Source organism: Pempheris klunzingeri, chromosome 7 (assembly GCF_042242105.1).
Source record: "Pempheris klunzingeri isolate RE-2024b chromosome 7, fPemKlu1.hap1, whole genome shotgun sequence".
Classification (NCBI taxonomy): Eukaryota; Metazoa; Chordata; class Actinopteri; order Acropomatiformes; family Pempheridae; genus Pempheris; species Pempheris klunzingeri.
In genome coordinates, this window is record NC_092018.1 from 17,273,205 (window position 1) to 17,325,175 (window position 51,971).

Below are 51,971 nucleotides of genomic sequence, written 5' to 3' on the forward strand. Positions count from 1 at the left end.
CTAAACAGAGAAGTGGTCAGCAGTGGAAGAGCAGGAGAGAGCTTTTCATCCACACTGTGAGTCACTATCCACAGACGGAGAAACTGTGGGAAGAGCAGCAGAGCCATAGCATCACTGTACTGGAGGCCAGAGGTGGCATACTCTGCAGACATTGGAGGTGGGGAGAGATTCATCACAGCTGTCTCGCAAGGTCAGGCTAGGCAGCTTTGAATGAAAAGAGAGGACGTGAGGCCGTCCTTAACTTTAGCACTAATTGTTTTATCAGATATTTTGACATTTAATTAAGAATACAGGTGAATGCAGGGCTAAGCAGACACTGACCATTTAGGTATAGTCCACTGTGCAATAGCACTTAGTGGGTTTTGTCCTGACCTCTCCACACACACACGACTTGCATATCCCCAGTAACGTCATTTAGAAAGCATGGATAGGCAGCGGGACTTAAGTGCATTAGATTAGAGTAAAATAAACATGATCAGACCCTGCCATCTGCACTGGGATGGCATGGTTGCCTAGCACTGGGCACTGTTTGGATTGCCTGACGTTGATGAGCTGACGTTGGAGTGTGTATGTGTGTGTGTGTGTGTGTGTGTGTGTGTGTGTGTGTGTGTATGTGGCCATATGTGCAGATGGCACCATTCAAATAATGATGGATTTATTTTCCAGACAGTCTTCCAACCTCAGTCAGTCTTGTCTCAGATTTGAATCAGTGTGTCTGTGTATTTGTGCATACTTTTAATGCGTATGTGTTAAGTCGTGGTTTAGTTTAGATGGATATTGATTATAAAAACATGATAAGTACTGTCACATCTGGGATAACCTGTCTATAGCTTCTTACACCCTTCTGTCAGTAGAGGAGAGGCTGGGCATGCTTTGCACTGTTTATCACACTCAGGAGAATGTAATAAAACCATCACTCTCAAAGATGGTCCATGTGAGACACACGCTTTATAAAAGTGATCAACATTTGGTTGCTTTTATTTCCCAGCCACTCTATTTTTCACACATAAACACCCCACTCATTACCCCTAGTATGTGGGTTAGAGAGTAATTGAGTCTCAAAATAGAGTCACGCAATAATAACAGCGACATCCTGGCAACCCATATCATTGTGCTCTGTCAGTGAGACTGCTAATAGGGTTAATATGAACAAGATGGATGGGTGTCCTCAGGGCACCACCTGAATTCAAAATACATAAACATTTCCATCAAACTGTGTGTGCATGTGTGTGTGTGTGTGTGTGAGTGTTTTTGTGTGTGTGTCAGACAGAGAGAGAGAAAAGCAGGCTTTATGAGTGGACTAACTTGGCATTCACCTCAGTGCACACACACCATTCCTAATTGGCAGCTATGGAGAAAGCCCAGGCAAACTAACACTCTGGAGACGTCATACAGGGGTTATCTGGTGCACCAGTGGAAAACAGGTATGAAACAAATAGTCATTTCAATCGTCTCCGTGTCCAGAGGAATCATTTTTAACAGCCAATACGCAAAAGAGTGCATTTGGCATTTTAAAAAAAACTGTGGTTGGTAGGGGAAAATTGTGCCTTGTGACTTCGTAATAGTATTTCTTATCTATGGTTACTTTTAAAGTAGGTGACATAAAAGTGAAACGGGTTGATTTTTAATGTTAACCTAACAGCACCATCTCGGAGAGGACAGTTCCATATAGCACCTGCTGCGTTTCAACAGTGGGTCCTCAGTTCAGCTCTGGTGTGCATGTGCGTGTAATGAGGTGGTGGGGGGTAGCTGGCTCACAGTTCTATCATGAAAGCAGTTTTTGTTCTGACAAGTAGCTACAGTATAAGAACGAGGCATTTCAGAGAAACAAACTGTATCTACTGAGCTCCATTATTCAGGCTCAGTGTAACTTTTTTTGTAATCGTGGTCAGGGAAACTCTAGTTCAAGCGTGTGGTTTTCATACATCGTTGTTTGAGTAACCTTTTTCCATACCTGGCAGCATCTCAGCATGAGCATGGTGCTGTTATTTACTGTTGGGCAATAGGCAATCTCTGTATCATATTCAGTCTGTTCTGCACATGGTCTATAATTCATTGGAACTCCATAACTTTATTGTTCTAGAGTATCCTCGTCTATCCACGCTTTCTTTTCCCACAAGTCTCTACTTAGACAATAATATTGTTTCAATATAAAGAATTTGGGACTGTTAAGAGCTGGTATGATGCATGGTAAATCTAAAAACCTTTTGGTTATGAAGTATGTAAAATAAAGACTCAGCAGGTACATTTTATTCGAATCCTATATTTTTCTATTGAATCCAATGATAAAAATAGCACACATTAAATAAGATAACGTACATTAAGTTCTTAAAAGCTCAAACACACAAGTTTTCACATCAGAAAAGCTGAGTAGGAGTGACGCCCTACTGACCCCTTTACCCGACACGTTCTCCAGCTGCTCTGTCACTCACCATTAATGTGCATGTACCGCAAATACAAATACGGACAATAAAAGTGCGCCCGCCTATACGCACCCACATACACGTAACATTTTACAGATCCTTAGAAGTAGAGTCAGAGCGGTTTAACCTTTAACTGACTTCATTATTGTCAGTTGACTTAAGCCCTCCATGACTGAGTTATAAATGACTCCTTTGAGAAGTGTGAGTCAAAGTATCGTGTATCAGTCCTCGTACATGGTGTGTGAGAGAGCGAGGCTGAAAAAGAATGAGTCTTTCCTTGGATTGTGACTATTTTTGTACTTTTGTATACTAGCTAACTCAACTCATCAACTGTACTGTGTACAAGATATTTGCTTAAGTTGTAACATATATTTAATCATGGGAGACCTGTGTCATACACACAATCTGAGGAGATTAAAACCCACCACACTGGGCGGAGGATGCAGTAACTCCTGTCTTTAGTTTTGTTTGATCAAATTAGTACCTTTAGTGTTCATTTATTAACACAGTACGTACTGTGCCCTGCCTGCCCACCAGAACACAGTAAATGATATGTTTAAACACAAACTGGTAAATGGAGCAGAAGTACAAACACTGCAATCTGCTCATTTTTTCCTGAGAAAGCTGCAGGACCTCCATGACAAACGCAGTGACCCACGCACCCCTCCATTAAGGCCAGTCACTCCCACACTGCATGCCTGTGTGGATGGAGGGAGAGGAGCAGAGAGAAGTTTAGCTGTGAGAGACCGTCAGAGGAGAAGAGAGACGTGACAGTCCCCATGTAGACTTTAAGAAGCTCCTGCTTTGGCCATTGGCTCACCGGTGAGGAAACCATTACAGACACACACACAAACATACACAGTATCCAAAGGAGGAAGCTTGTGAATATGAAGCCCTCTGGATGGTCTCTCAAACCTCCGGCTCCCTGCTGAGCGTCATAAGTCACGCAAACAGGAGACAAAAGGAAAGAAGATGGGAAGACAAATGGTAGAGCAGGAGAGAGATTGGGAGAAAAACACAGGTAGAAATAGAGAGAGTGAAAGAGATCAGAGTTTGTCTCGAAAAACACAACCAAGGGATGTCAGGGGCAGAGGTAGCTGTGCTCGTCCTTGTTTCCATGGCGACCCGAATGTGCTGTCGGTGCAGTGACGCCAGTTGGGAGCATTACGCTGTGGCCGTGCTGACATGAGCCACACGTGCCAATGCCCAGCTGACAGTGCTGAGCATACGCCAGTGTCTATTCATAGCACCTAAGTGACGCCCGGGAGGGACTCAGGCAGCCCGGAGTGTGGGCCAAGGAGGCCAGGCGCCGAGAACTGGGTGGGTGCTGGCCTAGGACGGGATGGAGGTGGAGGTGGGTGGATGCACGTAGAGACCGAGGGATGAACCAGCGGTGGAGGTTATGTCATCAACTCTCTGATCTCTGTCCACACTGACAAAGTCACACCTGCCCCCTCAATCATCACACAGAATTACACCAACCCCTGCTTTTTTTGAGGTCTCCAAACATATTCACATGCACAAAGTGTGCAACGACAACACACCCACACAAATAGTCGTCTACACAAACCTGATGGGGTCATGAGGGGTCAAATGGCATTTGTTTGAGACACATTGTTCCGGGGTTGAAGCACAGCTATTTGGAGGCAACAGCCAGGCCAGATGTGTGCTACATCAGGCAAGGAGGGTATGTATGAGTGGAAAGTTTGTTTTTCCAAACTACCACTTTCTGGATGATCAGTTTGGGAACCTGTTCAACAACAACTAATATGTACAGTAAGACTGTAGTCATCCACCACCTCCTGATGGATGGCTGTGTCTTACTCATTACTGTCATATTTAGTCATATTTCCTGTTTTATTCTCGAGTGTTTGATTGAAAAACATTACCTTTACATTTTCTTGTATTTCATAAATGCCCTACCTCACCCTAAAGCATGGTGTATGTATGAGTACTGTTCTGTACTGCTGACAAGACATGATGGTGCAATCACTCAAAAGTAAGCATTTTTTCTGGCATGCATAAGCATTCTTAATAATTCTGCGCTGTATTGTAAAGAAATGAATTCATCATTACTTCCTGAGACACTTTGTGGTATTTGACATCAAAAATATAATGGGCCAGTGTCAGACTCAGGTATATTTTTATAACTAAACCTGAGTCTGACACCGGCCCATCTCAATTGGAAAATCTCACGAAATAAGTGCCATAAAGTGAAGTTGTGATAATCGATGCCAGAATAGGATGCCAATTTACCTTCACACCACACTGCCCAGAATGCAGTACAACTGGCAAGAGGGCTGGAAACACCAAGTCACTGCCTCCTTTGTGAGCGATTGTTTAAGCTCAATTGGTACTTCTGCAACACTGCTTTGTCTGAGAGATCAAGCAGAAGAATAGCAGAGACTCTGAGGCACAGAGAAACCCATTGTGGTCAGTCAGCGCCCAAAGTTAGATGACATTGTGGTCATTCGGTGGCTGATGTCAAAAGCCATTGTTGCTCCTGACATGCCACAGTGGAGGTACAGAGTTGCTGAGTGAAATCGATCTGAGCTGGACAAAGATCGCTGTTTTGTGTGTGAGCGTGTGTGTGTGAGAGTTTGACATTGTTTGTTTAGGTGTGTGCATGCGCTTACGTATGTGTGTGTATGTGTGTGTCTGCGCTGAGTGTTGTGTGCTGTGTTTGTTTGTAGAAATTCAGCCGACGCAGGACTTTCACACCCCTGGGATCAGCAGTTTGCCCCCTCAGGAGAGACACTGACAGAGAGAGGGGTGAACCATGTGGACGCCCCCATTATGCCCCTATTGTGCCCATGTGGCTGCATCAATAGTGCTATAGCAGAGGCCACTGGCAATGGAAAAGTGCTGTACAAGACACTTTGAGATAAAGGTTCAGTACACATGTGTTCGGCATGAAGAAGAGAGGGGACAAAGAGCCTAATGAGCGCAGAAAAGTTGAAAAACTGAGCACAGACACCGTCACATGACCTTCAGTGTATCGCACTTAATGTCAGCAGAACTCAGGAAGTATCGTGTGTAGAATGGAGGCATCATATTTTTTAGCATTCACAGTAGTAGCTCATCCCAACAGTATCACCTAACTATGCAGGAGTGTGTGCAGCATGTGTGTCTACGTACTCCCCTGCCTGCTGGCCACAGCCTGAGGATGGTTGCCTAGGACGTACATGAGCGCTGAGATAGGAGCAAGCCTGGGCAGGTCCTCCATTCCCTTCGCAGGACAATGGCTGCTTCAGATGCTTGGCTGAGCAGGAGTCTTGGAGAATCTGTGAGACGGGGGATTGCTCACAACCCCTCACTTGCCTGACATTTACGCTTTTGCCAAGTTCAACATGCACAGTACACAGAAAATGGCTTTTTTTTCTTTTAGAATTGCTGACGAATGCTGATGCTGATACGCTTTTCTGACAGCTCAGACAAATAAATTGACACTGAAGACTGAATTAGAGTGCTGCTTCTATTTCTGTGTATGTTGCCATCTTGGTTTCTAAGTGGAGGTTTAATATTTTGTAACTTGATTAGATCTCCAGTTCTACAACACATAGAAAACAGCTCACACAAGCCATCTGACCGCTGTCAGGAGGTGACAATTGAAGACATCCCTTTATTACAAATGGATGGTTTAGCTCAAACCACAAGATTAATTTAAGATGGGTGTAGAGTAAAGGCAGGGCCATGTCAGCGCAGCAGTTGCTTTGTGTCTGGAAGGTTGTTGGATTAGTCATTTGTTCCAGAGGAGATGCTGTGGCTTTATTGACCATCTCATGGGTGTCAGTTAAGCCAGTTAAGAATGTGTTCAAAACAACTGATCCTCCCTGAATGCTTAACATGCCTATAATAACACTGAACCTGCCTAACAGCTCACACACACACACACACACACAGTCGATATGAACTGAACAATGGCTGTGGCGGCGTCCTACTGTACTACACAATAGTGGTTTACTAGACTTGAGCATCCACCCAAACAGTTTCCAAATAAAACAAAGCTTTCAACTAAATGCACAATGAATTGAATTGTTAGGCAGCCTCGCACAAACAGACAAGTTCAGCAGGTGGACACAAAGGATGAACCTTTAAACTAGTAAGCGGCAGCCCTCCCGAAGTGCTCTCGAGCAAGACTGAACATCATCCTTTGAAATGTGGGCCTTCACTTAAAGACTCAGTTGATCCTCAAAATTAAAAAATAAAATTATTTCATCTCTAATTTTGCACACGTGATCGCAGGCTTCCCCATATGGTATAATGCAATTTGTTAATTATCCTGACTATAAATATCCTGTTATGCTGCATTAGCCTACTGCATATAGCCTAAACTACTGGCTACTGCTGGTCTAGACCGCACTGTAGGCCACTTTCTTCACCACATGTGTCTGAAAAGAAGGTGTTTCATCCTCATTGAAACCATTTACATATCTGAAGATGGCAGATCTTCACCAAACATTACAGTAAACCTGCAATAAAATATCAAAACTACGCCTGTACGCACGCATTTAAACATTACATTCCCTGATTACAATGAGACGCACACATGTGAGATACAGATACAGTATATGCCATAGTCCGTACAGGAATATATGTCACTCGCTCCCAGCCATGCGCACTGTCCATGCTGGAGGCTGGCACCCTCTCTACTTTATGAATGGATGGGTGTGGCACTGGGGACCAGCAATGAGGCTGTCGTCACTGCGCTCGCTGATAGACGCTGGCGCGCCGTGGGTGAAGGCTGGTCCAGAGTGAAACATAAACTGGGCTCTGCCACCGCTTGGGAGACACAACCAGAGAAAGAAAGGGGAGGAGAGCAGAGAGGGAGACAGACAGAGACAGCGGCGTCAGCCCACTCCCCAGCGAGGACTAAACTTCTGGCGAGAAATTTTGGTGAGATAGGGGGATTTGGATAAAAAAAAAAAAAAAAAAACAAGGGCGCAGTAGAACAAAAGACAAACCGACTTTTGTTTTAGGTTATGTCATGTTTAGCATGGGAAGTAAACGACTCAAATAAACGGGGAAAATCATTTGAGATGAGATCAGACAGATGTGGTGAGGATGAAATGCATGCGAGCCGATAACAATTCGTGGAAAAATCCCTCGTGCGTCTGTGATGTAAAGTCAATGCCGAATCATTTTTTTAAGACAAAAAAACAAAACAAACAAAAAAAAGACTCATCCAGGCATGACGAGCTTGCACCGCTGTGTAGAATAAAACAGACAGACAAAAGAAAGTCGAGGCAAGGGTCCTCTCCTCCATGTGCTCCCTCCTTGTAGGTGTGACAGAAACAACAAAGGGACGTGGAAAAAACTCGCATCAGGACCACAGGCGGACAACAGCCCAGACAGACCGCAGAGCACAATAGCGGGGGCCTGCAAACAAGAGCATGTCTGCAGGTTTTGCAATATGCAGCAGTCTTTGTGTAATTACATTCCTCCTGGCGTCTCTCGGCTACAACAATCGGGAGTGTTTTTCTCCTGTCAGCTCCGGCAGATCTTCACCAAACACGCGCGTTTAGAGGCGAAACCGATAATCTCAGGACGTTCGAGTCCGAGGCTGAAACGGAGCAAGTGTTAAAACGTGTGAGTTATGGTTGGATGTTGTCATCTGTGGAGGGGGGTGGGAAATGCTCTGAAGTGATCGCATGTGTGTGTGTGCCTTGCAGTTTAATGGGGGAGAAGCAGGAGACGCGAGCGCTGCCCAGAATAAACTGAAAGGAAAAGAGCGGCGGAGAGGTGTGGACGTCGAGGCGAAAGAGATCTGAAGTGCTTCCAGAGGTGCGTGTTTTTCAAAGGTAGGGGCCACGGGACCTAGGACACATACTGTGTTTCAACTTGTGATGTAAACTGTTAATGCGGTGGTCAGTGCAGACCACATGTGGACGGACGGGCAAGAGGTTGCATAACGGTTCACTTAGTTTGAGCTGAACTTCCAACAGCCTGGTTTGTAACTTCTGCTCCGGACATTGAGCTGTATGTGAAGCTTTTTGGGGGAGATGTCACCCAAGACGTCTTTGACCACTCTTTTGTCTGAAAAAACAAAACAAAACAACAACCTATGAAGTTATATAATTTAATGTCTAATGCTTGGACTAAAATCTAAAGTCTATAAAGTCGATGTGGGTGTGTCACTTTAGGTCAACCCCAGACAATATCTGCACATCACTGATAAAAGTCATGTGGGTTCTCTCCTAATGTGGCAGTTTTACTTTTTGGTAGGTTATCATCATTATTATGTTATGCTGTGGTTCATCTTGTAATAAAAAAAAAAAGATTTATTGAGTTACAAATAATCACAAAGTGATATTTAAGGGATACAGTGTTACCATGAGGGGTGACGTATCGGTATCAAAACTTAAATTATCGCTCCACTGTAAGAACCTCACACTCCGGTGTATTTCCGTGTGAGAATATTTAGAAATAGGCAGAGTCAGATAACTGTCTGTGGTTATGTCCAGCTCTGCTTTATACCATCAGGTTCCCTTTGGTGATACAGTGATCGGTCAATGAATCAATCTGTGCTTTGCAAGAGTCTAGGTTGCTCGGCAGATTCAGATATGTCCACCACCTGCAGCCTGGATGAGAGAGTCCAGCCTGAAGACATAGCTGAGGAGTGGAGTCACTCTGAAGCCAAACAGTGGCTGCTGTAGTTACTATATGTGCTAAAGGAAATACAGGCCACATGTATGTACGTAGGGAAACTTACTATGGAAGAAAATTTGGTGTCTCTGACAACAACCAAAACACCATCCAGCTATCAGCTAAACCGAGAGTCAAACATTTCTATCTTTTTTTTGTTCCTTTCTCTTCATTTTTTCCTACACTGTGAGCGGAGAACAGATGGTGGGTGTGGGGGGATGGTCTGATAGAGTTGACATCAGTTCCTCCGCTCTGTCCCAATCCTTCATGTTTTTCTATCAGCTGTGGAATTTGAACCATTCTTCCTTTGGGGTGAGGCCCGTCCCTCTGTCTGCCTCTGCTTGGAGGAGTAGGTTGAATCCAGAGTAGGCTGCGAATGTGTGTGTGTGTGTGTGTGTGTGTGTGTGTGTGTGTGTGTGTGTATGTGTGGGTAACTGGGGCTTTCCAGTAGGGTTGCACACTAAACATTCCTGGCTGCTGGATGGCCGACTAGTGGGCCAAGTCCACACAGCTGGGAGTCATATAAGAAGCTGTGTCTTTGTGAGAGTTGAGCAATAATGCGCTTGCGCATTCGGTCGCATGCACACACTCGCTGATGCACAGAAGCACACACAAAACAAAGTCTGCTTCGAGCCAGCGTCTCCCCTCAACTGCATCCAGAGTCACTGGGGGCTGTGAAGTGTGTGCATGGGATGGATAGTTTGTATTGTTTACATGTGCATGCATGTATATGTCTGCATGTGTGTATAAAAATATGTAGAGTTTTCTTTAACGCAAGTGTTTATGAGCGCTGCAGTGATCCTCAAAGGGAGACACTCAAATGCATGCACGCGCACACGCATCCTTGCATGGCAACACAGGCACTCACACATAAAAAAAGGGGGGAAAAAAACCCAACAGAGACCACCAGTCACAGTACAACAGTGTCTTCTTCTCTTACCAGCACCACATGATGTTTGTCCTCTTAAGTAAGTTTTGGAGAGGGAGAGAAAATGTGGAGGGGGGGAGGGAAAGAGAGAGAGAAGCAAGTGATTGTGCTGGTGATGGCAACTGTACAGTTTGTTTCTCTCGTGCTGGCTGCCTCTTTGGTTGTTTTTTAAACAGGGTGTCAGTGAGCAAAGAATGTGTGTGCAAGAGCAGAAAGCAGAGCGAGACAGCAAGGGGAAAGTTAAGGAACATAGGCCTTGTGTGCTGGGAGAAGAGAGGAGAAGAGAAGAGAGGAGAAGAGAAGAGAAGAGAAGAGAAGAGAAGAAGAAGATTGTTTGAAAACAAATAAGAGAAACTGATCTGTGGAGAGGAGAAAGAATGGACAAAAAAGGAGTGCAGATCCTGAGGAAGAGGGACACGAAGGGGTTTTGGCTGAGAGGAAATTAGAGCAGAGCACGCTGACGGAGTGAGACAGAAAAAGAGAAATTGAGAAAGGGAGCAAGCGAGAGAGAGTATGTCAGGCGGTAGGTTGCGTATGACTGCAAACATGATAATCATCAGAGGCCAAAACATTTCCCCTGTTCACCCTAACATGTTTCCCCCAGCTTCCCCTTCTAAGTTTGAACAAACAAATTGATCAAAAAAAAAATTGAAATAGAAGAAATGAAAATTAAACAGTTAACGTCCTCTGTCATCCCTCCAGACAATCTGCTCAGGGCTGAAGAAAAAGCTCTGTTAGCTTCCCGGAGCAAAAAGAAACCCCCTCTCTTTCAGAACTGATTCCACATGTAAAACTCCTTTGAACATCTGTCTTAACTTCCTCTAATGTGGTAATCCGCTGCGCTGTGTCACTAGCGCTCCTGCTCTCCCTCTCTCTGTTTTTACTGTACTGTATGTGTGTGAGAGTGAGTGTGATTAGCTTTATAGGCCTCTGCAGCTGGTCTGGATTAAAGTCACTAAACAAATGTTATTATTAGTCTGGTCCACTAAACAGTAAATGTAATACTGATGTAAAATCAAACACATGCACCTGCAACTGCTGATTTGAAGTGCACAGGAAGTAAAACACACCTCTACGATGGCAGAGAGCTTGTCTGTGAAGGAATGAACTGTTTGTGTGTGTGTGTGTGGTGAGAGACGTGGATAAGAAGGTGTTGTGTCGCCAGTGAGGACAGGACAGGGCAGGGCCGGGCCAAGCGGACGAGAGCAGATAAGAGAGCCGGTTCATTTCAGGGAGGGTGTCTTCGTCCGGATGTGGCCGCTCAGACAGCCCCCGGGCTGGGCTGAGGCCAGGGTCTGACAGGGGGTTGTGTCTGGAGATACAGGGTGGCAGGCTGCTCTGCCAGGGGGGCGTATTACACAACCTGACTGTTGACAGACTATGGGGAAAGAGTTGTGGGCCAAAAGGTTTTACGCTGCAAGAATTCTATCATTTTTGTATTGGGTTGTAATTAATTAACCAAGTGTCACTTTATGTCCCCACGTTCTGTGTCACTAGCACCTGTAGGAAACTCTGCCTGCTCACATGTTTTACATTGTGCCGCTTCAGAATGACAGATTACCGCCGGCCGGAGGTAGAACAGGAGCAACAAGGCTGCTCTTTTAAAGAAAACGGCTGGTTGACTGATGTAAAAAAAGAGGGGCTTGAATGCTAGAAATTCACATTTGCCCTAAAGCGAAGACATTCTCTCAATCATTAATCGTGTATAAAGACTACTGCTGCTTTTTTCACTCCTTAACCCCCCCACACAGTAAGTGCTCACATCTGAATATATCTATATTCAGCCCTGGTGTCTGTTTCATTTCATTGTTTCATGTGTGTGTGTGAGAGAGAGAGAGACAGCAAGTTATGCCACAGACAACCAAGAGGCACAGCTTGGCTGCTTGGCTGTAGCTCCTCTCTATTTATGTTCGTGTGTGTGTGTGTGTGTGTGTGGTGGGGATGTATCACTGCAACAAATATATCTTTCTGTGTATCTGTGTGTGATAATGCTTGCATATTTTTGTATGTGTGCCACTCGGTGTGCAATTTGATCCCCGGGTGTCTCTTTCTTTAGCATCTGCTCCTCTCATTTGTGGCAGAAAGCTGATCCCCTTGGGTGAATTGGCTCCAAAGTCATATGACTGAGGATATGCCAGCAAGGTACTCAAGTGTGTGTGTGTGTGTGTGTGTGTGTGTGTGTGAGCTGCAATCACAGATAGCATTTCATTCCATAAGTTGGGGAGCGGAGCTGGATGGATGTGGTAACCTTGCATCCCAAGCAGGACTACTTCTACTTCCCATGTCTGTATGTGACCGAACTGCTCCATATGTCTGGCTTCTGTGTTGTTCACACGCAGTGGTAACTTCTAGCGTCTCTCTTTTTCAATGCCTGCAAGCCTTGGCCGTCTCCTGTTATCTTCCTGTTTGTTTTCACATCTTGTCTGCCTGTCTATCCACCTGTCTTCCTGAAACAACAACAACTCACGTCCCATCGCACGCTCTATTCAGCAGCTGTGGCTTTCATTAATTGAGAATTAAGAAACCCCAATTAGCACCTTCAGCGACATCAGTGATTTGCCGTGCTTGGGTGAGAGAGAGGGAGGCGCAGAGAGGGAGAGTCTGTTCACATGTTTTCTTGTTTGTCCAGGAGAGAGAGTGATTGTGGGTAGGTGCCACTGTATGCTTAATGTCACGTACACATTTGCCCTCGTGTGATTTTAGCATGCTGGTGTTAATGGGACACTTCCAAAAGTGATGGAGAACAAGTGGTTCAAACTCTGGTTTTCTGTGACCATAGCTCTGTTTTGGCAGTTAGTTGCTTTCATTGCACCAAGAAAGGACCCCATCATCCATTTTTTTTCTTACACCACAGTCTGTGCCTTCCACATATCCAAACAGTATCACAGGCATCCAGAAATCGTCCATCACACCCAAACCCAATAGCAGACACACACAGATTCAGACACAGTGACTCACACAGAGAAACATATGAACTCCTGAACCCACATTTGCAAACACCTCCATATAGACATAAACACATTGACACATGCGTATGCTCCCTGCCAGTCTGTGTGTCTCTGTCTTCTCTAGTAAGAGCTGGAGGCTTTAAACTAATCTGTAGTGAGAGAAACGCCCAAGGGTGCCATTCCTGCTAATCGGGGTAAGGCCAGTTTCAGTTTTGACTTGGGTGCTCATGAAACCACAGGAATTTAATCAGTAATTGTCCTTGTGTTTGTGCTCATGTGATTGTACGTGTCCACAGGTTGAGGTGTTTCCGTTCATATTTATTTTTGTACATGGTTGTCGCTCGTAAAAACGCCCCACATTTCATTTGATTGAGGGCTGTCCGATTTTTGCAGTTTCATTGGGCTGATGCAACCTGACTGACACTCTCTCTTGCCTCTCTGCTTCTCCCTCTCACTCACACTCATGCAAGCACACACACACACACCAGAATGGATGAATCAGATTTGATAACTGAGGGTAGCAAATTGCACACAAGAGCTCTGTCATCATCCCAGTCAGTGCTTGTCTGACTCCAGTCTCTGCGGTTTGCTCCTCCATTAAAATCTGAAATTGACCCACCATTTATGATGTGGTTTGGTTAGCCAGTTTTAGCTTGGATCTATTTTTAGGTATTGCACTCTACAGGGACCTTTCCCTTGATTTGAACAAACTGAAGGAAAAACTTAATAAAACTAAAAGTCATGTTGGTTCTCTGCTTTCATTGTGCATGTGTAAATCAGCCATATTTGTAAAAGCAAATCAGTTCAACTCCAGGGTAAAAGAAGACCTGGTAAAATAACAATAAATTACATTGCAAACCAGTCGTGGTCATCAAAGGATAGACAATTTTTAAATTGCCTTGCACTCTGGCAATCTTTTTTTGTTTCACTCTCTCTGTAATACATCCGTATCGTTTCAACATAAATATTTAATCAATACCATCAATATCAATGCTATTTAAAATCATGTGCCACTTAATAGCAATGCATTTCCCAACAGAGGCCATGTTATGCAGAAATATTGACTTGCTGAGTGTTGTTATGTTCCAGTACGGCTCTTATAGTTTGCTGTTAAATTGCCTTTTACCTCCATGTTGACTCAGTGATCAATAATACAGTAGTCTGAATTAAATCAAAAGCTATAAAAATTGTTCAGGACAAGTTATGTTTTGTGTACAAATCGCCAGACTACTGTTCCATCTACCATTGAGAGCGTAGTGGTCACATTCTCTGTATTTTTCCCTGTGAATTTGTGGATTTTAATAACCTGAGGTGCACTTTACATTCTACAATTAAATATATACACTTGTTCTGTGTTTATAGGCTGAGGCTTGAGTACTTTTAGACTCAATATATTTACTACTTATGACTACTTTTAGGCCAAACATAGAGTATGAGAATCTTATTCCGTCAGTAGCGCAGGCACTAACTCAATAGACCGTTACATTTAAAATTTGCCAAACAGTTGAGTGAATACTTAAAATATGACCACTCTAAATACTTTCAAGACTTGGGGGACTTTGGGGACTCGTGACATCAGTATTTCTACAATCCTGGCTACGGCCCTGGGTTCATCTGAATATTTCTCTGGTCTGAATGACCTCTGTTCACAAGTGGTTAGGATTAGCTGGGATCAACAGTAATGCACCATCCAAAAGAGCTTCCACCCCGTTGCCCCTTGCCCTTATTTAAATGATTCAAGCCTGTGTGGCTGTGCTGCAGCTTGTCAAGTGAATGACATGTGGTCACAGTGCACGGTGACTGTTGTATGCCGCCTGTATCACCAGCAGTGCGGAAATAACCGGACACCAGTATAGATTTTTCCATCACACTATTTTAGGATGCTTACTGTGCATAGTGTACCAGCTGTATGTGTGTGTGTGTACATGTGTGTGCATGCATGTTCATCTTGTTTAACAATATTCCTGCAATTGCAGATACGTGTTGACCTCCATTTTGACAGATTCAACCAGTATGTAGGATACTGCATTCCATTACTGTCAGGCGAAAATCGTATCTCTACCTCTGATGATGCTTCTGTTATCAGGTCAGCTGAAGGAGTACATGGCTCCTCCACTGCAGTGAAAATGCTTTGACCTCTCGTGGTTAGAAAAACCACTCAAAGCCCTACTGGATAAAATCAAACCTGAATTGCCATTGAGATAAATGCATTACTGTTTTGCTCTGTCTGTGAGATGCAAGGTTTTCACCTCACAACAGGCTTATTTTTGTTTGTGCAAGTGCAATACAATATGAGGAACTCTAACTAACAGAGCAACATGAATGGATAAACAACATACAGGCTATTTGAAGCAGAGACAACAAAGGACTTTCCTGTTATGCCTCGGCTCTCTGTAATGTGGTTTATTTGTCTGTCTGTGTCTCAGACTGTCTGTGATTTTTGCTTTTTACACTCTTGTTCTTTCCCTCCCCTCCACCCCCCCACACCCCCCTCTCTATTTCTGTATCTGTGAGCAACACTGTGTTTTAAATAGAGGCAGACTGATACTGAAATTCTTAGCCTGATAACAATAGAGATATGTAGGATTAGTCATGCTAGTCATTAGACATAATGAAAAAGGACAACAATGCATTGGTGGAAATTAGCATTTTACCTTAACACACCTTCTTCAAATTGGGTTACTTAAGATGTGTACATAAAAGAATAATATATTTTACTGTTACAGTTACATTCAACAATTTTATTTCCATATCTGGGATTACTGGATAATTTTCTCCTTAAGTCTCTAGAAGTTATTCAAGTAAAACAATGGAAACTTCAAGGGCACTATGCCAAGGCCAGTGGTCCAGATCCACTATTGATTGCTTGTTCGTGAGTTGGATCTGCTCCAAAATTTAATGGGCTCTTCCTTGACCCATGCTAAACCCTTCCAAGTTTCATGAGCATAGGGCCAGTAGTTTTTCACAAACAGACAGACCGACAAACAAATGACATTGAAATATAACCTCTTTGGCAGAGGTATAAAATCACTGATGGATACATGCAGCCTGTGATCAGGTACACTTTGCTACGGGGTCACAAGCCAAAAACATTGGAAACCTCTGTTATTCGGTACTTTGCAGAGTGTGCTGGGCTGATGTACTGACTGTGTGCAGTGTGTTCTCGGCAGGGCTGCAGCTCTTTTCTGTGCCAGACTGAAGTCCAGAGATGTTTGGCTTGGCTTCACTCTCTGTTTGATCAGGCTGTTTCTGGAATACTGACTGACCAGTGCTGAGGCCAAATTCATCTCTGTCCTCTCAGCTTTAGCATTTTTACTTTGCTCGATTGATCACAACTTTGCACAGTTTCATTCAATGTTATACATTTTTAAAGTATTATAATTCAAGGAGTATGACTGTCCCTGTGTGTTAATGCCAAACACGCGAGCAAAGACAAAGAACATTTTCCTTTTATGAGATAAATGAGAGCTTCGTGTGTCCCCACTCACCTCTTCCTATTTTGTTGTCTGTACTCACCCCCAGTCCAAAGTTTACTCTGATACATCCTCGCCAGAGTGTGACAGAGGTTGCGGACCTGTCTGAGGTTCAGAGAGGTTACCAACATTCCCAACATTACCACAGGTAGCAGTGAGGCGTCAAAGCCCAGTAATAGATTGCAAAAATCATTGGAAAGAAAGTGCCCGCTTACCACCCATTAATTATAGGATGGTCAGTAATACTCTTAAATGTGCCTTATAGTATACAGGGCTGTAGAGCATGATGTTGGCCATAATGGTGCATGCACTGAAACAGAATTAAGGCATCTGTTGTCTGCTGGGTCAGATACAGAGTACAATACTGTTACATATAATTTCATCAAACAGCAATTTGCGATGTATCATGTATTTTTGTTGTTTGGTGACACATTCTCATCTTCCTGCAAATTTATGGCCAACATTATGAGGTGACAGTCACACTATGATTATTAACAGAGTTGCAATAATGATGACATTATTAATAATATAATAATGACAGGCCTTTTCTTGGACATGTTATTTCATACTGGCATTCGAGGTAGGATGCAAACTTTTTTAAGTGTGGGGCCACGTGGGGTTTCCTCCTCCTTTACATAGGCTGAAAAGTAATTCTAATATCCCATCCATTTACTTTCACCTCGCTATCACCATATTAACAAACTCCAGAAACAAAATTTCCCATTGAAGACACTTTGTAGGTAGTCCATGATAAGCCCCTCCTTGATCCCTGCTGACTGATGTACTAAAGGACATATTAAGAACTTACTAAGGAATATATTTGGCGGATTAAATCAATTTCAAACTGACACTGAAGCCACAGTGTGTCTGGGGAGTAAGTCTAATAAATTGAATTAGACGTGGCATAGACAACGTGTTCAGTGAATTACTCTTCCTAAACCTGTTCAAGCTGTAATGTAGCAGAGATGTCTGACATGGTCATGACCCTGGTGAGTCAGAATCCCACTATCATGTACCGATCCTTGGCCTATTCTTTATTCTTGTATTGTGTCTATCGCCAAAGAGGCTGTGAACAGAGAGAGTGATTTTTGCAGTTTGGTGTGTAGTCCAGCACCTCTATGGAAGGAGTAGATGAATGCTGAATGAACAACTATGGGATATACAACTGTTCATTTACTTTGATATATGAATGCTCACTATGGGTAACATTGGACCACCTGAATACTGATGCGTTACTTAATGCAGACCCACACAGCATTCACAGCTCCCTAGCTCTGCCCAAGCTTTGGCCTTCCTGAACTCCATCCCCATTTCCACGTATATCTCATTCTGTAACCTGATTCTCACACTCTTCCTTGACGTCATCTCCAGCCAGGCCCTTGATCTAAGCACCTAGCTCATCCTCATCCTTATAATGCCCTCAGACCTGCACAGCCAGTGAATACACCAAGCCCCTAACTGGCTCAGCACTCACTTCCCAAGGTAATTAAAGTGATCTTTCACTTTGCTGGAGCATTAGCCACACTACCTACTGCCTGTGCCTTATTATGAGTCAACCGTGACCTACACAGAATTTCATTAATGCACTATTTTCATATTTAATGCAAATATTAATTTTCTCCTTCACCTTACACTTTGCTTCCAATTGGAGAAAGTGTTATAGTGAGCAACCTATACATCTAGTCCATACAATACAGCACGAACGGTCCTTAAACAGGGCACTACTTTTATCAGCAAGATGAAACACACTTAAGATTTTAAAGACATGCTGAGATGTTTTCCAGCAAAGTGAACTATCACTTTAAGAGTTTGCAGCTGAAGAGAGCCTTAATAAGATTAGCCCTGCCACTTGACAGCCACAGCTTAAGAGGCACCTCTACTGACCTGTGTGTCTCTATCCAGCAGAGCGTGGTCATGTGTATTTGTTTGCATGTGTTTATGTGATTTTGAAATTGTGTTTGTCAGTGTTGACTCTGACAGTATGTCTTGTACTCATGTGTCTGTACATGAACGTGGCCCTAGCAAGACAGGCAAGCTCATGAAACTTCATGCCGAAACGAATGCAGACCGTATATAATGACTTGGGACTATTTCTGCTATGTACAATTTGTCTTCATCACGCAAGATTTGTGTCACTCAAGAATTCTGAGCATCCACTCAACCCTTCATTTTCTCAAAACCCTGTGTCCACCTTGTCTATCCCCAGAGACTCTCCTGCCTTAGGCTGTGCTTAAGAGTGTAGCTGGCTTTAAAATGACAGGCAAGGATTTTAAACCAACAAGAAAACTATTCCTCAAACAGAAAGCCCATGGAATCACTGGAATCTCTTACCAAAGTGTTACCTACTGTGAGATGTTTTAACCACTGTCGGTGCTTGAGAGCATGCCGGGGAGACCGCAGCCACAATAAAGTTTGGGTAAATTGACATCGGTATGGGCTGATGGTGGCAGATGTGCACTTGATGGTCACTGATGGTTGGGTGTGCCAGATGTCACATTACTCTAAATGGGCAGTCTTAGGGGAGCTACTTAGGGACAGTGAGGAATCTGCGGAGCTGTGTTCTTGTTTATTCCAGGCACTGCTTTGCGAAAGCCAGGCACCTCACTGTGAAACATTTAAGTTGGCATTAATATCATAATCAGAGGTCTGTTTATTCTCAGGCAGACAGCAGGCAGTTAACCCCCCCCCCCACCTAATCCACATTACACCCAAGCATTGTTGTCTTTCTCCTTCACTCATCCCACCCTCCATCCTTCCCATTCTGTTCTCAGGAATCTCAAGCCACTTTACATTCTCGACATATTCCACCATCATGGCCCATCATCACCAGCCCAGACTTGACCTGAACATACATCAGCGTTATTGTCAGTGAACACTTAACTGCAGGCAGGGAGTCAGACTCACAAACCACCCGTCATTCCACATGCGGTGGCAATGGGGGAGTAATACCTAATGACAAGTATGTTAACAGTAAATGTTTTAACTCTTATCTTCTGTTTGGTGATGCTGGAGACCTTTGACACAGTTTGATAGCTCATAAATCACATCTCACTTTGCTTCATGGCTTTTCATCATTTTATAACAGCAGCTTATAAATATGATTTGCACAAGATGACTGCTGTGTTAAGTACATTGAATTACATTAGAATTGTGTGAATTAAGAATTAATTTGCACGTCCTTTGAATCTGTACGAGTTGGGTGGTTGACTCGATATGTTCATAAGATGAAAATAAACACAAAGATCTGTGAATTTTGAAATAAATATTGGCTAATTGGTTAATTTTGAAATTGGGCAGTACGATTTGGAGGTCTCTCCAAAAGGATGCAGACATGAGGGCGAGGTCTAATTAAAAATGGTGTGCCACAGCCTTTTTGGCAAGAAAGAAATTAAGCCTACATAAAAGGACTTTCAAAATGGATCTGTTTTTACAAGGCATTAAACTTACAAATAAATACAATTTAAGAAATAATCAGTAACAGTAATGCGCTGAAGCTTTTTACTCTATTGTGGTGTTTTTCCTTTTTTGTTTTGAGCAACGGAATGATATGGCTTCATTAAGATATAATGAGACAATAACAGCTGGTCACACACATGGAGTTATCCAACCTGACTGTAGATAAGACCGTCCGCTGATAACTTAGTAAGTCAACAATGTCCTGGCTTCTCTCTCTTTTGAACTATGTGTGTCTGTCTCTTTCTGTACTTTCTCTCAGGCCTTATCTAGTGCTGTGAATGTTTTTCACTTAAACTCACACTCTGCTAACATGCCTATCGTCCATCGCCAAATGGGCCGGCTGTTACAAAACACACTCTGTTTCATGCCAGGGTGCCTGCTCTGGCAACACATCTCAGCCACTTCTACATGTCAAAGTGTGTGTGTGGGGGTATGACTTTCACCCACTTTCAGGGACACACACTCGACCTAAGACCAGTTGGTTGGAGGCAGCTTCTGCAAATTGGGACAAAAGTCATGGCCCCAATTGGTAAACTGTGATTTTTGGGTCAGTGGTTAAGGTTAGGATTAGATTTGGTCAAGGTTAACATTCGCTGATTCACAGTTTGTAATGCTCCATTTCTGACATCTTTGCATCAGTAAAATCGGTTTTCATTATCTCTGCCAGGAGTAAGCCTGGAGTGGATTACGCCTTCGGTCATGTGTGCGCTTATGCACCTGTACTTGTCTGCCTGTCTGCAGCTTAAAAACTGACATTCATAGGAAAAGTTTTGAACCGGAGCATCTGCAGATTCATTCCACGCCTGATATGTTGTGATCAACTAATGCTGTGCACAATACGACATGAATACATCCCTGTTTCTGTTATCTACCATGTTAAATGAGACTGGGGGTTGGTTGGAGCACTTTTCACTCTGGCATCATTTATGCTAGAATATTATAATGAGCAGCAAATCAAAGGTTACTGTCTCAGCTTTAAATAAATATGTTTTAATGCTTCCAAAATTAGGTAACGTGTTTAAAGCCATGTTGTGCATTTGTGCTAACCAGCCCCTTTAAAAAACTGCCAATAATATATATATATTTTTTTTACCTTATGAATTTAATTATTTTCGAAAATTATTTGGCACTACGATGGATTTGTGAAAAGGCCTCTTTGTCATAGAGCTCGGTGTTTTTAGAGGTCAAAGAGAAACAACATATCAGCTTACTGGGTTGCAGTACTAGAGAAACAAATGTGAAATAAAAATGCCACTTTTTTTTGTTTTGTTTTTTGCTTGTTAATGTTTGCTGTTTGCTTAAGAAGAACCAATTTTTTTTAAATCAAACTCTCTGCACCATATTGAATTACACAGCAACGTTTTCTTTGGCACCACGTTGAATTGCGTCGTATCAGGTTGAATCTCACCGTGCTGAATCAAATCGTGTTGAATCGCACTGCAGTGCAATAGGGGTGGATTGTATCACAAACTTCATGTGTATTTTTGATGCATTGGATCGTTGGCGGTGAATTGAGATGTGTATCTTATCGGCCTCAGTGATAGAGGGGCTCACCCCCAGTGTGTGTGTGTGTCTGTGTGTGTGAGAAAGAGAGGGAGGGGAGGAGTATTTCTTGCCATTTTTTCCACTGTTCTTCTATCAGTTCTCATGTAGGAATGCCAGTTTCCCAGTTCATTAGACCAGTTCAATTGACTTTAGCCCTCTAAATTTTCTTCCCAGAGGGACAATTTTAAATTCCTGTCTTGTTGCATATTTTCTCATCCCTCTGCACAACAAAAATGCATGTCCAAATTCTCCTGCCAAACAAACAAGCTGATGATCTCATTTTGTAGATCTAGATGCATACATGTGGAATATAATTTATGTGTGTGTGTGTGTGTGTGTGTGTGTGTGAGTGTCAGGGCTGAAGGTAGAATTTAATCTTTGATACTGTTATCAGCTCCATGGTGCTGGAGGACTGTTTGGAAGACCCACTGCAGCTCTGACCTACTTGTGTCAGTGTACGCGGCTGCATGTAGACTGTTTTTCATCGAGTGTGTGTTGCATGCGCGTGTGTGTTTATTAGTGCTTGGGACAGTGTGTGTTTGAGGCGAACTCTCTGTGGACGTGGGGAGTGTGAGAAGCTGGGTGTTTTGACAGCTTTAGACCAGTTCCAGTACAGTGCTGGGGCAGGGGGTGTGCGGGCCTGTTGGATATTCGGGCGAGCTGGAGGGGTGAGAATAGGGTCAGTGGAGGAGTTGACAGGAGGGGATGAGATGAGGGGAAGAGTTTCATTCCAAAATGCTCTACGGCCTTAAAAAAGATACCTGATATCTGTTGCTTAAGAAACAAACTCATGATGTCATCTTAAATCAATCCACCTGAACTTAACGGTATTCACTTGCACCATAAAGTAAACAAGTAGTCACATTTTTAAAATGGTGGATTGCTGATTGCAGATTGAAGTCCTTATGTGATGAAAAAGTGAGATGAATTAATACATTGTGAATTAATACTTAGTAGCTGAATCCTATTGAATAGAAATTGTGATTTACTGAACTTGAATGAAATGTTTCTACTGAAATAAACAATTTTAAATGCATCAGTCTTTCATTAAAACCTGAGGAACATTGGATGGCACTGAATATGCTGCAGATTAAATGGAGTATTTGTCCAAGCAGCAGGACACTCCTTGTAAGAAGTAGTCATGCCAAAGAGTGATCTCAGCTCATTCTCCCAACTTTAATCTCACCAAAGTGTAAAAGCTATGGGAGTAGACTTCCCACACAGTTAATAGAAGAGCGATAAAGCTCGTAAACAAAGCCACACAGTCCTCTTCGTACTACTGTAGCTGAAAAGGCCAGACATCACCTCAGCCTGTGCTGCTTGAGAGTTCTCTCACAAGTACACCTCTCCAACAAAGGGACTGCCTCTCCACATTTCTAAGCCCTCTCAGTGCCTGTGCTGTTGAACCCCTGCTTTCTCCAGCAGCATTCCAGCCCATCTTTCATGCTGTTTCATTCTGGCCGTGCCAGCCAGGTCAGGGGGCAGTGTTTTCTCAGGGCTTCAAGACAATTCTGGACAAATAGATATATATAAAAAAAAAAAAAGACATCTCCACTAGTTGCACATTGAACTCCTGTTCACTTGGTTGTGGTGTTTGTGCTGTGTCCTGTCATATGTGCTTTTACAGTTTGTGTGCAAAAATGTGCATGAAAACACACATTTTTTACGAGTCTGATGTGAGCACAGGGGTCAAGTAATAGATTTATGGTTGATTTGTGTTTTGCCATAGTATGATCCTGCTTTGGTGAATGCTGTCACTCTGAGGCACATAATATGAGAGGATCCTAGACTTCACCAGGATATGTCAAGATGTAAGCGCTTTGTGTAGTGGCCTTGAATCACAGCACCGATGTGCTAGTGTAGCCGAGTGAGCTTATAGCCCCTTTGTTTCCCAGACGTCAGTACCAAATTCTACCAGTAGATGTCTGTCTTCAGTCTCCACAGTCATGGAAGAAAGTTGGCAGGTCAGACTGTTCAGGGTCCCCATATGGCCCAACACTGCAAAATGCTGCATGTGAATTGTTGGATAAAATTTAATCTAATTCAAATTCCACATTCATCTCGTATCTCAAATTGCACGCATGACTGCAATGAAAGGCAGATGGACTCAAAAGGAGGCTCAGGTTAAAAACATGTCTGGGCAAAGTCCTCAGTTGTATAACATCAGACTCACAAAGCACTTTGAGTATCATTTAAAAACAGTTTTACTGCTAGAATACTGAGGTATTTGTGCCTCTCAGCGACATGGCAGCATTTTTCTTCTCTGGCAGAGCTTAACATTCCAGAAATGAATTCCCAGATATTGAGAAGTTGGAAAAATATGATGTTGAAAGGCTGGGTGTTTTCCACACATATCCATGATCTGCCTTTTTTTTTTTTTTTCTTGGCTCCTGTATTGGCATTTATAGCAATCCACAGTTGCTATGTGGTAGGTAGTTGCTATGCCTGAGCACCCAGAATAACCATAGAACTAATATAACATCTAGATTATTTAATCGTTTACCTGGATTTTATCATATATGAGCAAGGATTTAAGAAATTAAGCTAATCTGAGCTAAAAATCTTTTTACATTTTTTTTTTTACATTAAATGATTTGTTTTCATTCTGCTACATGTTTGTCATGCTTTAAAAATAAATCCCCCTCCTCTGTGAGTAACACCGGTTCAGACTCTTAGACTCACAGTAGTAGTAGATGTGAGTTGGCTCCACCAACAACAGGCAGCATGCATTGCAGGGTGTTTTGAGTTAACAGGATGGAAAGAGCCGTTTCGGGGCGGGGACACTATAAGCTTTGCGCAGCATGATTGGCTCTTGTGCCCTAATCTCTTATGAGACCTTAAAGGGCTCCTCCTCAGCTCCTACTTCCGACACACAAAGTCATATTTATAACTTTTTTGGAGTGATCAGCCACTTTTGCTGGTCAATATGTTTGTTGAAGAAGCAATATGCTGGCTGTTAATCGTTTGTCAAGTCACACAGCACAGCATAACTGAAAGAGATGTAAGAGAAAATGCAAATGTCAGGGGCTGGCTTTTGATGTTTTAATCCATACACAACCAAATCAACCAAATGTATATTATCACTTTCTCTACTTTTAATTCTTCTATGCTTTCTCTTGTACCCTTATATGTGTCTCATTCGTGCCGCTGGTGTATCGACTATAGAGGAGACGCCAAAGGGGCGCCGCGATCCTCCAAATGTCTAATTTTGTGGCGGCACCTGAACGCAGCACGGGATGAGTTGGACGACTTGTGTCGTGACGCGGAGACGTGAAGGCGTGCCTCTGGTGAAATCAGCTGGGGAAACAACAACAGAAAAGGGGGTGGCTCAGACCGGAGTAATCTTTGCGCCAGTTATGTTTGGATTTCATTGTAAAAAGCGTCCTTTTAAAACCAAAATCATATCCGGAGTGCAGCAGCCAGTCCACACCTGCAGAGGACGGTGAAACGCCGGACGAAGGCGGCGGCGAAGAGAAGTGAGAGGAGGATGTGACAGGGCACAGGTCCTGTGAGACGCCCGCGGTTAACTGCGCACAAACTACTGGACCACCTCTTCATTCTCCGCGCGTCTTTGTCCGGTTTGAGCGACCGGCCGAACCACCAGCAGGGTGGCATGTGGGTCAATTCCGGAACCGTCGGAAGGTAGGGACCCCTCCTGCATCAGCACTGGGTCACATGCCCTCAATGCACTTGTGCACTAAGCAGTCCACACACCGCTTGTATGTTATCCTTAACTCCAAAGATCCACCAGCTGCAGTGTATTCACGCCGTGGTGACCTTATAGTACTTAATGGGTTTTTAATCTCCTCGTCTGTTCCCCCAGCGCCCCTTAAATGGTCCCAAAGGCTCTTATGTTTTATATGTATTAAACTACTTCAGCACGAGATGCCACAGTTGAAGATTATTTCTCAGTCCCACACGTGCCATGCGGGCTGCTGTTATTAGAGCATCTCGACTGAGTGTTGTAGTGCAGCGGATGGGCTTGGCACATTACGCAAGACTTATCAGCGCATCATTTGGGATGCAGGCTGTTTTCCACCTGCCTTTTACAACACTCTTATGTGAAAGACGTCTCATCACCGCCCTGAATGTGTCCTGTGGGTGTCCTGCTTGTTTACCCCGCAGACAAAGCAAGAGATCGCCTGGTTTGTTGAATCGGTTTCCCAAAAAAAAAAAAAAAAAAAAAAAAAAAAAAATATGAATGAGCCAGGTGGTTATGAATGGCTGCGGGGAGAGGGAGCACACGAGGTGCTTTTCATTGATGAGCGTAGTGATGCTACACCATGGTATTTACCCGAACGGCATCACGCGGACCAAAAGTGTGACAATAGAAAACGAGTAGAATCTCTGTTTATGTGAGGCACACGCGGCCACAAACACACCGTAATGCTGATCCTGTGGCTATGACGTCACCAGCGCGGTAGTGTTACGCGGATAGCTGGTGTGGCTGGTGAGGAAGCCTCTCACACGTCTACCTGGAAATAGATAGGAAAAAAGAAGAATATTCTGCATGAGTTCTGTATGAATTAATCATATCTGCAGCAGGATGTGGTTGCATCCAGTTTGGCTCCTCTATTCTATTGAAACATTGGCCTTTTGTCCAATATAGTTTTTCTCCAGAAAATATGTCTATTAATTCTCATTCTGTGACTGTGGCTCATCCTTTTGTGGAATCACCAACTGTTCTGAATTTCATTTATTTAATTTTAGCACCATTAGACCTTCTGTTCCAAGAAATTTGCTCTGCACATCCTGATAAAAAGGATTTCAGATTTCAGTTTGAGACCCTCTGTCATTACTTACTGTTAATGAATTAATGGTTGGGGTTATGTGTACCGTCAGATGGATGTGCATGTGGAACCGAGCTACTTATTGTCCTGGCAAGGCGCTATGCCAAACACTATGACTGTGTCAACAGCTTTGAGATAACATACAGTGCAGCACTGACAGAGCCACATGGGACAGCCAGCCTGCTCTATAAGGTTTGCATGAATCTCCTGACCCGTGTTTCAGGCTGGAGTGGAAGGTGCACGGAGGTGATAGACCTTGCAATTGTGTAATTGTTTTAAATGTTTTAAATGTTTGTCCTCTTCAATTTGAACCCAATGTGTTATAACATGGACCGCAGCCCATGCAGCACTGTTAGCGGTATGTTTGTAAGCTATATAGTGTATGATCGTTTGATAATTTGGGTCCAGGCTATTTTTGAGTTGTAAGGAAATAGCCTATTTTAAAATGTATTTTTACATTATATTTAAATCTCCTGTTACGTTCCCAATGGAGATATGTTGCCTGGAATATCATCTTCCAAACAAACGTAATCCACCTCCTCATCGACAATAAAATTTGGGTTAGTGACCGAGTCCTTTGGCTCATTGTTCCAGTGATTTGATTTGGTTCAATTTCAAAACACAAAATCTTACACTTCTAATTTTCCAAATTCTCATATGGAAAATGAAAACACCTGGCATCTGAGGCATCATAACATTATATACATATTTTGAAAATGTTTTAATTGTTGCATTTTAATATATCAGTATCAAACTCTCAAAGTAGTGTAATGGTTAGTATGGGAAATATTTAAAAAATGGGCAAGAAAGCAGGGGTGATGAAGGCAAATGAATGATTGTGTACTGTAAAGAAAAATGATTGGAGTGGACACTGGAAAGTCGAAGGGTGTGAAACAGAAACAAGATAAAGAGAAAAGAGTTAAGACAGCAAGAGAGGTGGAGAGAAAGAGCGGGTGGAAAATATGGACAGAGGAGGAGGAGGAGGAAGATGGGGAGGGATAAAGGAAATGAGGGCATCAAGAGGAGCCTTCCTGTGTTTACAAAGCATTATTGCAGCAGAGAGATGAGAGGAGGAAGGCTTTCTCTACCAGACGGACATGCTGCTCCCAAAGACCCTCTCATTCATTAGGATAGATGCGCACATAATCACTGTCTGCCACGGGCCGTGCAGTAACACCAGTACCATCTGCAGTGGGTGAGGCAAGTACGTGCTGGCATGCATGTGTGTATGCATGTCTGCGCTAGTGTGTGTGAGTCTGAGGCCTACTGTCAGCCATCCAGGGAGCCAAGCAGAGGCTACAGACCAGGTTATGTAACCAGTCTGTGCCAGCTGCGCCTGTGGCAGCCACTGTCTCAAACATCCACATGATACACACACACTTACACTCCCACAGACACAATAGCACACACACCTTAAAAGCATACACGAGCACGAATGAGTAGACATTCTATTTTATGAGAGTAGACTTTTGACAACAAAAAAAAAATTGTTATAAAAGAATTAGGTTGCATACATGACTGCACACGTATCTAGCATTTATTCCAACAATTACACATGGACACTTTGACTATGCAGTCAAGCTTGTGATAGTGTAAACCCCATAGCTCTGTGTGAGTGTTGGCCCATATATAAAGTGGGTGGTTATTGGGGTCATTTTGCAGGGCTGGATGGAGGGAGTGGCGAGGCAAGCGGCTTTGTCATGGCGTCGGGGTGAACTCTGGCCCTAAGGAAGAGGACGAAAAAAGAAGCGGATGGGGGCAATGGAGGGTTTTGGGATGAGTGGTTGCTGCCAGTGGATTGCTAAAGATGTTACATAACAGAGAGAGGGAGACAGAAGGGGAAGCAAACCGGAGGTGGGAGGGCTGTCTGCTTAATGCCGCTCCTTGATTGTGAAAAGTGTGAGGTCATATATAGATGGATAGGTGGCTGCTGATAAAAAGGGGCGCAGAGGGCATGACGTTGGATGTGAGAGAAAAACTGGGAAAAAAAGGACAAGTTCGAGGGGCGGCGGAGAGAGGTTGCTAGCAGACAATGAGTGAAGTGAAGGATGGAATTACTGTGTGCTGGAGCATTACATTTAGAGGATAAATACAGAATGGGAGTGAGAGTGAGGGAGTTTGTCAGTGGGTCAGAAGGTGTGGTTGAGTGGGCACAGCTGGAAACAAATCAGACAGACCTAGAAAGATAGAAGGATAAATGAAAGGATTTGGAAAGGAAGCAGCAGGGTGTATATATAAAAAAAAAAAAAACAAGAGGCAAAGATGCTAGGAACTCTGCAATGAGATAGAGCTGTAATCCATCTCCTTATGAAACCCCCTCTGGCCTTAAAGCAAAGCCATACTGAGACACACACTGTCCAAATTATGCATGAGCTTCTTTGTCCTCCTGCACCGAACACACAAACACATTCACACACTCGCACGCTGACTCAATCCGTGACTTTCCAGAGTAAACCAGAAGGTCGATGCTTGCATGTTTGAGTTCCTGTCACAGTGTTCCTATCACTGTGGTTTTGCCTACACCCACCAATATGTCACTATAAGAGTGAGAAACACACGCAGGAAAAAAACTGGGACAGCATCTCATTCTCTCTTTCACACACACATTTTATTGTTACATCCCAACACTTCTTTGTCCTTGCAGCCTCCTTTGCTGTCTCGCTGGGAAGATGACACTTGCCAGCAGATGAAGTCTAGACGCCTGCGTACAGTTCACTATAGGTCGTGGGCTAAAAATGAAACCTGAGCTCCTCTCAGCTTTTCTTTCCGCTCCTCTGAGCTGCTCTGCTCTCACAGTCTCTGGCTTCTGCTCAGCCTTCGGTTATGCAATTAAAAATAATTGCTGAAGTTTGTGAGAGCTTATGAAGTTCAGATATAAACCTGAGAGCAGGTGCATATCTGTCAAGCGTGGTCATGTGTGAGTAAGCAATTGTGTTATGTGTGTTGACCGATGCATGACTAGACTCTTGCTCGCAGCCCGGTGCAGAGCCTCAGTTGGAGGATGATATCCGGGTGCTGGGTACTCTTGATCCCCCTGAGAAACTCTCCACACCACCACCAACACCACCTCCTTACATCACCTCTCGCATCAGTCCGTGCTTAACGGACCGGCCCTAAGCTTAAATACCACACACAATCACATGCACATACATATGCACCATGCAGACCATCCATCCAGACTCGCACAGGTCAGTAGTAGAGGGTCTTAAACTGTACTGTGGTGTCTTTTTCTCTATCTGTATTTTCTTTATTAGAGAACCACACATTTGAAGGTGGAGGGAAGCATCAGCAGCTGTGATTTGTTTCCCTTAGCAGCCTTGGTTATTGTTAGTCTTGCCCTTTTGATCCTCATGGCATGACTGGGTGATTCTAATGCCGGGCTGACAGTCCCTCTCTTTCCCTCTAAGACTCTAATAATCCCTTCCTTGCCTTGTCTCTCTTGCAATCCCTTTTGCTTATCTACTAAAACGCTGGAAATTAACAATACTATGCATCCTCTCTCCATCTCCCTCTGTCTGTCGATGCCTGTTTCATTTTTGTCCTATTGTGGATTTTACAGAATCACTTGTGAGGCATATCAGACTTCACACACGCTCTAAGAGGACTGCTGCTTTGGCAGCTGCCATGACTATTGGGCAGATAACCGTTAGATAAATGTGGTTGTGGTAACTTTTTATTGCTCCTCCTATCTCTCTCCCCTACCTGTGGTACGTGTCCCTGAAGGTCTCTCAGCCAGACAGGTGGCAGGGGAAAAAGGGTATTTATAACTGTGAAAGGCACAGTTTTATCTGTTCCATATGGACCATTCAAGAAACAGCCTCCTTGCCAGACTTCTATTCAGCTTCAGAGAGACAAAGGTAGGCTCTCTGTGCTGCACTTCCTGGCTGACGTAATTGGGGCTCCTTCTGACAGGAAAGATGTTTTTTGTCAATGTGCGAGGTATCTTGGGAAGAATTAAGAATTCTTCCCAAGAATTCTTAATTAATTAAGAATTCAATATGGCAGCTTCGGTCTTCTGGACAGATTGTGGGTGTGTGAGCACATGGAGAGCAGGTCATGGCTGAATAGCAGGGTGCACACATGGCTCATGTGTCCGATGAATGGGTGCCTTTTTTAGCTGCTGGTGTCTGTCTACGCTGGACTGTCTGGAAGTGTTGCACTGGCATCCACGTCAATGGAATAACAAGCAAGGGCCTTTATGAATGTTTCAGATGCTCTATTTATGGGGCCTTGGGGTGGGTCTTCGAACGAGTCGCAAGGACCGATGGACTGATTAGCTGGCTACAGGTCTAACTGTGTGTGTGTGTGTGTGGGCTGGTTACGCAATAGACCAGATTCTTCCAGCAATGTTTTAAAAAATGGGTATTAACATGTGTTTTGACATGTCAGAAATGTTTGTAAGCAGTTTATGGAAAGGGGATTTTGATAAGCTTTTCACAGCGATGTGTGTTTTATAAAGAGGAAGTCATTTGAGCTGTGTACATAACCACGTCCGTTTTATGTTACGGTTAAGCGTTGACAGGTGGTCAAACATGCAATCACACTTTTATCTGATTTTTCCTGCGTTATTGAATGACCTAAAAACTTAATTACACGTGCCATTTTGATGCTGCCAAGGTAGATGTTCCATCCCTTCGCATTATATCGTCAATGCATCAGAAGGGGAGCAGATAAGGGGAGAAAAGGACAGTGAGCTCAAGGGACGTCTCTCTTTTTGTCTCGCTGTCTTTCTCTCTCCCTCTGTGTGCTGTTACAGAAATAGCTCTGCAGTCCCTCTATTCCTCAGCCTGCGAACCATGTGTTCTGTTGAGGAGTTTGGCAGGAGCCTCTGTACACCGGTCAGTACAACTACGTGGGCTCAGAGCCTTAACAAAGCTTCCCTAGCCGGGGCTGGGAGAGAGTTGGAAGCTACTTTGCCAGTTGCTTTCATTGTCAAAATGCAGTGCCATTCCTCCTGGGATTCTTTATCGATTTGATTTTAATTTTCCATGAATATTGAATTAACCTCTTGTCTTTCCCTCTCTCTCCTATCTCCCGTTCTCCAGGGCCCTCTCCATGGATATAGACACAGACTATGAGCGGCCCAATGTGGAAACCATTAAATGTGTGGTGGTAGGGGATAATGCAGTAGGCAAGACCAGGCTAATCTGTGCTCGGGCCTGCAATGCCACCCTCACACAGTATCAGCTGCTAGCCACCCACGTGCCAACCGTCTGGGCCATCGACCAGTACCGTGTATGCCAGGAGGTGGGCCCGCATACACTCACACACACATGTACGCACACAGGCACACACAGTGTCGAAAGAGCCACATATAGATAAACCCGGGTGCAATTTTGGACATTGTACATTAGTAACATAGGCAACATCTCTGTCACATCTCTTTTCAGGCCTGTGAAAAACAACTTAATTTTAAATGCATGCATTTTGACAATGTGCATTGTTTTTTTTCCCCTTTAACCTACTGATTACATAATCCCTCAATTCTGCTAAAAACACTAACGTCACAATGAAGTTAAGACCTTTTGACCTGATTACGGGAATATGTTTCTGTGTTGCAGGTGTTAGAGAGATCTCGTGATGTAGTGGATGAGGTCAGCGTGTCCCTGAGGCTATGGGACACATTCGGGGATCATCACAAAGACAGACGATTTGCCTATGGCAGGTGAGCAGATACATATGCAGAGACAAACGCACACACACACTAGCAGCAGACATGCAGACATTCTAGCAGCCAGAGCAGAGTTACTGACCCAGTAACACAATTGCTGGCTGACCACAAGGTTAACTACATTGCAACACGTTCCATTTTCGTAATTGGTTCAGCCAAGAGATTGCTTTGTTTTGGCTGTATTTGTAAGGCATTGACACAGTTTCTTTGGACTAATGTGACCGAATTTAATGTTGGCCGGTTCAGGAGAAAATAACTTGCATTCATAACTGTCACACCCAAATGCCCCCATCTATCCATAACATTACCCAAAAGTTGTTTTCTGTGTAACCCAGTTGCTACACTTTTTAGTTGAACTGTGCCCTCAAGCTGTTACATCCTTCTTTTACCAGACATGATTGGATCATCGCTCTATCCTCTTACTCCCCATCCCTCTATCAAAGCTGCTTTATTGGCATGAAATGCAAAAGTACTTATTTCCAAAGCAAAATCAACAAATACCAATTCAAATGACAGTGACCAAACCTGACCATATGCCAGTAACAGGGAAAAGTGAAGATAGATTTCATACATCATTAAACGAGTCCTGCACATAGACAATTAGTTATTAATCCACATATTTTTCTAAATGCACATATTTTGGGTTCATTTTGTATTTTGTTTTTTCCCTTTTGTGACACAGTGCTTGTGAGACATTTGTTGCCACTCTTTCTTTATTATGATTGTATATGTGTGGCAGACAGTGTGTGTCAGCGTGGTTCAGTTTGTGGCTCAATTGTCTTCCTGTCTGTTATGTTTTCCCACTCTCTCAGTGTCTGTACATTTGCACAGCCTCTGTTTGTGTGTGTGTTTTGGTGTGCGTGTGTGTCTGTCTGCATGTCCTGTATGCTTTGTCAGCCTGCAGTCAGCTGATAAAGACACAGTGCCAGCTCAGCTGTTTTCTGCCTGCCTGCCTTCCTGGTGTCTGCAGCTCCAGGCATCAACCCCCCCTCCCCTCCCGCCCCTCCTCCTCCTCCTCCTCCTCTTCCAACTGTGTTCATCCACTTGTTCATCTGGGATGTACCCTCATCTGCAACCTGCCCTCAGACTCCTCTCTTCTTCTCTCCTTTACCTCACCCCACCTCCTCTTTCCCCCATCGGCCTCATTACTCCATTACTGTACTGACATCATCAGCCCTCTCTTTGCCCTTGACACTTTGCTGCTCCTTCACCCTCCCCGAAAACTTCCTCCACTCTGTAGCCTTTTGTTGATATCAAAACTCAAAACATCACAGTGTCAGACAGTACCCAGACTGTCACATGCTTTGTTAGGAGAGGAACATTCTGGTTGGGAAAACAATCTGAGCCTGAAAATAGGCTAAGCCAAACTTAACCTGAGCCAACCTCAACTTAATTTTTTTTTTTTCAGTCAGCAGAAATACAGTTTAAAAACAAGCATTGTCATGTTGCACTTGTAAGCATTATTCTTGTAAGTACTTTTAGTAGCACATTATCAACTTTTATAATACTGTTGTGACAGACTTAATGACTGATCAGGGGTCTCATGCCAAGCCACGTGATTGCAGAGTGATACACATACCTGAGTGATGGGACTTCTCTGCTGTGTTTGTGTGTGTGTGACTGCCTGTGCACATATGTGTGTCTCTTCTTACATAACCTGGTAAGTGATGACCTTTGCAGTTTAGATTCACCGCAAACACAAACAGAGGAATCATTAAATGATAAGTCACCGGTGAAGTTTTTTATTATACATTAATGCTGGTGGAAACATTATTAGTGATACCACAGTGGACTTTATTCTTCATCACTTGGCTCACAGGATCTTTCAATAACTGCTTTGCACTAGTTTCTCATCGTAAACAGAACAACAGTATATGCATGAATACAAAATGTAGGTCACCAGGGTTGACCTGCAAGTTGAACCTGGGAATAGTTCTGCAGTTCTGCAGTGCAAAGCAGCTGTACTAATGGATTGTTCTGTACTGATTTTTAATGTTCACCCCAAAAACAAGTTGAATTGAACAGATTCAAAAGCCTTCTGGGTCTTATATTTCTTCTGCTCTGATGGAAGCCTTTGTATAGTGCTTCCCCTCAGTCTCTGTATTGTTGCTGGCGATTACAATGTTACGCTAACATAAAGCTATACTGGCCCAAACTATGGCAGTAAGATTTTACTAGGCTGTAAAAAAAAAAAAAAAGTATTATCCTTTAACTACGAGAACAAAGGCACGTACACATAACATGACCTCAAACAGATTAAGCCATGGTAATGATCCTTTGACAAAGTGCTAATGGGAATTCCTACGTGTGCGTGTGTGTGTATATGTGTGTGAGCTGTGATGTAATGCTTTAGAAGTGTATATTATGTCTATGGGAGCAGGAGCTTTTCAGAGATTACATTAGCGAAAGTTAAGACGGACAATGGGACCTGTGTCTGCACTGCAATAAGCATAGTTTGTAGAAAGGCTTTAGTGCGTTGCGCCTTCATAAGTAATTCAACTTGTCACTCAGGTGCATATTTTTTTATGCAAATTAAGTCTTCTTTTAATCTTCTTTTGATCTTTTAATAAAACATCCTAAAAGATGCTCTTGAAACTGTTGACATTTCATTCAAAACAGGTGGAATTTTCTCTTTGCTGGTAGATTTTTTTTTGCAATGCATCGACAGGTGTTTTTACTCGTGGCCGCAAGTACAGGATGTGGCTTAGCACCTCACATCTTCTTGTGAAATACTATGTGCCTTGCAAATGTAAAAAAACAGGACTATATATTTGATTATCTTTAATCCATCAATGATAGTTAGATGTAGCATACAAGTTACATAAGTGATGCTAATTCAAATAGGCCTGGTCCTGTGCTGCTGGGGCCGAAAGCCCTACGTTGTTTGTTGTTTTAAGAAGCAGATCATTTATGAATTCTTTCACTGTCAGCATTGTTCTGGTACTAAACGATCCGTCTCACTGACACGCAGCTCACTTTAACGTTACCCACAAACAGGCACACGTGCGCAAACATGCCACAGAAATATCAGCACCAGAAAACAGCTGAAAGTGCTGCTGTCTGCCTGCTCAAACACATCGGCCGAGGAAATGAAGTTGTGTGTGTGTATCCTGTTCTATTCTTAGCCTTCTCTTTGTGGTCCATGTAGCCTTGGAGGGCTTAGAGAGATTTACGTAAGAGAGAGACAGAGAGAGAGAGACAGAGAGAGAGAGACAGAGAGAGAGAGACAGAAAGAGAGAGAGAGGAAGAGATGTGCCACACAGATCACTAGCCCTGAGGCCTAGACTCATACTCACACACACACACACACGTCGCACAGACCCACCCACACACGCACGTCCTGTGACCCCAGCTTTTTTGATGGCACTGTCCATGCTCCCACAATGCCTTGCAGCAGCTGAACAAGCTTCTTCCATACACACATCCCACATGTTTTAACATAAAGTGACAAGATGCTCAGTGACTCAGGGCTGACCCCTTTTTTTCTTTCTCTCTTTTCTGTCCCCCTCACTCCATCAAAGAGCAAATGCCGTCCCTGCTGACATCTCTTGCTCCTGACACAACAAATCAACTCTCCTCTGCCATCTTTTCCCTATCTTATCTATGATTACTGTTATGTTGTAAACAAGAGGAAATGAAGACTTTTTCTCTCTCTCCCTTCCCTCTAGGTCTGACGTAGTGGTGCTTTGCTTTTCTCTGGCTAATCCCAATTCCCTGCGCCATGTACGCACCATGTGGTTCCCGGAGATCAAGCACTTTTGTCCCCGTACACCCATCATTCTGGTTGGCTGCCAGCTGGATCTGCGCTATGCCGACCTGGATGCAGTTAACCGTGCACGACGACCCCTAGCCAAGTGAGACGCCCTCTTTATCATGCAGTAACAGACAAATTCAGATACAGCATGCACCGTGGTGGCTTTTAGTGAGGGTTGCATGTGGGGTTGCTCCAGGTAATCATGGATCAGTAATGTAACATAACGGAAACTAAAGCACTGTGAATAAGACATTGACAATTCTATATAAAGATATATGTCCTGTATGCATGTTGTTGAAATGATTCCTGAAATTAAGACACCACGGCCTTGCTTTGGGTCAGTTTCTGTTATTGTTGAGATGCACAACTTCCTACTTCCTCCTTTCTTGTACTTACTTCAGTCTTTATCATCATTATCTCTTCCTGTCCCACAGACCCATCAAACCTACAGATATCCTTCCCCCAGAGAGAGGCCACGAGGTGGCAAAGGAACTTGGCATTCCTTACTACGAGACCAGCATTGTAGCACAATTCGGAGTCAAAGATGTTTTTGACAATGCCATCCGAGCTGCCCTCATCTCCCGTCGTCACCTGCAGTTCTGGAAGTCCCACCTGAAGAAGGTCCAAAGGCCTCTTCTCCAGGCGCCTTTCCTGCCTCCTCGCCCCCCTCGCCCCATAGTGGGCATCCCAGATCCCCCTCCCACAGATGGCGAAGGCCCTGATTCCCTTTTCTGCCAGCCGCTTTGTGCAGATGTTCTTTTCCTTCTGCAGGCTGGTGCCACTCGCGTCTTTGCACACAAAGTCTATCTGGCTACTTCCTGCTCCAAGTTCTATGACCTTTTCACCCTTGATCTTGGTGGATCGTGTACGGGGCCACGGGCAGAGGAACAGGAGAACAAGGAAAACTTGGAGAGTGGGGAAGAAGATGAGCAGAGCAGAAGAGGAGCCAAGGAGCAAGCTGGGCGCACTAAGAGCCTGGACATTGATAAAGATGGGGTTGATGGAGGAGTGCGGGGCCTGAATCGACCACAGCTGCTCCAACAGGGCTCTTTGAGGACTTCCCAGAGTGATAATGCGCTCCCCTCTAGAGCTCTGTACTCCCTGGGAGCATTAGGAACTGGTCGAGCACTTTCCGGATGGGGAAGGGGCTTCCTGAGTGTGTGTCTGGAGCATGTTGATGATCCCATGACTGGACGACCACGTCTCATGACTGTTGTTGCCATGGATGCGCTTATACAGGAAGAACCATTTAAGGTGATGGACGTAAAAGCAACAAGATTACTAGAAATGAATAATCTTAGTTATTCAAAGTGCTTTTAGCTGCAAAAGACAAGAAAGGTAAACAGATTAAAGTAAACATATCTTCAATATATTTTAGGCTCAGACCATTTAGTGACTTATAGACAATAAATAAGACCTTGAAATCAATACAATATCTAATAAGATCTGGAGAAATGTGTTCTCTCTTCCCGGGGTAAAATACCATAATTCTATTGATGTGAATATTACAATTATCAATTCTCCAGGGACTCTTAGCATCACTTGAAAAAGAGCTTTTTCTTCCCTTACATCTGACCTCTCTATTTGCCCTGGTTTCAGGCGGTGCTGCAGTACCTGTACACAGGCAGTCTGGACGAGGGCCGAGGGGATCTGATGCAGGTGGCTACCATTGCGGAGCTACTTGAGGTGTTTGACCTGCGGATGATGGTGGCCAATGTTCTGAACAGAGAGAGCTTCATGAACCAGGAGATCACCAAGGCTTTCCACGTCCGCAGAGCCAACCGCATCAAGGAGTGTCTCAATAAAGGGACCTTTGCTGGTAAACCACTGTGCCAACTATTCAGTGCCTCAGTACTTTCAATAACACTGGTGTCATTGTAGATGTTTCCCATGTATGCATCGGTAGGTGTTTGTGTGTTTGTCTGTAAGTGTGTGCATGTGTGTGTGGGTGTGTGGGTGGCTGTAGTAGAGGTTTATGTGAAGCTGGAAGGGAGAGTGTGCAAAAAAGTGTGAGAAAGACAGAAAAGATTTTGCTAATTTCCAGCATTCTCTTTCAGTCTCTGGAAATGTACACTCTGTGTACATTTGATCATATATTTACCATTGAATATTTGCTCTAAAAAAATGCATTTGTATCTTGTGGTTTATCTGTTTTCTGAAGCCCTTTTTAAAGTCATCCAGTGTTTTGATGGCTGTCGCTTCAGTCTGCTCGATCGTCTTGTGTTTGCTCTTGTATGCATCCTGTGTCCTGTGTTTGTGTGGTGTTGTCTGTCCCCCTAAGCTGTTACATGTTATGCATGTTGTCACTGCGTTTGCAGCCAGTGCCAGACACATTTCTCTGCTCAAAACCTGTCTCACATTCACTTCTCTCTGTACTTTCATTTTCTTTCCTATGTTGTCTTCATGATTTTAACAATGGAAATCTTTCTTTGAAATGCTTGTCAAAGATCCTGTTGATAAATTAAGCTACTGGTAGAATTGTATAAACGCATCTGCCTTATCACCTTTATCATTCATGTCTGGAATTAAAGATTAAATCCTTTGCTTTCAGATGTAACCATTACAACATTATTACACCAGCACAGTTGCGATGTTCCCAATCGGCACTTTCTCTACTAAAGCTCTAGTCTAGAGTCCACACAGGATTTACTCCATGACCTACTACTCTTCGTCTGCTCTCCTTCCCTTACTCTGTGTCAAAAGCTGGTCTGTCCTTCTGTCAATTTATCTCTCTGTCTGTCTACCTGTGTCTATGTCTCTGTGTGTGTCTGTCTGGCCTTCTGTCTGTCTGTCTGTGTGTGTGTGTGTGTGTGTGTGTGTCTGGACGTCTGCCTTGTCTGTCTTTCCCCCTCTGTAGCTTGGGCCTCTGTGGCACTCCACGAGATGAATGCTCTTTTCCCACCCCGGTTTTAGATGTGGTGTTCCGACTGGACGATGGCTGCCTCCCGGCCCACAAGCCCCTGCTCATCTCCAGCTGCAACTGGATGGCTGCCATGTTCCGTGGCTCTTTCATGGAAAGCTATGTAGAGGAGGTGAGTTTAGACATACTGGGAAGAGCTAGAGGATGGAGTTACCTTTAAGTTTTGAGGAGGGATTTAGTTTCTCTGTCCTGAATCCTTGGAAATGTGCAACAGTTAACTCTTAGCGGCAATCTAATCACACTCCTGTACTCAGTATGTGACTTTTGATAAAAGAATCAATACATGAGGTAAATGGGTTGCTTAGACAAGGTCACATTGCACAACCTGCAACCTGTGTCTGTGTTCCCACTGTGTGCTTCTAGTGTGTGAGCTTTTACAGCTGAGGATGTTTGAGTTCTGTTATCAGATGAATCTATAAACTGTCGTTTATGGTTGAGGCTCTTAAATCATCAGGCCTTGCACAGATAATGAGCACATATAGACTATACCTGCATGAAAATGTACATCTACCCGCTCACCCCTGCATGCACACAAACATGCGCATGCACACTGGAGCATTTAGTCACTTGGAGAGGCAGAGCACCGGAGACTGTTCACTGGACCTGACCTAACCAGCCAGGAAGTCTCTTCTCTCTGGCTGTCTTTAAGTAGACGCTCCCCAGACTGTGTTGCAGAACTAGATCCCCTGGGGTATGGTTACTTTCAAGGTCAGCGGGGTTAGGTTACGTAGATTCGAGCTCTCAGAAGGATTGGAAGTCATCCTGAGAAATAAACAGAAACAGACAAGGAATACAAATGCTGCACAAAGTATGCTAGAAGTAAACTAATGGGAAGCCTGGGAAAGAAAACCATTTTGGTTTTTCGGTTTCCATGTGAATAGCCTAGATTTTATTCCAGAGCACACCATGTGAGCGGGTGAGAAAAAAGCCACTGCAGCTATTGTGGACGGAGGTGAAAACAGGACATCAGCATCAATGAGGGGGCACTGTGTTTGCTGCTGGGGGGCTGCCGATGTCTGTGGTTACTCTAAATGGTACCATGCTAGTTACTATTGTGGCATTGTTTTTGGCATGAAGCTGGCACAGCACAGAAGGCAGGTGCCCTGGAGACAAAGACTCAAAGACTGACTACACAATGAAGCTGTCAGCATTTATGTTTGCAAGCAAGAGTGTATTTATTTTTGCCTGTAAATGTTTTGCTGAAAAGCATTTTTTGCTGAAAAGCTTTGCAGTGCTAATTACAGGATTTGATTTGATCTGTTAACAGCAAGCTGCAGTTATCAGATTCTCTGCTGGCTTTAAAAATGACACCTTTCCTCTTTGGACAGGCAAAGATTTAGCCCGTAAAGTGTTGCTAATGTACATCTTCACAGATAAATGTTAGTTTGAGGTGCAGTGTCAGTGGAGGTGAGCAGAAGTGCTTGCTTAAATAGGTAACATTGGTCTTTCAATAGAAGCAAAGCAGACACAATAAAGCAATTGCACAACCTTGAGTTGCAGATGGTCTAGTTCTTTTCAGTCGCTCTGAAAGATTATCTATTCTGGACGAAGTATGAAGAGATGCTGAAGAGAAAATCTTAACAGTGAGAAGATGAGGTCTGGTAAATCATTTTGATAATTTAATGTTATTGCTCATCAACCTCCAGTTTTACTCCTACGTTCAGTCTTCATGAGAGGAATATTGTTATACCATAATATATATACAAATGAACAAATCATATCATTATATTATCATATTACAACTGTTGTTAGGTTTGGGAAAGAGAATTATATAAATCTATTATAGCAGAAACTGTAATTATAACTGTGAGAGTAGCATGTGATCAGCCTGACTGTTCTATTTTCATGCTTATGTCACACTTCCCTCTCAGTATTTTTAGGCTCACACATTTCAGTGTTGATGTGGTGGTGTGATAACATGGCTATTTTAAGTTTTGTGCAGAACAGCATGAATATTATGTGTTTCAATCTGGTTTATTATTATCATTATCATTTGTAGAATTAACTTTGTAGACATTCCACACAATAAGCATGTTTGTGAAAAACTCCTGTCTCACTGCAGTAGACTTTAGTTTTACAGTCTACAGGATGAATGACCTCAGTTTTCTTACTCTTGAACTTGTTTCCTCATCTGTGGTGGTGCCTGTGTGACTCACTGCATTTGCCCCACCTACACATTGTTTATAGCTTTGAACATGTAGTTTACACTCATTGTGTCTTTGAACTTTCACTTCCCTTGAGGTGACTGTGTTTTCAGTCCTTTGGGGACTGATATCTCATTTACATCCTTTAGTCATTGCAGCTGTTTTTCTTTTCCTTTTATTTGATCCGAAGCTTTATGGGTTTGCAAATGATATAAATTTGCTCTAAACTTTTAGTTGACCTCTAGGATGGCAGAGTGGTTGGAGGGGACAAAAGAACACCTGTCAATACAGCTGGTTTTATCCGTAATGTCCTGTCACTTTGAATGTGTCCACTCATTAATGCTTCCTGGCCCCAGGTGGGGCTTTAAGCTCTAGAGTCTTGGTGTTGTGACATTTTAGTCATAAGTAGAGGTCGCCCCAAGCTGACATTCTCCTAATTGGTTATCGGAGTGGAGGTTGCAGAGCGCCTCAGTGGGTACACTCAGAGAGCTCCTGCAGGGGTCAGGTCATCACTCTCATCATCTACCCTCCTTCCGTCCTTCCTGGGCTCAGACTGATTTACCTGCCGCTCAATTGCTGTTGGTCTGACTAACAGTAATTAGGCCCACAAAAAGGTCTTGCTGATTTGTTTGCATTTATTTATTTAGCTACCCAAAGTTAAATGCTGGGCTGCAATCAAAAGCAGCATTACCTTTGCCTTTGGTGTCGCTAAGGTCTGACTGATGATAAAATGACACTTAATGATTGTTGTTAAATTGTGGACTATGGTCTAGCAATACATTTTAACTTTTGCCCCACAATAAAGCGCTGCCCTAATGGTTGTTTTACCTGAATATTAAACTGTGTATGTCTGGAGTGGTCCAGTATCACTAATGATCACCTAAGTTCATAGCTTATTTCATGTTATTGTATGAACATACATAATCTGATGTACCGTCTATTCCTGTGGAGAACACTGTCTGTCTTATAGTATAGTATAGTATAGTATAGTATAGTACGTAGCATTTCATTTGTGAAAAAGGTCCCAGTAAGATTTGGTTTGTACTTGTGACTGTGGGTTCTTTAGCTTCAGCCATATTGCTCACATCAGTAGCCCCCAGAAAGGACTTTCATCTGAGTTTAGATCAAAGAGAATGTTTCCAGAAGAGCATGTCCTCTGCCCTTTACCTCTGAATACCCACTGCACTGCCCACATTGATATTACCGTCTTTTTGGATCCCACCTATCTCTAGCCATTGCACTAAATATAGCATATATGAATTTGCCAACATTATTATTTTCTGTGTAAATGCAGGACAAGACACACACATGCAGTGTTTATATACCTTTCAAATATTTCATGAAAATGGATGTCTATTTTTAACATCAGATGTATTCATTGACTTTATGCCTCTAATTTCTCATCTTTATTCTTTGTTTCCTCATGATCTGGTCATTTTCCAGGTACCCATTCCCAACACCAGTACAGCCTGTATGCGTGCGGTTTTGGAGTTCCTGTACTGTGGTCTGCTGACGCCCTGTCCTGGTCTGGAGCCCATGGAACTAATTGTTCTAGCCAACCGTCTCTGTCTGCCACGCCTTGTCGCCCTCACAGGTAAAGACTCTCTCTGTAGAATTAGAAATGCTGCATGGAGAACTCACTTTTTACATGAATGTCTTATCTTGACTACATGTGAGTATGGTTATAATAGTGTTTTATCTGTGCACGAAAGTAAAAGATGGTAGGTGTAGTGAGTTGTGTTTATGCAGACTGCCAGGCAGACCATGAATATATGAGATAACATGCGAGTCCATGTGAGAATTGCAACAGTAAATATTGACATGATTATGTGCATCATGTGCATCTTCAGAACAGCACGCTGTGGATGAGCTTCTCCAGTTGGCACTGAAAGGAGGTGACATTGATGGACAGGTGTTGGCTTACCTCGAGCTTGCACAGGTCTGTTTTTGTAACGTTGTCTGTCCTTAAAATAAAATGTAGTTTATTAGTGATTAATTCTACTTCGTAATTTTGATATGTTGAATAGTAATTCATCATAGATTATAGATAAACGTTGATATTAATCTGTTCAATTTATGTCGCACCTCTTCTTTCACAGCTGAAATGACTTCTCATGTCTCCTGTTTTTCCTTTTATTTGCAGTTCCACAACGGCAAGCAACTATCAGCTTGGTGTCTCCATCACATCTGCACCAATTATAATAGCATCTGCCGCAAATTTCCCAAAGACATGAAGGCCATGTCTCCAGGTACAGGCACCTCCTCGTGTCTCTTAGGTCTGATACTCTGCCTCTTCTGAACCCTTTGCACACATGCAAATTTCCCTTCAGTAAAACACCCACAAATCTTGCATTGCAGTGTTAGTTTGTCTCGTGGGCTGTTTCTGTGAAATAATAGCAAAGAAAAATGATATCTTGCAATGTCATCTTCACCTTTCAAGAAGGTTTAAATACATTTTTACACACATTTTATAAATAGTAGTAAATATAATCTCTGTGTGAAATATTACATCTTTTGATCCCCTTTTCTGCACATATTTTTGTTGTCCTCTGTGCAGAAAACCAGAGACACTTTGAGAAACAACGTTGGCCCCCTGTGTGGTTCCTGAAGGAGGAGGACCGCTATCTGCGCTCTCAGAAAGAGCGCGAGCGTGAGGAGGAGATCTTGCGCAAGCAACACACCAAACGGGGCTGGTGTTTCTGGAGACACCCGTCCTCCTCTCCTCACATCTCCTAAAGGGTTTCTTCCACTGACTCCTTCCTTCTGACCTGGGTCATCCCACCCAGGATAACTAACCCCCCTGTTAACGCATATAGAGGAGGTCATCTTTGAATCCTCTATTAGTGGAGAAATGCCTCTCAGTGCTACTATGCCTGAATGTCAGCCTGTTTGGGGGAGTGTATGTGCCTCTTTATAATTGTGGGTGACTTCATGAGTGCATTTCAGTATGCTTGTGTGACAAGTGTAGACTTAAACTGAATGGTATGTGCGTGGATGTGTGAGAGTATGTTTGCAGTTATTATGACTGAGTGATGCTTCCGAGTTGAGTGCTTCCCAGACGCCCTGATCTATAAGGGCCTGCGGCATTGCAGTGCAGCCCCCTGTCCCATCCACAAGAGCTCTGTCCCTCCACCAGCACTCACAGTGTCCCAGCCTCTGAGTGATTGGACTGGGAGCAAGGGCTCTCTATCTCTCTCAGTCTCCATCCTTCACATTGACCTTAATGACTATTACACATTGACCACTGCAGCTCCCCTTGGGGAGCTTACCTCTGCCTTCACTTCTACGCAGACTGTTAGCTTGCACACACAGACCCGTGCAAAAGATCCACCCCTCTAAAACCAGCACTGGATTCCCAGGAACTGACACTTACAATGTAATTATTATTATTTTGATATTTTTTGACCTTTTTATACATGTCTTGCGCCTTCTAGGACACTCTTATCAGGGTTAATGGCACACACTGCTACCAGGAGGTGTTGAGGACCTTTGACTGCCATTGCACCCGTAAAGATGGGACTGTTATTCTAGAGCCCGGGTTTGAGTATAAGAGCAACGTTAAAACTGTTAGCAAGTTAGGATGCTCCATCAGGAGGCTTGATCATAGCTAACAGCCTCCACTGATGTGCTCCTTGGTGTCCATCATCCACCGCTGCGCCTCTCTTGCTAAAAAGCAAAATGAGTTGGATTCACCAATCTGCACTTCAGAGACATTCAAAGTGACCACTCTATAGCAATGATGGGAGGCAAAGAGGGCTAGCCTTACTTGATACCTCTGCCATGGAGGAAAGATGGATTAAGTATTAAACAAATGCGCTTGTAACGTCCATGACCACTAGGTTGCGTTGAAGCACCTCAGCCAGCCTGCCTTTACACCCCTACACCACTAGGGGCAGCACTGCTCAGGGCCCCCGGCATTAACCTTCACACCAACTAACAAGAGTGTTTTATGCCTGTGATTTCTTAACCGTAGTTTCAATTATTAACAGCATCAGTATAACTTCAATTCTTGCAGAAAGTGTTAGAAGAAATCTCAAGCACATGGACAGTGTTATTGGTGCATTTTAGAATCTGTACCTGACGAGGGATTTGCACCTAGTTCTGAATACCAAAGCTGTGATTCTTTTCTGATCTCTTTCTTCCTCACTTTCTTCATTCCCGGTTCCCCGCTTCTTTAAGTGGCAAGAGGGGATGTCGGAGAAGGAGGCAGTATGATAGCATAATTGAATCCCTCCTTGTGGTGGTGCAGTCTGTGGTGTGAGGAGAAAAGTGACACTGCTGGACATTGCCTTCCATTCCTCTTGCTGGAATTGAAAATGGTGCTTAAGACACAGTGAGACAGTGTCCACATGAACACAGAGACACACATGCAATTCTGTGTTCACAGTTTTAGTGTTTGTTTAGTTATTTAGTGTTTATTTGAACATGCAGCAATTAAGCGACGGTATTCGGATTTGACACATGAGTATTTCTTATTTAATTTTTCATCTCCATATGCTAACAGTCTGTAAGAGGTCATAATAGGTCACTGCTTTTATGTGTAGATTTCTGATTTTACGTACGGTGGTTACAACCTTTTAATGTCTTTTGCTGCTTTTGTATTTAAACAGTGTAATCTGTTCTGCTTCCTCGTTAACCAGGAAAATAATATTACTTTAGATTGAATTTGCAGCCGTGAGTGTTGTCTCAAAGGACAAGTGGCTTGATTTATAACTGCATACGAGAGCAAACCTGATTTTCTCGTTTAGGGTGCTAATTTCTTTGGGCTTTAGGACTGAATGTGAAAATGAGACTTTGTGGTGATGAGTTTCTATTAGCACGTTGTTCTATTTGTGGGTTTGCGCCCCTCAGCTTTACCCAGGCAACTGCAGGAGATAGATAGATTGTGAGAGACATGTGGCGCGTTCTGCCGTTGTCCATGGGAGGCGTGTTAAAATCATTGTCAGCCACAGAAATAGAAGTCAGAGAGGATCTCACGAGACCCAAGTGTGAATTGAGCTGATTCCTCTCTGAGAGGAGCGAAAGTGGAGTAAAAGTGAACAAGTCTCAGTCAGACATACTTTAAAATTACTCCACAGATATTTAAACTCATCCCAGTGCAGGGCTTTGGGAATTTAGAAAAAAGACCTGAAGAGGAGGAAGCTGGGGGATAGTTTTTGATGGACTTCCATGGCCTCTTTTTAGTTCCCCATAGAAGGGATGGCTATTAGATTTGTCTTATTAATGGTTGGTATGACCCATTAAGCCTCTTCTCTTGGTCCACGTGCCTTATAGTTGGACAAAACTAAAAACTAGTTCGGGATTTTAGCAACATGGTAGTTTAAACCTGCAGACAGGTTCTGCAGCGGGTGACATGATGGATAGATTAGATGATGGCTGCTATGATGTTGTAGATGTAAAATAGATTTTGGTAATGCTTTATGCACTCTCAGCCATTATCGCTCTTGAGAGGATTTTTGAGCCAACTCGAGCCATGCTTGTGGAGAATGTTTAGGCCCACTGCTCGTTTTCAACAGCCAAGTGGCCTTGATTTAAGCTCTTAAAACAGTAGAGTTTAGTACAGTGAGTGGGTCTAATCATACGGCCTTGGATTAGGCATTGTTTTCTAGATTGTTTGTTTCCAAATTTTAGGCGTAGAAGCACTCACATCGTGGTTGGAAATCTCCACTGACCAGGTGAAAAGTAGTAATATAAATAATTAACAGGTTGATTCCTGCATTGTAACTTAAAAAACCACTGAGTTTGAGAAAGCAAAGCTTTTTAATGAGCACTGGCTGGCCTGTGTGCTGGGAGGGTGCAACAACTTTTGGAATGTGATTTATTTGCATGGTGGCCTAAATTTGTCATTTTAATGACACTTGGTGTTGGAATGCACTTTTATCTTTTTTTTTTTTTCGTCTATGACTTAACCTTTCTGTGCTTAGCATGAATTGTTCCTTATATACGATTGTTTTTAAATATGATGATTGTAGCATGATCTTTCCACCTAAGTCTTTCAAATTTCCACACAAACTTGTGCAGTGAGGAGCTGAATAACATGACGTATCCAGCTTCCTCTCTAAGGTCTAGTTGGCACTGATCCCCACAGTAGCTCTCCTCCTGCTATGTGGCTTCATGCACAACTCACTTTTACTAAATTAACTCAGCTTAAGGTAGCATATACAACTTTGAATAATATGCTGGGACATTCTATAGACGTTTGCTTGAAAGACTAATGCAGAGGATGTGTTGCTGCTGTGCAGTGTTGCAGCTGCCCCCTTACATGCTATTAATGGAGTTAATATAATCAATCAAGTTTCTTTTTGTTATTTGAAGACACTGGGTACAGGGCATAAAACTGAAAAGCATAAAAAGCAAAATTTCAACGATTTCAATGAAATACATTATTGTAATGCACACACTATAAGAATGCCCCAAAAGGTTACAAGTCGAGTGCAATGTAAAGGTTTAGCTTGCATGCAGGATTTATGTAAAGCATGATGGATATTTCTGGGGTTAGACACAGACGTCTGTATATACAGCAGAGTTTCTTAACCTTGGGGTTTGGATCCATTCAGCCCTCAATATTTGCTCCACACTGACCCCTACAGGCCAAAGTTATGTCTAACCACTTTGTGATCTAGGATGCAGGGTTGGAGTTTTTATCTGGATTGTCTCGTTCTATCACCTCCTAACTTTTTTACTGTCACATTCTCTTCCTTTAATTTAGTTGTAGCTTTTCTTCCTCCTTTTGTAAATGTGAGGCCTAGTGACTGAGAGAACGCCTTGCTTAAAGTCTTTGGTCTCTCCTCTCCTGTGCCTTCATTGAAATCTCACTCTTTTGACTCTGACGGCACTGCACCTGCAGCCTCTGGGCTCAAAATGAAGTCGATTGAGCCAAGAAATACACACGTGAGCACAGAAATAAAAGTAGGCAGCTTTCTTTTATTGTACAGTATCTTAGCATAGTTACTGGCCATTGGGCTCATGATCATAACTTCCAATGATAACACAGATGTGGAACTTTACACGTTCGCTGTGTAATATCATCTATGCTAAAGCTGCACAATGGGAAAATCATGAAATGACCAAGAAACCCAGCAACCAGCAGTTTTAAAAATAACGTTTTCGCACTCTTTCAGGTGCCTGCACTTTCTATTATGTAGCCTAATACAACTTTTTTTTAATGCTAAGTCTTCATATTTACCAGTATTCTTGATCTTGATAGTATAACCATAAGTATCTTTTTACGTTTCTGCTTTCTCTTGATCTCTGTCTCTCAAATTCAATACTTTGCCCCACTGCTTCCACTACTTGGCTGGAATTTACTATGTTGCAGGAAAGTCAGTGTATCTGAAGTTGGGGAACAGCATCTGTGAACTACTGGTTTGATTGAAGGCAGATATTAGCTGTGACAACTATAGGAATTATGCTTTAATGAAGATAGTTGTTATCCAAAGTACAGTACAGGCTTGTAAATCTCAGCTGGAATTAACCTCTCACTTTATAACTGCTCACCACACTGTATGTATTAACTAAGCCGGTGTATACATAGGATTGTATGCACAGAGAGGCCCAGGACAGGGAGAGTGTTTATATAGACAGACATGGTGTGATTAACCCCTGGTCCATACTGTAATTTTTAAGTGGATCGTATATAATGTATAGTATTGTTATGCACTGTTGTTTCCATTGACTCATATGAGTTTAATTAACATTTACTGCTCATGTTATTGTGTGTATTACAATAAAAGTCAAAAGAAAGAGCACACCGCACTCACAAACTATTAAGGGCTTTCAAGAAAATATACAACAATCAGAATGTTTTGCTGCTGTTGCATAAAATGTTTTCAAACAAAAAAAATTTGTAATATTTTTGAACCACTGTGATTTGTAAAAAATTTCAAAAAAACAAAAGTAGAAAATTGTTTTTTTTTTGCCATTTCAGTATTTTGATGTTTGACATGGATTTTATTAAAACTGTTAATCTTTTGAAACAGTCTCACTTGTTTGTTATTGTGTTTTTCCATATATGGGAATTCATATACTTTTCTGGTGTGTCTCTTCTTTGTTCTACTTAATGTCACTCAGTTTCAAGTTACATCACTACATAATGAGAATTTCGACAATAGGAAGTAGGCCACAGCCGCTACCTTGTATTTAGAGCGCCATCATTTCAGACAGCGTGAGTAAACACATGATCACCAATAGACAAGAGTTGTGAGACCACTAGAATAACTGCAGTGCTGAATTCGCTGTCTATCGGAGCTGTTGGTAACATCCAGATACACATTACAATATTATATCTAATTCATTTTCTATTGATATATTCTATTCAATCATCATATTAGAGTCACTAGTGTCAAGGAGGATTATCTCGTAATACTCACCAACATCAAATAATCTGATTGTATTATTGTGCATGAGCTTCGGCGGTGGGTTGGGAGTCAAAATATATGAGGTATTACTGCATCACTGCCTTTGAAAAGCAGAGATGACCATCTGGTTTTAAATCATTAAAGAGAAAATATGCACTGATCATTTTTCATGAAAAAAGTAATTACAAGATCTTTTTAAGAATACTATATTCTGTATAAATGTTTTTTTGTGAATGTAAACGGAGACCATTTACACTACACTAATCTAATGATGGATTTTGTATACTAGGTGACCCATTATATTGTGGAAAATGTCGCTTTTAACAAATCAATATATTTGAGTCTCAAAGAAAGCGAAAAAACCAAACTTTTTATGTTTTTCTTTTGTCTTCCTCAATCCTGTTTTTCACACAATGCAAGCAGTCTCGCACAGGGCAAGTTTGATGCAGCTGTGCCACCTAGTGGAAAGAAATAATGACAACTTAACTGAGTGCATTACAGAAACACTGCATAAGATAGTGTCCAGCAGCACAGGTCGTCTAGCAGGTTTGCCATATTTACTTGAGGACTCTTTGAATGATTCAGGAGACCCACAAGAGTTTGGTGGGGACCCCAGAACATGGCAAGCATCATAGATATTTATGGTTTCAAGGCCTTGACTGAGCTGCTATCAGTTCAATAACTGAACACTATAAGCCAACATTAACTGTAGGACTCTTCTATTTGAACGCATTAGATGTGTAATTATTGTTGTCATTGTGCCAACAAACGAGGTACTAATAGAAAATATACCGTAAACTTGAATTTTCATGTTTTTCTCCTGAACCTTTATTGGTTTTGTCCAGAATTCCAATGAAATTGACATAAAAGCTCAAAACCTATAAAACTTTTAATAGACGCAACCAGCTTCTGTATCATCATTAATGATTTACTTGTTCACTTTCAATATTAAAAGCTGTCAACGGCTAGTTGGCCTCCACCATTTGTATATCCTTTTTACATTTTCTTCAAACTTTGGATAAAAGAGAAATTGAGTCAGCAACTCTCCGTGAGCACATGCATCAGCATCACATGCTGTGAGCTGAGACTTTTAATAGAATAATTCTGGTAAGGGATCACAGAAAGCCACAGAAACATGGAGGGGTGAGGGCTGAGTGTTGCCATGGCGATGTTTAGTGATGTGGCTGAGGATGCGAAACTTTAGAGGGGTGATGAGGGAAGGTGGCGGTTGCGGGTCATGGAATATTTGTGTCCATATGCCATCTTGATGTCCGTGTGTGTGTGTGTGTGTGTGTGTGTGTATGTGTGTGTCAGAATCAGACTCTTCTGGGAAAACGCACCAGTCAAACTGCCCACCAACAAATGCTTATCAGCCAATGATGTGCATCAGTTTTCGTGTCATTTTCAAGCAAATGGAAGAATTTACTAACGTGTGTTTTGCAGCTTCATCCATGGTCACAGGCCCTGGTTTGAACACTGATTACAGACCTTTATGCTGTGTCAGCTCTATGATCCGTGGGCCGCGTTCAGATTTCTCACCAACCTTGCCCCTCCTCTCGTACCGCAGCCTTGTAGAACACAACTTGAGAGTCACAGACACGCGCTGACATCACCACATCTGCCTCCCATTTTCCAGGGATCCCTCAGGAGCAGACAGGCAGATCTGAGCTTGAGAGCAAAAGACAAAACACTGCCTTACAGTTGAGAATAGCACAATGTGAGAGAGTTGGGGCTCCTTGTGGACCTTCATTATATGATAGAAGCTGAAATAATCAGTCAGTAATCAATCTACATTAATCTTGATAATGCTTGAGGAACTGAAAAGTGTGATGGAGGACTGGGAAGAACCCTTAAATCTCAGAGAAAGTGTATGCCTGAGTCAAACCTGTGTGTTCACAGTCTAAGCCGATCAAGGGCAAAAATGTATTTTTAGGGCTTTAAAGCTTCCCCAGGGATACAACAACAACACACTCACACATGGAAGCATGCACATATGGGGTGCCAAATGGAAGAAATTTGGTTAAAATTTCCTGGTTGATGTATTTTGAATATTTAGCCAATTTTCCTCACGTTTGAGACAGAAATTCACATAAATGTTAATTTTCAGATCTGAATATTGAATCTAAATGTTAATGCTCAATGTTAAATCTCCATCTAAATGTGAAATGTTAGACCTAACTATTAAATCTAAATCTTACGTCAAAATCTCAAATCTCCAAATCATTCTTAAAGGATAGCTCTGGTGTTTTTAAACCTGGGGCCAATATTTACATATTTTGGGTTCAGTATGACTGGTAGATATAAAAGCTATTGGAATTGATCCAGAAGTTTGCCTCAGCCGGCAGCCAAGAACACACAGTGTGCAAGCTACAATGGCTGTAATGTAATTCTTTGTGGCAACTGCACCAGATCAAAGTACCTCCACTGAAAGTGCTTATTTTTGCCACCGACAGGCTCAGATTGTCATTTGAACAGTCTGACAACAAAGGATCTCTACAGAGATAGACCGGTAAGATCCCTTTGTTTAACCAGAACCTCAAAAATGTGTAAAAATATGGCCCAGGTTTAAAGATACAGGAGTTATTCTTTGAATGTTAAATCTGAATATTAAATCTAATCTAAATGTTAAATCAAATAAAACATGTTTTTCATGGATTTCTGTCTTAGATGTGAGGAAAATGAGCTTAATATTCAAAATATGTCAGTGACAAAATTGCAAAATTGTTTAAAAGTGGACCAACGAGCAATGCCAAACATACAAAGGATGTCCACTGGTTGAGGAGTGACAGCACATTCCTTTGTATTTTTCCACCCTCCTCCAAGTAAGTCTCATCTACATATTGTTGGTCCAGACCTCCCCAAGGTCTGCTCCATAAACAAAACTGTCTGCCCCCCCACACACACACATGCATACACC

The 51,971-nt window shown here is 42.8% G+C and overlaps 1 protein-coding gene across 3 annotated transcripts; it reads left to right on the forward strand.

Annotated features, from left to right (window-relative positions):
- Positions 1-7,259: 7,259 nt before the first annotated feature.
- On the forward strand, positions 7,260-45,205 carry rhobtb4 (Rho related BTB domain containing 4). Of its 3 annotated transcripts, none has more exons than XM_070834107.1 (12): positions 7,260-7,319; positions 8,096-8,224; positions 31,254-31,455; positions 31,770-31,873; positions 35,548-35,733; positions 36,068-36,887; positions 37,233-37,452; positions 38,547-38,665; positions 42,141-42,291; positions 42,548-42,636; positions 42,841-42,946; positions 43,255-45,205. In XM_070834107.1, the coding sequence occupies exons 3-12, from the start codon at positions 31,264-31,266 to the stop codon at positions 43,431-43,433; spliced, it is 2,166 nt and encodes a 721-aa protein (XP_070690208.1). In that variant the 5' UTR covers positions 7,260-7,319; positions 8,096-8,224; positions 31,254-31,263; the 3' UTR covers positions 43,434-45,205. The 3 variants fall into 3 exon arrangements, with proteins under 3 accessions (XP_070690208.1, XP_070690209.1, XP_070690207.1); XM_070834108.1 differs by having other exon boundaries at positions 8,096-8,207; XM_070834106.1 differs by lacking the exons at positions 7,260-7,319; positions 8,096-8,224 and adding an exon at positions 24,758-25,060.
- Positions 45,206-51,971: the final 6,766 nt, after the last annotated feature.

Bases quoted from the DNA above. Each gene is read 5' to 3' on its own strand.
- rhobtb4 (XM_070834106.1), top strand. From the start codon at position 25,032: ATGTGGGTCAATTCCGGAACCGTCGGAAG. The intron at 31,456-31,769 runs GTGGGCCCGCAT...TCTGTGTTGCAG, and splicing joins AGTACCGTGTATGCCAGGAG to GTGTTAGAGAGATCTCGTGA. The intron at 37,453-38,546 runs GTAAACCACTGT...CCCCGGTTTTAG, and splicing joins CAATAAAGGGACCTTTGCTG to ATGTGGTGTTCCGACTGGAC.